This window comes from Vidua macroura, chromosome 2, assembly GCF_024509145.1.
Source record: "Vidua macroura isolate BioBank_ID:100142 chromosome 2, ASM2450914v1, whole genome shotgun sequence".
Classification (NCBI taxonomy): Eukaryota; Metazoa; Chordata; class Aves; order Passeriformes; family Viduidae; genus Vidua; species Vidua macroura.
This window is the reverse complement of record NC_071572.1, coordinates 115,141,746-115,211,622: the sequence shown is the minus strand read 5'-3', so window position 1 is coordinate 115,211,622 and position 69,877 is coordinate 115,141,746. Positions and strand designations below refer to the sequence as shown.

The 69,877-nt window shown below is 40.7% G+C and overlaps 4 protein-coding genes across 6 annotated transcripts; 3 read left to right on the top strand and 1 right to left on the bottom strand.

Moving 5' to 3' along the window:
- Positions 1 to 9,569: 9,569 nt before the first annotated feature.
- Positions 9,570 to 19,645, top strand: N6AMT1 (N-6 adenine-specific DNA methyltransferase 1). 3 transcript variants are annotated; one of them, XR_008435638.1, is made up of 8 exons: positions 9,595 to 9,740; positions 10,387 to 10,476; positions 10,888 to 10,978; positions 11,517 to 11,600; positions 11,707 to 11,848; positions 12,516 to 12,643; positions 13,027 to 13,471; positions 19,563 to 19,645. XR_008435638.1 is itself a non-coding variant. In XM_053969724.1 (7 exons), the coding sequence occupies exons 1-6, from the start codon at positions 9,595 to 9,597 to the stop codon at positions 12,620 to 12,622; spliced, it is 546 nt and encodes a 181-aa protein (XP_053825699.1). In that variant the 5' UTR covers positions 9,570 to 9,594; the 3' UTR covers positions 12,623 to 12,643; positions 13,027 to 13,827. The 3 variants fall into 3 exon arrangements, 2 of the variants coding, with proteins under 2 accessions (XP_053825699.1, XP_053825700.1); XM_053969724.1 differs by lacking the exon at positions 19,563 to 19,645 and having other exon boundaries at positions 9,570 to 9,626; positions 13,027 to 13,827; XM_053969725.1 differs by lacking the exon at positions 19,563 to 19,645 and having other exon boundaries at positions 9,583 to 9,740; positions 13,027 to 13,827.
- On the bottom strand, positions 17,847 to 24,007 carry CGGBP1 (CGG triplet repeat binding protein 1). Its single transcript, XM_053969726.1, has 3 exons — positions 23,824 to 24,007; positions 21,830 to 22,401; positions 17,847 to 21,753 (listed from the first exon to the last, which is right to left on the bottom strand). Exons 1-2 carry the CDS (start codon positions 23,886 to 23,888, stop codon positions 21,876 to 21,878), a joined length of 591 nt encoding a protein of 196 aa, XP_053825701.1. The 5' UTR covers positions 23,889 to 24,007; the 3' UTR covers positions 17,847 to 21,753; positions 21,830 to 21,875.
- Positions 24,008 to 25,082: 1,075 nt separating this feature from the next.
- Positions 25,083 to 55,294, top strand: ZNF654 (zinc finger protein 654). The gene is made up of 9 exons (XM_053970930.1): positions 25,083 to 25,214; positions 33,898 to 34,043; positions 36,975 to 37,056; positions 38,316 to 38,451; positions 42,140 to 42,342; positions 43,116 to 43,255; positions 47,319 to 47,460; positions 48,848 to 51,173; positions 51,484 to 55,294. The coding sequence occupies exons 1-9, from the start codon at positions 25,083 to 25,085 to the stop codon at positions 51,489 to 51,491; spliced, it is 3,315 nt and encodes a 1,104-aa protein (XP_053826905.1). The 3' UTR covers positions 51,492 to 55,294.
- Positions 55,295 to 58,997: 3,703 nt separating this feature from the next.
- Positions 58,998 to 64,299, top strand: C2H3orf38 (chromosome 2 C3orf38 homolog). The gene is made up of 3 exons (XM_053971261.1): positions 58,998 to 59,170; positions 60,498 to 60,718; positions 62,469 to 64,299. The coding sequence occupies exons 1-3, from the start codon at positions 59,038 to 59,040 to the stop codon at positions 63,042 to 63,044; spliced, it is 930 nt and encodes a 309-aa protein (XP_053827236.1). The 5' UTR covers positions 58,998 to 59,037; the 3' UTR covers positions 63,045 to 64,299.
- The last annotated feature ends 5,578 nt before the right edge of the window (positions 64,300 to 69,877 follow it).

Here is a 69,877-nt window from a genome sequence, read left to right as displayed (position 1 = left end):
CAGTGACAGAGCTGCTCTTCCACCACCAGGAGGGGAGGCTGGAGTATCTGCCCTGGATGGATGTTGCTTGGTAATTTTGGGAGATCAGTAAATAAAACACTTCTTTCCATGCCTTATACATACTGTAAGACAAAGAACTGTAATGGGAATATTCTCCCACTCCTGCCCTGTTCTGATGTTCTTGTCCTGTTCTGGTGCTCTTATCCTCATTGTCAATAGCTCTCCATTTCTCAAAATCTTTTCAAGCTGGCTGTTGGTTAATCAGTAACTAAATATTTGAGGATTCTTGCCTCACAATGGGATATTGGAGCTGGAATAGTTTTGAGTGATGAGCCATCCATAATTTTTTACTCTCAGTTAAATCATTACTGTTTATTACCTGCACTGGTATTTCTAAAAATATCACTCATATCCCAATGTCAGTGTGATACTAGAACAAATATTTGGAAATTAGATAAACTTCATGTTAGTGAAATGCCATAAGGTCAAAAGAGATTTGGAGAACAAAAAATTTCAGTTCATGTCAGGGATTGACCGAAACAATAAAGTTCTGTTATTTTCATATTCAGTTCTTTCAATCTCCCTGAAAATCTTCCTTCTTCCTCCCCTGCACTGCAAGATACTAAATTTACACTAAAACTAGAGGTTTGAACAACTGCTGAACTTCTCATTTTATCTCAGTAAAATCCTCTTAGAGCTAAAGAAAGGCCAAATTGTTTGTACCTTTGTGTTATCAAAATGTAGCAGGGGAAATGATCCATAAAATGTTCACTTTGTAAAGACTTCACAGGATTTTTGGATGCAGCTTATGTTACATGCAAAGAGCTCTGATGGAAGGTGTACAAAGTTATATATAGTGTGGGAAGAAAGATGACTCTACTTATTGTCATTAAAAATGTCCAACAGTCTTCATGAAGTCCTTAAAAAGCATTTTGATTTTTTTTTTTTTTTATTCTCTAGGGAAAACCACCTTTCACTTGCTCCATCCACATCAGCACAGTCAGAAATTGCCCTGGAAAGAAAACATTTCGGAGGAGTTTTATTCCTGCTCCTCAGGTATTTTGCGTCTCAGACTGGCAGACATGGGAATGCTGGCAAGACATTGTGATGAATTGTTTGTGGGGGAAATAAATTCCTGACATTTTTCATGGGTTATCTGCACAGTTGGTTAAAATACAGCACTTCCAAGGTTTTCATACTATTTCCCTTAGCCAGAATGCTGCTGGGAGGCAATGCAGAGCCTAGGTTGGTAAAGAACTAGGACAAGAAAGCCACAAAAATGGAAGAAGATGGATCTGCAGAGGCCTTTAAAGCCATTAATTTTCAAGGAAAAGTGTCTTTGCAGGCATTAACTGATGTGACTAAAGTATTCTAGGATGTCTTCCTACTCAAACTTCTTGTTTGTTCATTTTCAGAAGGAAGAAGATGTTTAGTTAGATCCAAATTTAACAGTAAGATCTCTGATACAGTGAAGTATTTATGTCTGATTTCAGCCATGTGGGGTTTGTGTAATTTTTTTTTTCCCAGAACTGCCAGTTCACACAACTGCAGAAAGGAGGATCATATCACATTTTTTTTCCTATTTGTTTCTGTATCTGGAGATCTGATTAAATTCTTGGTGCTAGAAAAGGTAACTGTGGTTTGTACACCATCATCAGATATATAAACATCACATCCTTAGCACAGAGAAGAAAAAAAGTCTTCTGGAATGAACACCAACATCATTATTAATAAGAAACATCTCATTTTCAAATTATAACTCTATATATGGCTTTTTGTAAGGTCTTGTGCAAACCCTCTGCCTCATCATCTCCCTCTGCAAGCTGTAGCTAAGAGCAAGAATTAATTATGTGACCCGTGGGTAGTAGAAAAGATTTGATGAGCCAAAACCTTCCCATTCATTTCATACCTTCATAAAAGCATTGTTCTGTTTTGCACCATTTCCAGCAAAAGGAGGATGGATGGTACTTGGAAGAATTGCATCAAGGCAAAATATTGTATTTGGCATTTAAATTCAAAGTTGACAGCAGTTTCAGAAATGCCTGACCCTGATAGTCAATGCCAAGGGCTACATTTTTTGTATTCTGTAATACTCCTCAATAATTGCTCCAAGACTCATACAGAGAGAACAATACACAGCAAAGGCTGTTACTAATTCTTTGCTCAAAATCAGATGATTTGCCTTTCTGATTTTTCAGAGGTTCCAAGCTGCTCTTGCTTTGGTTTTTGCTGTAGGAGTTCTTGATGCAATGTACAACTTAGGTGTTTGCCCCAGATCCCGAGGCTTGTATATGTGTGAGCAACAGCAATCAAGGTGCAGTAAATTTCCTGAGGATTAATGTCTGGCTGGGAGGGGATGAAGGTCAGCAGCACAGCCAAGGATCATTAACCCAAACTGGTCATTAATCTCAAGAAATTATTTCATACCAAGGTCAGTACTGTTAGTTTAAGCTGGCAATGAAAAAAACCATGGCTGTAGGAATTTTTATTTGATAGGTTTCATGGTAACATCTAGCATATTTTTTTTTAAAATTACTTTTACTTGGGAGAATTACATTAATTAATCAACCAGCCTATCTCCCAGTGATTGATTAGTTTTGCTTTCTTTAGCATATGTAACGTCAGAAAGGATTTATAACATTTTTTTTTTCTATGTGCAATTGCTGTGGACCTAATAAAGAGTGACCTGATTTGTGTATCTACTTACAGGTTTCTATTCCCTTCCCAAATTCTAGCTCCTAGAGCTTACTTATATCTATCTCTAAATCTTTGTTTGACTGAACATCTGCTCAGGGTATTACATTTCAAAGTGATATTTCAAAAGGCTGTTCTTTGCACAGTGAGGAAACTACAGATTTACTCCCTTTAGAAGCAGTACTCCACCTTAGTACTTGCTTTCCTGAGATAAGTCCCCAAAACCCTCTAGATGCTGGCAGCCCTGTGTTTAGGCACCAAAGATGCCAAGGAGCTCAAATATCCCCCAAATCTTCTGGCATATTCCAAAGTACCACTGATACAGGTGACAGCTGATCAAAACCTTTACAGACTCAGAAAAGGGGGAAAAAATGCAATTCATCTTACACAATTAGAGAAATGTTTAGATCTTTCTAAAAAGCATTTTGTTCTTGTTTTCTTTGTTTTTTCTGTGTTTCTTCTTCCTTGGAAATTTCTCCCTGTGAGGTGCTCCTCAACTTCTCAGCCTTTGTAATTTAAATACCTCTTGGTGGGAATTTGCTGCTGAAAGGGACAAAAATCTTTGAGTTCAGCCCTCCAAGTTTACATGCAGCAGATGCAGGTCTCCAGAGCTTTGTCTCAACTCACCACCACATCACAAAATATTTTCCAACATTTCTTACAAACTTCAGCCCCACACTAAGAGACCAAAGTGAGGGGGAAGGAGTGACAAGGATCCATCCCAGCAATTTTCCTGGATCCAGCTGAGGTCAACCTGCAGTGCTTTGGAGCATGGCTCACCAAACCTTGAAAGTTTTAATTCTAAATCACCTCATTCATTCTTCCTGACATATGTTATGTCTCTACTTGTAACATATTTTTAGTATTTCCTTTAAAATATATTAACAGGTGTGAGTGTGAAGAACAGACAACTTAAGGAGGTTGTTGTTACTGGACAAAGACTCCGTTTGGGTGTAGTCCAATGAAAATGTTACAAGCCAAAAATAAAAAAGTTTCACAAATCTCACATTCTGATTGTAGATCACACTAACTCAGCCAGGAATATGCTAATCTTCAGGTTCCTTCCCACAATATGTTCAGTTTCTTCTTTCAGTCATGCTTTTTTGTGTATTTTCTTTTACTCTTCGTTTAAAAAATCTAAGAAAAGTAATTAAAGAATTGATATAAAGTTATGGAAAGCCATAGAAAACATGGCCTCTCATTCATAGTCCCTTGCACTCAGATCGTGTTGGTGGCAGTTTGCTCCTGTCTTGTACTGCCATAAAATCCCTCATTATGGGCCAAATTTTGCTATTCTATTTTTTACTGAACAATGTATGGTTTCAAAATGTCATTTTTGAACAACATTTCAAGGGTTGTTTTGAAGCAAAAACCCTTTTAAATATCTCTTTATTAGGTTTTCACACTAAAATACAGACAGGAAAAAACCTTTCTTGTCTTCAATTTTCTGAGTTCCCAAGAATTCACTCATAGTTTCAATTTCTTCCTTTCATATGATGTAGTTTTTAACATTAAGTATTTTAAAAGGTCCAATCACATTTTATTCTTATTCTTCCATTGTCTCCCATCCTAATATATTCTTCAGGAAGTCCGAGTCTTTTTCTGGCTTCAACAGCTTTCCATCACCCATTTATGAGCTTCTTTACAAAACCAGGACACAAAAAATATGATATGAAAAAATATATACATCATCAGGTAACATATATTACATAAAATACCATTTTTAAATTGCCATTATAAATATATGTATGCTTATATATCTCAACATCAATATATATAATAATACAATAATTCCAATTTTATTTCCTCTCCTTTTAACCTAAAGTACACCTATAGTATCTCAAACAGATTTTCCCTGATTTTCCCTGATGCTGATTTATTTTTTGATGGATGACAATGAATTTATCCTGAAATGTATAAGGACAATTATAACTGTGTTTTCTAGGTTTTCTATCTTATATTTATGAACACTAGAGTGGTTACAGCTCTGATGAAGTCAATAAAATGGTAAATTAAAATAGACAAAGACCTGGTGTGCTGCATTTAAACCCACTCATGATATATGATGAGATAAAATTGGTGTTAATTATTGTTTTCTCTAGCACTGACTGACTGGAATAACCAAGTGATTGTGGTGTTGCTGCTTCTCTGTACAGGCCTGTATAGGACCTAATTTCTTTTGAGTTCCTGGGGAAATCAGACATCATTCCTGCTCACTGAAGGAGGAAATGTTGGTAACCAGTTATAAAAGAAAGCTCCACCACAACTCTGCTGCTTCATGTGCTGTGGCTTAAAATGCAAATGAAAACCAAAGGACTTGGTCATTAGTGACTTAAAAACCCCAATTTCATTTTTGCCATTAGCAGCAGGTTTTTCCCAGGTTTCTGGCCTAAATCCAGTTAAAACAACTATATATGACTTCTTACTAAACATTCCCTTTCTGCTCAGTTAATTATGGCATTATTCACTTTCTCTCCTGAAGTGCTGAAATACTTCTATGCACTGTTAAAAATTCCCTGCCTTTCCCCTGAGGCAGCTGCATTTCAGTGTTGGAGTGATGTAATACTTCCTTCAAGAGCTCGCAATTGGTTTTCAAAACTTAACATGAACTCCAGGATCTTTTCAGGAAGGGCTGTAAACAAGCATCCAGCATTCCTGCTCTCTAATATGTCATCCCTGGACCATTCCTTAGCAGGTCTAAAAATCCCACAGCCGTGCCATGATGTACTGCAGAATGATGTAAGGGCAAGGATTTTCGTCAGTCAGGAGGGAAGCAGAGAAGTGATAAGAGATTTGAGCTGTTCACCTTAGAAATACAAGAGAACTGTGTGTAAACCCAGATTTGACTCATCTGACAGTACCTGTGGAGACTGGGGAGTTTTATTGGAGGATGAACCCCAAGGTTTGTTGTTTGGTAGGTTGGGGAACTCTGGTATGATTAGAAAGGGTCCTTGGGAAATGTGACACTTGGAAAAAGAATGAATTATCCAGAGACAAGAAATGAGTAACATCCAAGTGGTTTTCACAGCAGCAGGAGTTCTTTACATAATAGCCAGGAAAGCAGTCAAAAGATGATGTTATTTTGGCCTTGGTTAAGCGATGAGCATGTTATTGAAGGATGCCAAGGTCAGAATGAGATGAAAACATTTGATTGAGCTAAGAGATGGAATGAATGAGAGCAGGAATAGTCTTCAAAGCTTATTGGTTAAATAACCATCTCAAGCATGAGATAGTGTCAAAAAGAAAGAGGGTAAAAGACTGATCACTAATAAAGCTATGTCTTAGAAGCTAAAATAAACAATGTAAAATAAGAATTATTAAAATTTGAAGCATTCAAGGCCAGGTTGGACAGATCTTGGAGCAACCTGGTCTCATGGAAGGTGTTCCTGCCCATGGCAGGGTGTTGGAACGAGGTGATCTTTAAATTCCCTTCTAACACAAACCATTTTATGATTCTATATTTCTATTGAAGATATTAAATACTAGAGCAAAAAAGTTTGGACATGTGTCCAAGAGGACAAGAAGGAGAACAGCAGGACCTCTGTACCACTGACCTGGGATAACAATTAGAAATAACAGCTGAGTGATGATTTTGGCCATGGGGCAGAGGCAGGACACCTTGCTACTTTACTGCAGAGTCTGTCTCCATTTTTAAACACCAAAAATGAATCTGCTTAGGCTCCTGTGAAGCTTAAGATGTGATGTTAAATGGAAAAGTATGAACTAAGCTGGAATTGGCAGCAGGAGCATGAAGTGAACAAGAAACTGAATATAAGTTAGTCATATACTATACTGAAAAGGAATAGTGATGGATTCAGTCACTGCTGGTGACTCCTGAAATTTCAGTCCTGGGGCTGATTGTGCTTAGTGTTTTTATCAGGATCCTTGGCATCACTGTGATGACAACAAGAAATCAGGAGACATCAATTTAAAATGAAATTATCAGACTGTGAGCAATAGGCATGCAAAAAGGGAACTATTAAAACCAGTAAAATGCTACAGAATTCTCACTTTATGGTCAATCATTTGGAAATTATTGAGGAAAACTTAGGAAAGCCAGCTGATCACAAAAGGGCAAAAAACATTTCTGCAAAGCAAGTGCAACCATGAGCCTGGCATGAACCACCAAAGTTCCAGAAGAGATAATGAAGCTTGTAAATGATTCAAAGCATCCATAAGGTATTAACTGTAATATTTTGTGCCAGTCACATTCAGGGTGAAGTCAGACTTGAATCCATATGCAGAAAGTCTAGAAGTGTGGTAAGAGAAATGAAAATAATGTCTTGTGACAGGAAAATTTTAAGAGCATGTTTTATTTAGTCAAGCAGAACAAGGGCTGATGAGAACTTCTCTTTGCCTACAAATCCACCAAGCAAAAATGTGAAAAGAATTGCTTAAGTTTACATACTTGCCAGAAGACTGAGTGTAAAACCTATCCCCTCTGCATTTATGCCAGGATCTACAAGGTTTCTACTTATTAGGGCACTAAAGAGTTATCTTTTAATTTGAAATTCTGATGGCAAGAAAATGATCTACTTTTAGGAAGATACTTGCTCAGTTGAAGAAAGAAATTATGAGTTTCTTCCAGCCTTCTCTTAGCAGTTCTGTGTTTGCAGTTATCCTGGTGGCTCTACTTCCTCAAATGCAGCAAAACAGGAGAATTCCCAGGTCCAGCACAGGCCTAGGGCTCTTCCATGAGATGCATTTGTGAAATGTTTGCAATTTTTACAGAGGAAGCCTTTGAGGGCTGACAGGAAATAATGGGTTAAGAATTCTGCATGACAGGCATGGCACTGAATTCCAGATGGGATGAAACCATACAGCTTAGTGTAAACAAATGGTTATGATTCCTGTCAAGATCAATTTTTCATCTCCATAAAGACCAGTTTAATAACATGGCACAGGCACCGCTGAAAAACGGGAATATCAGCTTTCCAACAATTTCCCAAAATTGAAATAGAATCTGTTTTGGCAAAAACAGTACAGTTGTCTACCAAGAAAAACATTTTAGGTAGGTAGTTATATAAGCAGTAAAAATAAATGTTTTATAAAATGCACCCACAAGGACTTAGAAGTATTTAAAAAAGCCCCCAATAAGAATTAACCAGATTTCATGAAGTATGAAACAGCCAAAAATAATAAGTAGTACAGCTGAAGGAGGTGAAGTCATTTCTCGTACTGCACTCCAAAGCTTGACCACCTGGAGAGATTAAAAAAATATATCCGAAGAATTAATTTTCCTAATATGGGCACAGTGCAAAATTCTGTCCCTTAACATGACTTCATTTGGCCAAAGGAATGGAATTTTATGGGAGCTTAATATGTTTTACAAGTACTTGTTTCTCTGGCACAGCAGCAAATCTTTGGGAAGGCAGATGAAATGAAGGACCATCTACTAGATTTCCTTTGGAGCCAAAAAAAGCTGGTATTGTCTCCTGAAGAGAAAGTAACATCTTAAATTAAAAGGTAATATTAGTACAAGATCAGGTCCATGAATAAATTTACTCTGGAAACTGAAATTTTCTGAGCTTTTTAATTTCTATAATTGCGTTTTTTAGATAGTGGAGCAAGAAGCCTATTTTAAGATAAAGCTTGGTGGTTTCATTTCCATGTCAGGACAAAACCAACCCTTGAGTCAAAACCTCATCTTTGGATCTGTAAATATTAATCTCTGGAGATCTGATTGCACAGTCTTTGTTAACATCACCTTTTTCCTCCATTGACCTAGACAGTCACTCAGAATTTGAGTGTTTAGGGCATTAATAATCCAACACAGACATTTAATGGGAATTAGAATCTGTTCAGCTCTTTCTTCTGCTTTTGATCAGAATGTCTTAGGGTCTCACTGAGTAGAGAAAATTATTAACCCGATCTGTGGCCTGAAATTTTTCCTCAATTCTTAATTTTGCAGAACCTCATTTTTCTTAGAGTACTGCCTCCAGCTCTGGGGTCCCAGCACGGGAAGGACCTGGAGCTGTCGGAGAGAGCCCAGGGGAGGCATCAGGATGGTCAGAGGGATGGAGCAGCTCTGCTGGGAGGAAAGGCTGAGAGAGCTGGGATTGTTCTGCCTGGAAAAGGCTTCAGGATAATCTAATTGCAGCTTTCCAGCATCTGAAGGGAGCCTGCAAGGAAGATGGAGAGAGACTATTTACAAGGGGCTGGAGGTATAGCACAGTCAGGAACGACTTCAAATTGATAGAGAGTAGCTTTAGAGTGAATATTAGGAAAAAATTATTTTACTGAGTGAGGGTGGGTGGCCTGGCACTGGGTGCCCAGAGAAGCTGTGGCTGCCCCTGGATCCCTGGAAGTGTCCAAGGCCAGGCTGGATGGGGCTTGGAGCAACCTGGCATAGTGGAAGGTGTCCCTGCCATGGCATGGATGGAATGAGATAAGCTTTAAAGTCCTTCCGAAGCCAAATCAATCTGTGTTTCTGTGACGCTGAAGTTCAGACTGGTACATAAGGATGCTGTCTAGTGTTGCTGGCTAACGATCACAGAAATATAGTCCTTTAATTATCAGAAAACAGAGCCTTTTTGGATATCAGTATCAGGGTTTCAGAAACTTCCTCAGCGGCTCCTTCCTTCGGGTTTGTGCTGACTCCCTGTGGTCGTTTTCGTGACGGAAACACAATTTGTGAAGCCGACACCGAAATGAGGAGCAGGAGCAGCAGCGCCCCTCTCTCCCCGCCCTCGGGGGCACCGGCGGCGGGGATCGCACCCTAAACACACCGAGGGTGTTTAATGTTGGATCGAGGCCATCAGGCGCCACCGCACCCGCTGCAACTCCGGGCCGAGCACATCCGAGCGTCACCGAGCGATGCTGAGGGGACACGGGCGCACCCCGCCCCGTTCCTGCCCTTGTCCCTCCCCGTTCCTGCCCTTGTCCCTCCCCTTCCCCCGGATGCGGGCCGGGATGGCGCTGCCCACCCCGCGGTACGAGCACCTGGGCCCGCGGGGGCCCTTTCGGGACGTGTACGAGCCGGCCGAGGACACCTTCCTGCTGCTCGATGCGCTGGAGCGGGACGCGGGCAGCCTGCGGGAGGCTCGGTGCGGCAGGGCGGGCAGGGCAGCCGGGAGGAGCGAGCTGAGGGGGGATCGCTGGCACAGGGATGTTAAAGCTGTGAGGGAGCGGCAGAGGGGCTGCGGAGATGGGGAAGGGCCGGGAGGGGTGAGCTGAGGGGGGATTGCTGGCACAGGGATGTTAAAGCCATTGGAGAGGTCCACAGGGGCTGCGGAGATGGGGAAGGGCCTGCAGGGGAAGCTGAGGGCGCTTGGCTTCCTCAGCCTGGTCGATCTGTCGCCAGCAATGGCCAGCAATGGTCCTGTGGTCCTGCTCTCTGTGACCTGAGGGAATGGCCTGAATTTGTGTCTGGAAGGATTAGGGTGGGTATCAGGGAAAGGTTCTTCTCCCAGAGGCTGGTGGGGTGCTGGAAAAGGCTCCCCAGGGAATGGTCACAGCAGCATCCTGATGGAGCTCAGAAAGGCTTTGGACAGTGCTCCCAGGGATGCACAGGGTGGGATTGTTGGGGTGTCTGTGGAGGGCCAGGGGTTGAACTGGATGATCTCTGGGGGTCCCTTCCAGCTCAGGATATTTTGTGATTCTCTAATTCCATGTGTTTGGGAGGACAGCATGCTGTCTTGACCAATTCTGTGTCTATTAAAACAAATGCCATCCAGAGTGTTCTCTCTTTAGAGTCGAGATCTGCCTTGAAATAGGATCTGGATCTGGTGTGGTTTCAACATTTCTGGCTTCTTCCATCCTTGGACCCAGTGCACTGTACATGTAAGTAGAACATCACCTAAACTGTTGCATGCAATAATAAAGGATATTTAGCCCAGGATGATTAGCCCTCTCATACATATTTATCATTTTCACATTTTAAAAACTATTCTCAATTCTATAGACACCTAAATCAAAGCATAGAGAGCCTGTTGAGCATTTCTGAGCTTATGGTGCAGCCTGAATTATTTACTTTGGGTTCTGTAACAAATGAGTAGTGCTGTGACTAGAAATCCATTTTCCCATTTCCCAGACAAATTACTAAGCCTGCACTTCTGTTTGCTGGTTTTAATCCTTGTTGGTCCTTTTTAACTCAGAATATTCTTTGATTCTATAAACTAGCTTGTGGTTCATAGCATTAAGTTTCCAGGTACAGTAGCCTATAACTTACACTTGGTAATATTTCCCTTTTAGATGCACAGATATCAACCCCATGGCAGCTTACTGTACCCAAGAGACAGCTCTCCTTAACAATGTTCACCTGCAGCCTGTCATCACTGACTTGGTAAGAGGGAGGTTTCAGTAGTATTTCCTTCATAGTTTGTGTAATTTTTTAATATTTGCTGCAGATCATGCAGTCACACAATAGTTAGGGTTGGAAGGGACCTCTGGACATCACCCAATGCCAGAAAAACGCCAACCAACTACTCAAGCTCTAAAATTCAAAATTAAGCTCTAAGAATTCATTGTATTAATTAAATAAATCTGTAGATATCGTTTGGAAAGTGCTGGACAGGAATTCTGTAGTGGCCTGACATTATCATAGCCCTTTGTCTAAAATTATGCAGTTCTTGGTTCTCAACCTTTTCTGATTTAATTAGAACTTTTGTCTGTTGTTACCTTTATTGTCTTACAAAATTTGATATGGAGAAAAGCTAATTTTTCTCATCCCTTTAATCCTCTTCTATGTTTATAAAAGATGGTGTAGGTAGGCCACAATAAATGGGTGAACAACTGCCCTATGTAACTGTATTTTTACGAAACATTTGCATTATTCATGTTCCCAAAAAGATACCCCACACAATCACCAACTTCACCTACAGGTCAAAGGATTATCCCCAAGATTAAATGGGAAGGTTGATCTACTGCTGTTTAACCCACCATATGTGGTAACACCTTCTGAAGAGGTAGGAGAATTTTGAAAAACACAGTAAAAATAGTATTGCTACTGTCTGTTGTTGTGACAATTCTGTCATGCTGTGTTATGACAATCTTTGCTTTCCTTCTTCCTAGGTGAAAAGCTGTGGAATAGAGGCATCCTGGGCTGGGGGCAAACAGGGCAGAGAAGTAATGGATAGGGTTTTCCCATTAGTACCAGACCTGCTTTCACCAGGAGGATTATTCTACTTGGTCACAATTAAAGAAAATAATCCAGGTGATCACTGTCCTTGAACATTCCAATGGGCAAACCAGGTTTAATATGGTATAAGTCAAAATGCTGATCACAGCTAGACCAAAAATGCAAGCAAATTTATCAAAACTAAAAACTCCCCAGGGTAGTTTGGAAACTGAAAGCGTGTGGGACCCCAGCAGCTCTGCAGGAGTTCAGTTCCAAGTCTGAAAGGTGGATTAATTAAGTCTGAATTAATTAATGATGCCAAACCAGTTCTTTCTTATGGAAGAGAATGGTGGTGTTAACCAAAAAGGCTTAGTGGGAAATGTGATGTCTTTCATATTACAGGTGTAGAGAAAGGATTTGGACTTGTTCCTTCTGATCTAATGCTTAATGGCCACAAATGATCGTGTAATGTCAAGATTATTTTTCAGACCTGATTTATTAGGCAGCTTTTGTGAGAAGGTGCTACAAATGTCACTTCCTCCTACAGTTTAGCTTCATACAGAATTATAGAAAAATACTGAACCTCAGTTTGTAAATTGTAAGCTTTATTTGTGCTTGGTGGGAGATGATTTTGCATAAAAGTTTCTGTCTGAAAGAGTAGGAGGACAGTTTTTAAGCTTTGCTTTACAGCTTGACAGATATTTTAGAACTATCTTTTATAAAAATTTCAACTCATTTGTAAACACTGTACTTTCCATTGCAGATGAAATTCTGGAAACAATGAAGAAAAGTGGCTTAAAAGGCACACAAGTACTTTCCAGGCAAGCAGGACAAGAGATGCTGACAATCCTCAGATTTAGGAAATCTTGATAACTTCTCTTCACCTGACAGGTAGTAGGCATGAAGAAAATTGAACACAGAGTTGTCAGTTGGTAAACACTGAAGTGAATGCAATCTGCCCTCTCTTAATGGCAGGAACTTACTCATACAAGCAAAACATCCAGAAAGAAATGAACCCAAAAACTGAAGTAGGGAACATAATATCAATGGGTTCATAATGATCTAATATCCTTTGACATAACCAATGTCACACACCAGAGAGTCTCACTTCTACAAGCCATGCACACATATCACTTTTAATTTGTAGTCTTCAGTTGTCATTGGTCAGAACCAGGATCATTTTACACCATCAGCACTCACAACAAACTGCAAGTTTACAAGCAGCAGTGTTAAGGTATCCTTGTGTTGGCTTAAAAAGTTCTTTCCTCTCCTAGGATCAGCGTTCTCAGCACGGATCACTTTGGCCTCGATTAAGGACCAGAGTCTTCCACGTCCCTTTGACCTTCAGAGAAGAAGAAAGAGCCTGGTTAAAATACACAGATGCTCAGAGTTCACCACAAAAGCATTTGGAGGAAGTTTGGATCAGTGCACAGATGGAAATACAGTGGTGCTTTATACAATGCTAAATGTGAAGGCAGAGTTAGGAGTTGTTTCACTTGTTCTCACATAGCTGTCAAATATTTTGCTGCTGTGCTACTCAGGGTACTGAGCTTCTCGTCTCTTCCAACGCATGAAGATGTTCCAGCAGCAGATAAGGAGGATTCTCCAATTCTTCAATCCCTTGTAATGAGCACAACAGTTCTGCAGCTCATTTAACACCTTCCACGAGCTTCAGAGATGGCTTCTCAAGGAATGATGGAAAATTGTATTTTAGTAACTGTACGTATTTATATTGCCATTGGGATTTTTTGAGGAATGCAATTTTGCAAATAGAAACTGAATTTTAGGAGTTTTCACTTTTTTTCCCCCCCATTTTAAAGAAACACTAGTATAGTTTTTTGGTGTATACTGGAGAATTTTCTGGGTCTCTCATCATTTTGTCTGTGGATACAAAGCTTAAATAAGTTGGCTTCAACTCCCAGCTTACTTTTGACCAAAATAAAAACCAAACAAGTTTAGAAGGGGTAAGATGGAATGCATTAAAAAAAAAATACTTCCATCATGGTTCTGTAGAGACTGACTTGCAAGACTTTGGTTTGTGTAATGCTCCTATAAACATTATTTTGATATTTGTAGTCATTAGTGTCATTTTAGCAGTGCTTTATCACAGGAGGATACTGGGCACAGTGTAGTCCTCACATCAGTCCAAATTAGCAGAGCCTCTTACTCAAAATCTGTGGCCATTCAAAGTTGAAAGTGGGATGGCAATTAGTTGTGGTTAAGCTAAATCATTGCAGATACACTGTCAAATGAAGGATAATTTGACTGCAGACTGGACCTAGAGGTTGTAGGATTTCCAGATTTCAAGCTCAGGGTTAAATGCTACCAAAAACTTTGGCCATGGTTCAAAAGTAGCTTGTCCTCAGGTGCTGGAGTTCTTATCTAGTCAGTTGCTGAATATTTCTGTTATTATCATTATCATCCTCTTCAGTTAAATTAGGAGGCTCTGACCCATTATCTCCAGGGTGCACTGAGCACTGCTTTGGTTTCTGTTCTCCACCTGTAATGTTTAATAGCTACAGACAGGTTTAATTATGAGGCCACATCTTACTGTAAACTTGATAATTGCTCTGAGCCAGCATTACCAACAGAATCTACAGGAATATTCTTTTTTATCAGCATAACTGGAGAAATCTTTATTGTCTGGGCATTGGAAAGAGAAGGTGATCCTGAGGGTTTAAAAAACCTCTCCCCTTCTCTGGCTCCCCTCATAGACAACAAAGCTGCAGATTTTTTTGTTTTTGAAAGATGCTCCTGCACATGAGGTTTTGATTTTACAAGAAGCAAGACAGCAGAGAGCAGGGATGCAAAGCAGGATTTTAAACATATTCAGTGCTTCTGCATGACTCTAATTCAATGTTAATCAATTAAGAAGTTGAAAAAAATCACTGTTCACACAACAATCTGCACTGTAAAGGATGATTCTTTCTGCTGGTTGTTCTCAGCATCTTCATAAGGACAAGTAATTTGGATTTTGTGTGTTCTTTTCTCAGCATGTCTTTAAGATTTTTTTTTTTTCCCTGAGTATTTTTAAGACATTGAAGCACTTAGCTGAACCTTCCCAAAAACTTTTGCCTGTGTAAAGTTTCTTCATAAAGTTAGAACCAAATGGAAGGCAAACAGGAATTTCTTATATAGCAATTGTCACCTCTGCTTATGATGGAAATGCTTACCAAAGCCTAAATTAGCAGGATTTTTTTCCCAGAGTAATATTTTGGAGAAAATAATGGAACAGCTTTCTGAAATGTTATGTTTGGATTTCCTTTTCCTGTCAGAAATGTTGTGTTTGATTGGAGTGTGTGATGATCAGAAGAATCCGACTGATGTTTGTGAGGAACGGAAAAAGCCTGACAAAAAATCCAATCCAGCCTAAATGGAAAATATTTATGGAAGAAAACTCCTCGAGTGTAACTGCACACACAGCAGGGCTCCACTTGAGCCAAAACACTCCTACCACAAATTGCATTTTTATGCACGGAAGACACCTGGTGGTTGCATCCATAGCCAGCTCTGAGAGAAAAATTGGTTATTCAGGGAAGTTTTTCTCTTGCTGAGACTTAATTAGCACCTTGAGCCATTCTATTTTTATGATATTATTAAGATATGAGATCTTTTCGATCTCCAAATGGTAATTTAGATTTTTTAATTTTGTTTTTTAACTCAGACCATGGATTTGAGACACTGCAAGAGCATAGTTTTGCTTTAGAAGCATGTTTCAGGGGATAGTAAATGCTAAATAAATATAAGTATTTGTCAAAGTAAGGAATGAGAGTCCTAATCCTGAACTGTATAATTAGGAAAGGGAGATGGCAGAAAAAGATGTCACCAGATGAGCACTGATTTGCACTGTAGTAACTCAATAACTTTGCTGAATCCTAAGAGATGTCAGGTTTTAAAAAATTCAAAAACCCTCATTCAGTGCAATTGAATTCAAAGAACTTACTCAATTTAAACACAACTAGCACAGTTCTCTGTATTAAATACGATTATTTTGGAGGAAAAGGCTCCAAAAACATGGGGTGAAATTCAGACCTGAGGACTGCTATAAATAGGAACTTTCTTTACCTGATTCAGTCCCCTTTGTCACTGCTGTTGCTACTTTACTGAATGCAAGTGAAAAGAAAAACCCAACCATAATCTATGCAATGTTCATTCTGTCCCACCTCAGTTTTTCTTCTCACAAGACCAACGTTCTATTTTGGGGCTGCATTTTTCCTGTTTGCAGGAAACCACAGAGTGACACACAACGTTCTGAGAGTGGGCTCCAGGAAGTCTGCTGAAAATTACCTTTTAACACTGCGTGAAGGAGGTTTTAGTGCCTTAAAGGAACAGCAGTGTTCCAGTGTCCCGTCAGCTCCTTGCCTGTCACTGGTGATCACAGAGCTCAGGATTTGCTGCTGCACCTGCAGCTTTACTCCTGTAATTCCCTGTCAGAGGAGGGGGTCAGCTCCTTCATTTTGATGGAACTCCTTCACAACACGAGATTCTTTGCATCTCCCCACTTTTTCCCCAGCAGTTTCAGTTTCAGGAGATGAGCTGAGCCTTGTTAAACCAAAGCACATATCTTGAGCCAGGTTCTGAACTGTTGGCTGAGCTTGGGTGCACTCACAAGGGGGCTCAGTTCATTGTGTCCAGAGCTGTGTCCCAGCTCCACTGGGGGCTTGTTGTCTGTTGGATTTGTCTTGTGGTAATGACAGGCTTCAGAAATAAGGGGAAGGAGGAAGCAATTTAAAGCTAATTATAGAAGAACTAAGGTGAGAAGGTGTCAGTTACTGCAGTGAAATCAAATGCTGAATTGGAGCTATTTTGTACACTGGAGGACAGATTAAAAAAACACTTGAGGCAAACCAATATACAAACCCCTCTTAAGAACCTCTGAAGTTCCTAAATAGTTTTCTTCCAGCTCTGAACAGAACTACTGAACAGTATTTTCAGCTGAGCTGCAGTAGCTCTCTGTATTCCAACTCTCATCCTGCACTTTCTGCTTCTACCTGAGATGTGCTTGTAGATATGAAAGAGGTGGCCACACAAGCCACAAATTCCAAACCCCTTGTAAAAAAAGTGGGATGAGGAAAAAAAAAACAAACCAAACTGTCAGATATTGTCTCTCCTTCAGCCTATGCAAATAACAAATGTCAGACCTAATTATCAGTACCACTGTGGCCTGAAAGCTGTGTGTACTTGATCCTACTGCATCCTGGATATGGATTGAACTGCCTTGATTCAGTTAAAAAGGTAAAATGAGACCGTCAGAATTTAGCATGGCCTAATTACTGAACTTTAAATATTTGCTTCACCTGGTTCTGCATCAGCTTCCACAGAAATCCTGACTGATACATCGATTTTGCAAGTGTGCATGTTTCATACACGAATTGTCCACACAAGGAAATTTTACAAAGGGTATGTTTATTTCTATTCTGCTTTTCCATTTCACAACAAAAAGCACTTGATCTTAATGTGCTGTGACCTGGAAACGACTGAAAATGAGAAAATAATAGTTCATAAATTCATCAGTCAAGAGGTTGCCTGAATTTATCATTGATCCATCCTGAGATGTCAAGACAGGTCAGAATTCAGGAAAAGAAATGTGTAAACAATCAAACCCACACTTGATGATAATCTTTGATGGGTTTATGTTATTTGCTCAATTTTCATGAAGTCCCCAAGGGAGAGGGATCAAACTGTGACCTTTTTGGATTCTTCCACATTGCAGAAGCCCTTCCTGAAAAGATCTGAGGCCTTGGGTAGCTGCAAGATCCTGTACCTACAAAGGGTTTACTGCAGTGTCACAATGCACAACAATCATTCCACCCGGTATTCACTTGGAGCAGAAGGCATCATTAGGGAATTTCTGTCACCATGAAGAAACTCAGGAATTGACAGGAAGCAGAGGTTTTGTATAACCAGTCCTGGAACAGATTTCAGTGTCATTGCATAGGTAAATCAACCAAATGCTTCAATATCTGATGTTACCTTAAGCTACAGCAGCAGCTTCTTAAATTTTCCTGTCCCCATCCATTTCTTACACCACTCTATGGAAACTACCACATGTTCTTAATCCACTTGATTGGTAAAATAAGAGAGTATGCATAAATTCTATAAAAAAGGAATACCTTTATTTTTTTTTTTAAGAGACCGTTTTTTCATTACCAAGTGAAAACTTTACAATGTAAAGTATTTCTCTTCAGTATTGTTTTAATATAAAAACTTAAATCACTTACTCTGGTCTTACTGTTCCTACAGGAAGTCTTGTGGCACTGCAGGACGCAGGTATCTTCAGCCTCACTCTAGTATCTAATCATAAGTTCATGACTTATTTTTTTAAATAAAACCATTTCTGTGGCCACTCATCATCAACAAAACATCCCTACCACCAAAACAAAAATAAAGCATCTTCATTAGACCAAAAGAGACTAAACTCTAACAGCACTATTACAGTGAGAAACTTTGTTAAAATAAAAATATTTTGAAAGTTAGACACGACTTTAAAATTGTACAAAGACAACAAGCACTCAAATTACACAGAGTAAGTAGCAGTGAGTACAATGTGAATGCAACAACAGTGAGCCTTGCCTCTTTTTATATGTAAATATAAATAGAGATTATCCTTGCCAAAGTTCCAGCTTTTTTTTTTTTTTTTTTCCTTTTTCCTGAAAATCAGCTCATTATGCTGCAAAACCTAACAGGGAGCATCTCACTCTTCAGTTCAACAGAATTACTAAAATGGGCTCTGGCTAAAACCAGCCTTTCTATCATGAGAATATCCCATACTGTGCAGAACAAGTTTCTCTCTCCAGTGAAAAACAATTCCCTTTTATTATGCTGAATGCTTCACCTTCCCATGGGACCTGCCAAATTACAGACTTCAAAATGATTAAAAATTTTGAAGTTTGCTCCTGTTTTTTTCAAGAACATGCAAGCTGAAACTAGCATGGTGTGTCCCTGTAAGGAGTCACACAACAGAGAATGCTCCTGTTTGTATTTCAATCGTTGCAAGTATTGTTACAAGAAAAATGCTTGGGAGTAATTTTAGCTAATTTGGCTAAATTAGTTTAAGTATTGGTCAGAGAAGAAAATATTTCTTATTTTAATTTTTTTTCTATTACATTTAGAGTTCAAATATATTCCTAAAACCACATGGCAGAAAGTATCCCTTAGAGCTTGTCCTACATTTGGATGTAAAGTGAAAAGCCGACACTGTTACCACCCTCCCTTTACTTCTGACAATTTTCTTCTTTACAGGAAATACATTCTTGCACAAGAATCCCCAATGGTGACTGTTCAAACAACTCCATCACAGCCTCAAAACTAGGATTTAGTTATTCTTTAGGTTTAGATAGATGAGAAAACTTCTGCTGTAAATCTTCCCTGAGATCAACAGCAACTAAAAGAAAGTTATGTTTTATCCAACTGCAGCCATACTGGCAAAATTATGTTCTGCATTTGAGTGTTTGCAGGACTTGTTTCGTGACAGAATGCAACCACTTACTCATATTTTCTTTAAAAATGTCTTGATGATTTGGGTTAAGTTCATGATTTTAAACTTATTCATTCTTTCTAGATTACCTGGAAGTGCTTTATTTTTCATACTTTACTCCATTACTAATGTTTGTTGCAATGGATCAAGGTCCTGATTTTCAAAAAAGCTTGAAAAGTATTGTGGCTTTATTTTTCAATGAAAATATCCTATTATTAAAACAGCAATGTCCTGCAAATTGAGTTCATTACACTTGAACATTGTTTCATTTTAATGTAAAACTGTAACTTTGAAAGCAACTTGATTTTTTTCTTTCTTTTTGTTTTTTTTCAGTTACGCAGGAGCCTCTTTAATGTTCCTATGAAGCATTTCAAAATGTCTGTCAGTCAAGAGAAGAACACACAGCATCTAATCCCATATAAAATTGTTATGGGGTGCAGCCTGCAAAATCCCATGTTAGCAAAAGCTGACTGAACTAGCCCAAATTCCTACCTTTTGACCATCCCACTTCTCTAGCTGCTTTTGTTTTCTCAATATCCCATTATTCTCCATTTGCTTCAATTCTAAGCTCGCATTGCTGAGGTTTCAATAAAGATTAAAAATTAAAGCAAGGATGTTGTTTCACTGTAAGGAAACAGCAGCTGTGAGAAAATACTTTCAGTTCTTGTCAGGACAGAAATGGCTATTGGCAGTTTACCTTTCACTTGTCTTCAGAAGATTTATTAAACAGTTCTAGCCCAAGGCAGTTAAGGATTTTAAGCTAAACCCAAGCTTGTGCAATAAAAAATTATATTTAGGAAGGCATACCTTGATCTCTAGGATTAGATTAAAAAGTTGCTACTGTTATTTCTGTCTGAAGTCCTAGACCAGCAGTGGGCTGAGCACCCCTGGATTGATGCACATGGGTAAGAAACCTTCTGCTTTTTAGCTTTGTCCATTTATTGCAGCAGGTTTCATAATGGGGCATGGAACACAAGTGCATTTCTGCAGATTAATTGCACAAAAAATAGTTGTTACTAAGTATGTAAGTCTCTCTCAGCCCAGCAAAGTAGACTGCTCTAGATACAGCTGGGGAAATAGCTCTAAACCCAGAATAATCTCGTTATTTTGTGTCTTTTCAGCAATTCCTTGGTATTGCTGTAAATAAACTGCTGCGAAACTCTGCTGGGGAAAGGAAGCTGGACAACTGGCTGCACCCTCAGGAGTTAAAGCATCCTTATGCCATTGTACCCATGGAGAGGGAGGATTCCTGTGCCCCCAGGAGACGCTTGGCACCTGTCTGAACCCAGAGCATCTCCAGGAGATCTAGAGCAGGCAGAGGACAGTTCATTCCAGCACTTTGCACAGTACTCCCTCGTTTCGTTCCAAACCTTAATGGAACATTTGTGTTAGGTGAACTATTTGGCATCATCATTTGGAATAGCTTAGTAACTGTTTACTGTATTTTGGAGAGAGTATTACTGTAATTTTTCAATTTCCCATTTTGCTTTTTGCCAGTCCAATAGATATGGCCATGGCACAGAGTAAGAAATACAGCCCAGGTCTGTAATTCCATTATAAGTTTAAAACGTATCTGCCTTCCTACTTGTGTTTTCAAGTACTGAAGAGTCTTTGCAGTAACTGATTTAAAAACTATTTTAATCACTTCACCTCCCTTGACTGCAATGCTGTGACAAGGCCAGAGGTGTAAAGGACCTTCAGGAAAAGATGGAGCAGCCTCTTCTCCTGTGCACAATGAAAAAACCTTCCCAACTCCTCAATTTAGTGCCTCTGCCATCCTCAATTTAGATTTAGCTTAGTCCTGCTAGTAGGAAAAAGGCATTAATCTTCTCTGCTAAGAACTTGGTCCAGCATAAGTTTCACTTGACAGCAGCTGCACTGCAAACCACACTCAGTTACTGGTTTGTCTACTCAGCTTTCAAATATTGGCACTAAAACAGAAGGGGGCATGTGAAACCAAGACAAAGAAATGGTGATTTTAGAAAAGCAGACATGGCAAACCTGCAGAACTCCCAGCCTTATGAGAATAGTGGAGTTCAGAGGTCAGTACAAGAGACTGGCTGGTTAAGCTGGATAATGAACACATCCACAGTTGCACCAAACAGCATAAGAGAGTTCTAGAAGAAAAAAGTTTCCTGTTTCAAAACATAAACCAAGCTTGAATAGAAAGTTGCAATAGTCCTCCCCCAACAGAGCAGTGATATTTTAACTAACCATCCTAGAGCTTCAAAGGTGCAGCACCTCTTCTTGGTCACTCAGGGACAGGATACTGGACACAGCAATCCACTGCCACGAGTAGTATTCCCTACCACACCGTCTTCTTAGATGCACTATGAAGTGGGGTCCTCCATTCAAGTGCCTTTTTCTCAGCCTCACTTACAGCTGGACTGAACAGAGATCAGGTGTATGCCAGGGATGCTCCCTACATTCCTCATGAGCTCTACATCAGTGTAGCTCTGAAATCCACAGCAGGGTTAGCAACAATCTGCGGCACACCGCTAAGTTCAGGAGTAGATTGTCATTTCTACAAGAATACAAAATAGCTTGTAAAATCAATATGTAACACTGTATATATGCATGAATATAAAAATAAACCACACCATCAATATGTAAAACTTCACAACGAGGATGAAAACAGTTCTCTTCTCAACGGTCTTCAGTGTTGATGAGCTGGTTCTCATTGTCATAGCCATCAGGCAGATAGGCTTTCCTCAGCTGCTCCGACTTGGGTATGGAGCTGCCGTTCTTGACGTAGCGGGACAGGAAGGCTCGCACAGAGGGGTGATCGGCCTTCTCCAGGGGGATATTGGCTTCCAGGCACATTTTCACAAAGTCCTGGATCACGCTGCTTTTCTCTGTCTGGGCAGTGCTGTTGCACTGCAGGGAGGCAGTCAGAGTCCTTTGCTTCTTCCTGACGTTCTGCTCCTCGAACTCCGCCTTCCTCTTGGTGTGCGTTTTGGACTTGAGGTGGTCGTTGATGGCGGACTTGCGGACGTGGTTCAGCACCACGTTGCAGGAGGTGCAGAAGAGCTTCCCGCCGTCCTCGTGCAGCTCGCTGCCGAACTCCGTCACGCGGTCCTGGGGGGTCACGTACAGAGCGGTCTTGGAGCGGTTCCGCGACGGCGCCGACTTCACCCCGAAGCGCTCCATCGCCGCCTCCGGCCCGGCAAAGCTGGGAAACACAACAAGAGCTCGTTCAGCATCCAGCCTGGCACCTCGAATAGCACTGGTTACACGTAAGGCACGTTTGTGCTGCTATCGAAAGGCCTTTCACCTGGAAGTCCAGTTAATTGGGAGAATGAAGTTCCTTGTGGGTCAGAGTAAAGCACTTTTTTGGTCTGGTTTTTCGGTTTATTATAAGTGGTTTTTGTTATTTGGGTTATTGTAAGAGTCTATTTGGACTTGTTAATGTGGTGAGCGGTTTTTTTTCTGTTTGATTTTTTTATAGCATGTATTGCGAATCTGTTAAGATTGTGGTGGATATATATGTGTAGCTATAAGGTATTAGATTGTAAGTAGAGAAACTGTTTTTTAACAATTGTTTGAAGTTATCCTCACATCACTAATATTGTGGTGACTCAACAGAACCCTAAGAACTCAATCTGGTAATCACTTAAACAAAAATACTTTTTGCTTTTTCCTTTTTTATCCTTTACACTCTAGGACAAAGGGTACTTTCTTCTTAGCATTTTCAACATATTTGACAGTTTCTTAACTGTTGAGTCAGTGTTTTTCTGTGTATTACAGCAAGCAAGAAAACCACTACTGTCACTTTTAAAAGGAAATAACCCCCAACAAAAAACAACCCCAAACCAAAACCAAACTAAAGCTTTGCCAGCACTTGTTTGGAAACAGCCCTGGTTTTTAAACCACAGCTATTAGATTGAACCTGGAGCTTAGAGCAAATAATTTTGTCACTGCAATTACTGCTGGAACAGCCTAATGGGAACACAGAATTGCATCTATTGCAATGCAAAATAAGAAACTGTATTTTCAAAGAGGTTTAACATCACTCTGAACTAGACCATGTCACCAAAGCAGGCAATAACCCAGTTAAGTGCTCTGAAATCAAACAGGACCTGTGTTCTTTTGTTTTTGGGGTATGGAGTAGCTACTGCAATTCTCAACTAAAGATAATGCAACCCCTTTTTAAAGTAAAGTTGAAGTCAAGTAATAGCTCTGTTCAGGTTTGAGGTTTTCTGAGCAAAATTAATGGTCATCACATTAACTACCCATTTCCTTAAAAAAAAACCTCAAACAAAAAAACCCCAAAAGGCAAGAATGTTTCTTCTAAGAATCTAGATACCTCCAGATGTACTTCTCTGTATTTATTTTTTTTTCTGTTACCCAGTTTGCTGTTGCAACATTAAAAAAAAAAAAAAAAAAAAAAGGTTGAATACAGTTTCTACTGTCCAGAATGGTTTCTGCCCACCCTGGAACTAAAGAAATGGAGAATTCTGTCTGCAACGCTGTCTTTTTTTCTTAAGCCATTTCTACATGAAGAGATTACAAGCCTCCACAAAAAAGGAAACAAAGATCTTTGTATTAGCTATTTTCCTAGTGATTTTTTTTGCCCTCACTGCGCTTTGCAGACCTGTAAGTCTTAGGCTGATACAAAGATAAACAATCTTTATCCAGCATCGATAGAAGTTTCTTCATTCTTTTTCTTGCTTTATACGAGTATTCTAAGCAACCATTTCCTGAAATCAAGCAGAAAACAAGTCCTAACGCAACACAAACTTGTTGCTTTAGCTTCTGAAAGGCCGAAAAAAATATCCCCCCACCAAACCAGGTATTTGTAGAGCTACTGCAGCAAACTCTCTCGGGATCCTGGGAGCAGCAGAACACAGGAATTTTGGTAGGCCTATTTTTTTTTTTTTTTGGAGGGGGGGTGTCAAATTTTGGCGTGGTTTCCTCGCAGAGGGCTGCTGCCTCCGCACCTCGGGGTGCCCACGGATCCACTCTCCGGGACGCTCCGGGCGAGGCGGCGGCCCCGGGGACTCGGCTGTGACCGCTGCCACCGCGCCGGAGCCGCCGCCAGCCCCGGGGCCGCTGGGTGAGGAGCACAGCGAGTCTGCATCTCCGCGCACCGGGCGCGTTCCTCCCGCGGAGCGGGACCGGAACTCGCTGCGTTCCTTGCCCGGGTTCGTGCCCCGGGGCTGCCGGCGCCGTGTGCCCCGCGCGGGGTTCAACGCGCACAGCCCGGCCCGGCACAGCCCAGGCCCCGCAGCGCGGCTGTTTCCCCGGGAGGCCGCGCAGCCTCCTCCCCACGCGCGGATCCGCGCGGGCCCCGCGCCCGGCACCATTACCCGCAGCGGCCGCGCCGCCCGCCCGCGCCCGGGGCCGCCCCGGGGCTGCTCCGCCGCCGCCGCCGCCGCTCCGCGCTGGGCCCCGCCGGGCCGGGCCGGACGCGCCGCTCCGCCGCAGCCGCGCGGCCCCGCCCACCCCGCCGGAAGTCACTCGCTGATTGGTTCGCCGCGGAGATGGGCGAGGCTTGCGCCCAATTGAGAGTGGGGGGCGGGCGTGAGAGCGCTGATAGAGGCGTGCGCCGACCAATCAGAGCGCGGGCGGCAGCGGGGAGGTGGCTGCGGAGGGGGGCGTGACAGACGGGGCGAGCAGCCAGTGGGAGGGCGGGACTGAACTAACGGCGAGACTTTTCCACCAATCGCAGCGCGCTCCTGCGAAGGGGCGGAGCCAGTGCTGAGCGGCGCGTTGATGGACAGGGCCCGGGAGCCAATGGGAGCGCTGGCGGCGGGGGCGTGGCCGGACGCTTGGCGGCGCGGCGGGGGCGGCTCTTCCGGCGCGGCGGGGCGGGGCGGGGGCGCTCGGTACGCGCGGGGCGGCGGGGCCGCCATGGCGGAAGACGAGAGCGACCAGGAGTCGGAGCGCCTCAGCGAGGAGCTGGAGGCGCTGGCGGCGCCGGGGCTCCCGGCCGGGCTGCCCGCTCTGCTCCGCAGCCAGTACTACTGCCGCCGCTTCTGCCAGGTGAGCGCCGCGGCGCAGCGGCGGAGGGAGCCGGGCCGGGCCCGCCGCGCCGCCGGGCCGAGGAGCGGGCGCGGGGCGCGGCCCCGGGGAGCGGGGGCAGCGCCGGGCGGGCAGGGAGGCTCCCGGGGGGAAGGGAAGGCGGGCGAGGCGGGTCCCGGCCGGGGCCGGAGCGGGAGCGGGCAGGGAGAGCCGGGGGCGGCCGCGGGGACACGCGTGGTGCTGCCGGTGCTGCGGGCAGAGCCATTCCGGGTGGCCTCGCCTGCGTGGCGGAGGGAGCGGAGAGGCAAGAAGGGCCTCGGGAGCAGTTCTCGTCTCGCTGACCGGATTAGTCCAGGGTGTTTTATGGTTTTTAGGGGTTTGCCCTTTGAAAAGCGGCGTTTTCTCGATGCGGGCCCGGAGTTGTCGTGCTCCTCCTCACAAGCCCTTTAGGTGTGCCTTGCAAAGTGACAAGCACCAACAGGTCGCTTCTCCTGGTTGCTTTCATCAGCAGCTGTGGAGGGAGCATTATTACCTTTGGTGCATTCCAACCACGCCACTTGCTGCTGCCCAAAACGCAGCCCTGAGGTTATTTTATATAGAACTGCTTCATTTTACCGACTTTTTGACTTACCTCACCTCTACAGTTGTCTTCTGCCATCTACAGAAATGTGATGCCAGGCTGTCACTTTGTTCCTGTTTCGTCGTTCAGTGAAACGTCCTGTTTGAAGTATTGTTTTCTGTTAAACGTGCTTACAATAATCTCGGGGCTCATTCTGCTCTCTAAGCCCATGGGTTGCTTTTTGGGGCTGTTTGATCCTTTCACGTTTTCTTCTGTTTCATGATCTCTCAAAAATCGTGGAGCCAGTAAAAGAAGAAGCAAGTGTTTTTGGAGGTCTGGCATTTTCTACAACTGTAAGGAACGACAACCATGTTTGATTATGTTGGCTGGTTGGAAGGACATTTACTTTGGCTCAACCTTGGGGTTTTTATCTTAAATTGTTGTCTCTGTGCTTACTGTATGTTGAATTTATTGTGTGGATTAAATGCAGACAAGGTGATACCTTCGTGTACTAATGCCAGTCCCAAGGGAAGGTATGAATTAATAGGAAACAGAAGAGGACAAGAGCAGAGGAAGAATTTTCCTGTGAAATAGTTGTATCACAGGTGTTTTATGTGTTATATATCTAGTGTTGACTTCTGCAGATTTTTTTTTTTTTTTGTGTAGGGAGAGTGCCAAAACCTCTCCCCTACTTTGCGTTGATGAACCCTCCAGAAAAGCAGCCAATGTTCTGAGTATGTAAAGGGCTCTGCTCCTTTTCTCTTAAACTTTCTTTTCAACAATGCCTCGTTTAAATAATCCTGATGAGAGTAAGTTAATGTATTAACAGTTTGTCCCCAGGGTTTCCTTTTTTTTTTACTTGTTTTGTGTAAATTTGGCCTGGTGTGAACAGCAGTCATGTGCTCAAGGTAATCAGTGTTTTGTTTAAGCATGTTTTTTAGCAATGGGTTTTTTCTGCTGATTTAACCATACAAACACAAGATCATAAGGGTTGTGCTGGTTTGAAAAGCCTGTAGCTCTGTGACATTTATGGGTTGACAACAAATGAACTTGTGTGTGCTCCACATGAGCTCATTTTTCCTCCTGGGATTGACACTGTGTAATTATACATGTAATATATATCTGTACTTTTCTATCCAGATCTCCTGAAGGACATGTTTGGCTGCTGTGCAGACTGAGCCTTCCCACCTCACTCCACTTTGCACTGCTAACACAGTTTTGCTTGTCTTCATACTCATTTGGCCCTTCTGAAGGTCCTAGTTTGCCTTCACTGCTCCTTGTTTTGTGTCCTAAGTAGAACAGCAGTTGTAGAAATAGTTGCTTAGCGATGGTGCTGTGAATTTGGACTCCCCAAAAGAAACATAGTTATTTTCAGAATAACAATCTATCAAAACACTTGGCTGTGCTTCAGACATGGTGCTGCAGCTTGCTGTCACCTGAAAATAATATTGTTTAGATTGCTTGTAGTTAAGCTGATGAAGTCTGTGAGCATCTCTCAGTAAGAAGTACAGGAGAAATGCAGCAAGGTGTAAATAAAGCCTTTTCCAGTCTGTAGATCTGTTTTCTGTACACAGAAAATCCTACTGATCTTTAAGAGAGTGCCTTAGAGCTTGAAACGCACTGGTGTGCACATCTATTATCCTTAAGTGATGTTAGAAAGGTAAAAAAATCTGCTGTAAACAGCCAGGTTCAGTTCTCTTGAGGCCTGGAGTATTGTAGCTCAACTTGACTTTTGGATCAATTAAGTACCAGTTAAAAAAGATGAGGTGTCAGGATTATGAGAGCACTTTCCATAAATCTCTGGGTAATCACAATTTAGGGATACAAGATGCAGCTGGAATGTGGCATCTTGAAGCCCATTTATAGTTTTGGGAGCTGTGTCTTGTAGGTGTTTGTGGTCATAGAGAGTCATTACAGCCTGAATCCTTCAAGGGAATATGGAATAAAATGCTTTCTTGGAATTTTATTTGAGATTGATGACATGGGCAGAGCAGAAATCAAACTTTCTATGGCTGGAAGGGAAAAAAGACAGTTGGAAGATGAGTCAAGTGCCCAGCTTATGCATCTCACCAGCTGTTTCTGTGTTACTTTCTTTAATCTGCTGATGTGGCTTTTCCTCTTATTTGTGGAGTTCCAAGCCCACTTGGATGTTGGGAAAAACAAATCTGCTGTTCCCAGCTTTGGCAGGCAAAAGAATAACGCATCTGTAACTACTTTGTAAGTTAAAGACATTTGAAAGGTGGTACCTAGAAGAAACTCCTTCAGCCTAAACGTTTGGAGGAGTTTCAGCTTGTGTTTGTATGCAGAATTTGCAATTCTTTCATGAGGTTTCTCAGCCATTGAGAGGCTCCTGAGAGACAAATACAAATGGTGACGGGCAGTGAAAACAGCATAAATGGTGACTTTTTTGGTATGAGGGTTTAAGGGAATACTTTTGTAACTGGAAGGATGAATTTCCAATTTTATTTGGCTTAAAAACAAACTTTAATGGTGAGTTGGAAAATGGATGTCGCTTCCTTCATTGCAATGGAAGTGGATACAGTTTTATTAACTAGAAAAAGAAATCAATTTCATTTTTGGGGTATTTTCTCATAACTTTAAGTACTATCAAAATATTACAAGTTGCTTGCAGCATTTCTGTAGTTGTCCTCAGGGCTGCATAACTGTACTAGATGTTATTTTATGCAATAAACACCAGGTGAGTTCATCTCAAGTAACAAGGTGATGCTGTGAGGGGTAAACACTCCTTGATCTGTTCTTCCTGTGGCATCACCTTACAGCCTTCCAGCATCATCCCACTCCTGAGAGAAAGATTACCTCCTTTGCTTACATTAATTGGTGGAAAAACAATTCTTGGGCTTATAAAATGTTAAGTAGTAAAATATAGTAACACACCAGAGAAGATGGTGTTTCCTGGCTTTATTTTAGCAGGCAAAAAAAAAAAGGCAGGGAGGGGTGTGTGACTCAACTATTCTTTGTCTTGCTTTGTGGTGATGGAAGTAAAAAAATATACAACTTTAGATGTTTGTTCTTCTGACTTTGGTGTTAATGTAGTTTCACACTTTTTGTGTCTAAATTTGCAAGTATTTGCTTTTGTCTCCTACTCTGGGCTTCAGATCAATAGTGGTTAAGTTGTTTTTATATTAAAAAACAAAACAAGTGCAAAGAAAACCTCCCCAAACTTTTAGGTTATGCGAAACTTTTATTTTATCAAATTTTGGACCTTTGGGATCCATATTTGATCTACATACACCATTTTAAGGCTCAGCTACACCAGTCTTGTTCACATGAATACTTGTAGGGAAAAATGATCTCTTCAACATCCTTGAAGCTTATTTCTCTGAAAAGGCACAATCTGTAATTTTTCACTTCCTATTTGCTTGTGTAATAATTTGTGGTGTTGATGTTTTGGGGTTTTTGTACCTTCCTGAACAAATATGCTTTATCCTTGTTAATGGCTCAAATTATAAGGGCACCATTGTAAGTAATATTTGACTTCTTCATGGTTTTGAATATGGATACTGCTTGTTACATGAATGCTTGCAATGGGCCTGTTATACATTCCAGTAACTAAATTTCAAAGATTACCACAACTGCTTGAAACAATTTAAATTTAAAAATTAACCTGTCATGATGTTTTTTTACATGTGGGACTGGTGGAAACCAGTATGTTCAGTGTACTTATTGGTAGTTTAGTACTGTGTTGCTTGAGTTTCAAATGAATTCACGTTCAAAAGGAAATCCTTATGAAATAGATGTGGCAAAACCTCGTGCTTTTTGATGCCAAGGTGAGCTTCCAGTTGTGGTGAGGACTTAGCTGTGTGTGCAGAAGGTTGTGCTTAGCCTGGGATGGGTAGTGTCACTCCTCCTTCCTCTGGCACTTGATGGGAAAACTGATAAGGGTCTGTCATGCAGAACTGGGCTCCGGTGGGTGAAGTGCACTTGACTCCTCAGTCAGTTCATGAGAATTCACAATAGCAGTTGATTTGCAACCTCTTTATCTGAAGATTGACTCCTCCAGGCTTCCAGTCTTCAGTGCTCTTGTCATTAGCATCATAAAATCTTTTCTTATTCACATACTCAGGGTAGTTCTCATCAGCTTTTGTGCCTGCTGTCCTTTCAGCTTTACTCGGGGAAATGATCTCCCTGTTTTACAAGTAGGATTAAGGAGTTACTATTTTCCAAAAGAAACATTTGTGCGATACATTGGAGGCTTTTCTTGATCTTTGTAGCATCTTACTTTTCTGAAACTTTCCTCTTCGACCTTTGAAACTTCTTGGTATTGCTACTTCTCCAGGTTTTAACGCCTTTTCATTAAGTATAGCTTTTGTATGGAAAAAGCTTCTTCAGGTTTTAATGCCTTTTTGTTAAGTATAACTTTTGTATGCTCGTTATTTTTCCTTGGAAAAATGTATCAGGATTATAACTTAGAAAGGAGTTGCAGGTTTTTATACCTAAGGGGAGGATCTCCACTGAGTAATGCTTCTGGCTGATGGCTTTGCTTCATGGCCTTCTTAGAGAAGGCACACTTAGTGCAGGAGGTAATGCAAAAGTCCAAAAGTTCTGTCCTTTTGTTTAGATGAGGAAAAGAAGTAATTGTCCTTTTTCACTGATACACCGAATAAATTGTATTTTACTGGTTACCAGTGATGTGGATGTGAGCATTTGTGTGTTCACAAGATTGGCAGTTCTTGCTCATACGTGAGCAAAACAATTCCTTTAATTAGTTGACTTTCATTTGGGGGGCCAGATGCTAATCAAGAGATGAGGATGAATATTTCTACTTTTCAGTATATATATTTATCTCTCAGCTGTAAATCAGTGCTCCAGTCAGCCCAAACTGCTTTTCTAGAGTTGGTGTATAGTTTTCACTGTTGTGCAAGTGACAGACTATAAACACACATGACTTTTTGGCTGGCTAAATGTAATGGGCATATGGTACCCAATCTTGGGAATTGTTCTTGCCTCAAGCAGGCTGAGGAGATGGATGAGATTTTGGTGAGTAGGGGGAGTGCATTTAGCTTTAAGGGTAGAAACTTGTCTCATGGATGTGTCATGCTGTTGCTGGGTGATGTGTTTTCTTTTGCCAGAAGTGTGATTATGTTTGGTTACTCCTTATGTAATATTCACATGTGAATTGCAGTAAAGACATTGCTTACATATTTTTGTATAAAGCAATTTTCAACTTTTACATGTCAAGTAATATTTCATATTACCCTAAAATCATCAGGCTTTTCCTACTCTCTATTTGGATAGCAAAATCCTTATTTGTAAGGACATGGTTGGCTTGTTTGTATTTGGAAACAAAACAAAATGCTCTTCATCCACTGAACAGGTTCAAAAGACAGTTAAAAAGCTGTGATTGTTTCTTGTGATGTTTCCAGGAAGAGTAAATGTAGTATTACTCAAGTTCTAGAGCTGAACTTTGGTGTTTGAGCAGCTCTGGTATTTCTGCTGATCAGGCAACTGTGGTGGGTGCTTTTAATTACGGATTTTAATTTTCAGGAAACTTTCATTTTTCTAAGCTTGCCCTTTTTGGGTTTGTCCTCTCATGTGACAACCCTTACATATGTTTATTATAATGAATGACAACCATTGTATTTGCCCAGAAGCTTTCTATGTCTGAAAACTATAAAGAGAAAAACTCTCAGAATTGTTGTGAGTTTAATCCTGTGGTGACTTTACTGTTAAATCTCACAAGAAGCTATGGGAGTAACCATGTTTGAAATCCTAGTAATGCTAAACTTTTAGAATTGGTGGGATTTGTAGTTTCCTTTTTTTTTTTTTTTTTTTTTTTTTCTGTTGTGTGGAGGAATAGGAAAAGCTGTAGCAACTTCCAGCCTAGCACTGCATAAAACATTTGGGGCTTGTGTCCTGTGTATTTGCAAATCTAATTATTTGAATGCTGTTTCTCTAAAGTCTTTGAAATACAGCCAAATAACTTTATATGTGCATATTTAATCACTTAAAATAGATGTATAGAATTAATCAGTTCCAACTCTGTATATGCATATATAATAACTTAAAATATATGTGTATAATTAATCAGTTAAATGTAATATTCCAAGAAAAGCTATTGTTTTCACTGCTGTAGTCCAGGCTTTTAATTATTGCCTTGTTATTTTGGGGATTAGCTGCCTTAGTTAGCTGTGTGCTCAGAAATTTTTGATCAGTCTAGTCTTGATCTTTTTAATGGGACACATCTGAGTCTTGGATTTTCCTCTGAGTTATTAAAACCTATTAAAGAAGGGAAGCAGTGTATTGGTGTGGGAGAAAGGTGGAACTGAATGGGGGGTTTGGTGTCAGGAAGGTGCTTCAGCCTCCTTTCAGTGCCTTGATCTGCTCTGAATGAGAGAGGGAAAACAAAAAGGCCCAGTCCCTTCATGGTTATTAGCAATGGCAGGTGCAGACAGACTGGAGGGTGATGCTTTAAGGATATTAAAAATTGCACCCTACCAGAGACTTTGAAAGCACCTGTTGCAGAAATTCACATAAAAAGGTTGCTTTCCTTCTGATTTTCTTTGCTGTGTATTGAACAAGGCCACTGTGCTTTGACAGTGTTATGTTCTTCTTTGTATTGAAATTGGAGTGCCTGTTCAAAATGTGCTGATAAACTTTTATTTATGTTTTGCTTTGCAGTCCTGTTTCAAAGCATGGCATCTGGAGTATTTTGTACAAAGGAAAGGTTTCTATTACAGAAAAAGCTATGCCATGAGATAACTTAAAAACAGACATTGAGGTGTACAATATTCTCTGCCTCTCCTTCTGTATAGAATGTGTGTGAAGTGTGGTTTGGAATTTATTATTTTATGCTTAGTTTAGCTTTTTGTCCACACACTCCCCACTTCCCCATCTTTTCCTGATTGTTGCAAGTCTTCTGAGAATTCACCAGTTAGATTTCTTTTTTCCTGTGACTGATGAATTCATGATTTCAGGTTATCTACATTCAGGAAAAATTTGCTAAAATCCTGAGCAGTTTGGGATGGGGGGACTGTTGCTGTCAATGTATTTTGGTACATTTGAGTTGCAGACCCACTGCCAGGACAAGGTGGTGTTGCTGCAGTGTTCCTTTCTCTGCTGGCTCTGGTATTTGTGTGGCAGAGGAGCTGGTGCAGACTGGGACTGATGGCTTTTTTTGAGGAGAGGCTGTTCCCTGCCCATTAATCCCTAATTGAGCTTACATTACTTCAGATGAGTGCTGGAGGTGCAGTGAGGGCTGTACAGTAGGACACAAAATGTTGTTTTATTGCTTGAAATAATTTATGAACATATCTATAGTGTGCCCATCAAGTGCAAGCATTGTGAAACATCCTGGTGGGAAGTGATGCTTTATTTCCACCTTTGTTTGACCTTTTGGAGGCTCACACCTCTAAAGGATGTTTTTTTATTTCTGTCTGCTTTGTTTTTCTAAGGCTTTTGTGGTTTTCTATAAAAGGGACTTGGCTACAACTATTTCAGGGAACTCTTAATAGATCTGTGAGGCAGAACTATCTTTTAAAATGTTTACTCTTAAGAGGAAGAGTATTTATCTACAAGTCTGCTAATTCTTCTTCAGTTGACTTAGATATTTGCTGCACTACGCTAACAGTTTTTCAAACAAGTTACTAAAGTAAGTTTGGGAAACTTAGAATCTACATACAAGTATGGATCCATCTCAGCTGCCGTTGCCTTAGATCCATCCTAGGTCTAAATAAAGCCAAATTTACTCATTTGATCAGATAAGGAAGAGTGGCTGGAATGTTCGTGACTGTGTGACATAAAGGCTGGAAGAGTGTGGGTTACTCTTTCCCCTCTTGGAAAATTTTTAGACTAGAACGTTTGGATGTTGTTACAGACTCTCTAATTTGCATCCACTTCCAAAATAAAAGCTTGTGTTTAAATGCAAAGAGCAATATCTACTGTGGCACAGCATAAGAAGAAGGTATTTCCTGTCTTATCCTCTGAAAAGAATAGCTGAAGGTCCCTTGTGCTATTCCTTTCATGACATAGGTCATAAACCAGAAAACAGTCACATTTTTTAGGTTACAAACTCTGCTCCTGAGGGAGAAGGCGGGGAGCTAAAGCAGGTATAGCATTAACTGCTTCCCCTTTCTGCTCAAGGGGGATGTTTTACATAACAATCTGTATTTCCATGGTTTTGCCTAGGTTGTTGAAGACTATGCTGGGAGATGGCAGGTCCCTTTGCCTCAGCTGCAGGTGCTGCAGACGGCGCTGTGCTGCTTCACGTCTGCCTGTGTGTCCTTCCCAGCCGAATGTGAGCACGTGCAGTATGTACTGAGTAGCCTTGCTTTGTGAGTACTTCTTCTTTTTTGTTATTCCTTCCTTTGCAATAGCATGGCACAAGGGTTTCAGATCCTCAAGAGCTCCCCAGAGGGCTTTTACAGAACCAAGAATTGCTGACTAGAATTTAGTTTCGTCTTTTTTGTGTCCTTGTTTAATAGTCAAATTGGCTATGACAGTGTTTTGTCATAAGGGATGTCTGGCAAAATGAATAATCTAAGAAATAAGTGATCATCATAACCTTATTTTGGAGTATTTGAAGACCAGCCTTTGCCAGTAGATAATTTAAAATAATTTATCTCAAATTTTTACTTCTGTACTTCTAGTGATGTAATAAGCTAAGTACTTCTTAAGATAAATTTCTTAAGAAGTCAATTACTTTAAAATTGTATAGATTTTTATGTTTGAGTCATCAAAACACTTGCAGGAATAACTGCATGACGAGTAAACTGTCCCAAAGTCACATTCAGCCTCAAGAATTGCAGGATGTTGTGTAAAATTTTGCTCTAATTTCAAGTTTCTTGATGCATTGGTCATTTTCCCACATGAAGATGGGAAGTGTCAGGGTAATAAGTACATAAGAAAAAAGAAATGCTGCCTTGAAATGCTGGTGAAGCTTCACTGTGGACATTTCCTGTTTGGTGTCTGTGAAACTGTTTGACAGAGGACTATTTATGGCATCATAAGACCACAATTTTCAAAGTTACATCAAAACATGGTGACATCTGTTGCAGTGGGTTTTTTCACTAGTTTTAAGGAAAAAACCTACGAAGTTCAAACCATGTTTATATGTACTTTTAAATAGCAAAGCTTGGGAGGTAAAAAGGTGGAAATTCAGGTATTTTTTTGGATGGATACATTCTGATAATCAAGAAGTAAATTGGTCACTGAGTTCTTGTCACCTTTGTCTATTTTGATTTTTGAGAGTGGGTTTACTCCATGAGATTTGCTTCCATTCTAGGATGTGACATTATTTATTCTTCTGTCTGGCTGGCACAGTTTTGCATGTGATGTGATATAAAGGAATCCCAAGGCTTAGTAGCTGCAGTTACCTGGGCAACCTTGCTCGAATCTCTTTTGAAAATTCACTGTATATTAGGTCTTAGTTCTTGGAGAGCAAAACTCTGTGTTGTCATCTTTGAATGAGATTTCCTTGGTAACCAGACAATAAACTGTTAACAGGAGCAACTGGTTTATTTCCTATACTTGATAACCTTGCTATTCATAGCAAATGAAGCAGCATCTGCATTAATATCAGGGGGGTTCTATAATGGTGCCACACTGGTGGTTTTAGGCAATCTTCTGATGTCAAAGCAGTGATGTGATCAATCTGGATGGATATAAATGTGGATATGCAGTGCTGCAGACAGTTTTGAAATAAAGTTGGAACTGACTGTAGTAATTTTAACTGGAGACTGGTGATGAGGAAATAAAAATATTTTGATGGCTTCCTTTATTAGACCGTGAACAAGTGCCTTGATAACGCAGAAAATTGTAGTTTAGACTTATTCACTATTGATTTCCAGATTTTTTTTTTTTGCAAGATCCTCTTCTTTTTAAATCAGGCAAAGCAAATTTAACATCATTTACTCTAACTAGTTTTGTCTTATTATTTAAGTTCCAGTTTGGTTGCTTGCCAGATCATGATATGACTCATGGCTGACCTTTCCTGAGAGTCAAGTATGCTGCAAAATTTTGTTTAACATGAAATGAGCTAATGTTTTTTCAGAACCACATACTTATTTGGGTAGGGATTGTTTTTTTCATTGCATATTTGAATTGAGATTCACAGACTTAGCCTTGAGAGAAATTCTGTCACTGAACATAAGTTTGTATCTATTTCTCTAAGCCTGTTTTTGGCATAGTTAATCATTAGTTAGAAAAAAAAAAATTACTTCGGCATAATCTATTGGAAATCTAATTTTACAGTACTTTTCCATTATTCCTATGGAAAACTTCATTTTGTCTGTGAGCATTAAGACTTTTTTTAATGCACAGTATTCCTGAAAATGTTACTGAGGAGAAAAAAAATGCCTTTAATTTGCACAATATTTTTTGAAGTCCTGCCTGTCCCTTGGAGAGTTGCTCAGTTTTTGTCTGCTGCTCTTGACTTTCTCAATCAGCAATTGCATCTCATTAGTTTAGTGTAGTGCCTGCCTGGTACTTTTTCCAAGTAGAAATGAAATTTCTCAGAATCTTCAGGCAGAACAGTAACAGTTGCACTGCAGATCCACGACTGCCAAGTTTTTGATTGAATTCACTCAACTGCATTATCTGGAAGGAAGCTTTTATAAACAAAAACCTGAATTGAAAGGAGATCTGGAAAGCTGCTTTTTACCAACCTCTCTGATTCTGTAACAGGATTTAAAAGAAATAAAATGCTAGACCAGTATTTTAAAATGATAACCATGGAGGCCACAAATCAGTTTGAATCTAAGCAGCTGTTGAAAGTATTAGTCCTTTCTTCACCCATTTCTGCCACCTCTTTTTGGGGTAACACTTGTGAATTCATCTTGCTGGACAGAGACCTGATCTGCTTAAAAACTTGGTGGTGGTAAAATTCGAGTTGTATGAATTTGAATGCCACACAGAAGGTGAAGGTAGTTTTGTTTGCATATTTGCACAAAAGCTGTGCTTTTCTAAATAATCTTAAAAAGCTTTTTTTGAAAATATAAAATAATACCTTTAAACCAACATCTTAATAGAGAGTCTTCAGTTATGACATGACAGGCTGAAATGAAAGAAATTGTGTTTGTAGAAAGTGCCTGAAAACAGGAATTGTTGGCCACCAAAAACCTTTGAGTGACTTCACATGGCACTAGTCTAGAATTCACAGAATTTCTAGTTTTGGTTTGAGTGCTGCTAAAAGTAAGAGACTTACAGTAGCTTCATTTTTTTAAAGAATGTGTTTAGTTTGACTTGTCACTACTTCTGTTTTTTAGGAGTTTTTTTGAATTGCTGCTGTTCTTTGGAAAGGATGAGTTCTATGAAGATCCTTTGAAAGATATTTTAGGTTCAATCCAGGTAGTGTTGCCTACTTTCATATAAACTTTTAATATTATTTTAGTAGATGTAAAGTTAGTTTTTGTGAATATATGACCTGGAGGAAACGTGCCATTATAGTGAAAGAAACTTTGCTTGTTTATGTCTATTTAGAGCTTCATGTCATTCAGTTAATGACATGAGATCTCATGTTTCCCCTCTGGTTTTAAACACTAAATTTGAAATTGAAGCTTCATCTCAGTGAAGACTGAAAATGGATAGTTTAATTTGTTCTATTCTTGGGTAGATTGGGACAGAGTTTTCTATGTCTATGTACAACTGCATACGATAAATGACCCTGAATTAAAATCTTGCTTTGCCAGGTAAGTGTGGGGTTTGGTTTGTTTGGATTTTTTTTTTTTTTTAATATACCCAAAGGGATTTTTTGGGTTGTGCCACCATGAGAGGAAACTTTGTAGGGAAAGGAAGGATGAAAGCCTGAGTTGTCTCTATTAATACTGCTCATGGAACTATAGTTTGAGAAAAAGCTCTTCCTTTGTTTTTATGTTGATACCTGTCTATTACTGCTTCTCCAAATTAATGTGCCAGCACTGTTTCTGCATCAGTTGTGGAATCAGACTGGCAGTGAAAAGCAGGTAATTGTATGTGGATGGAAGCCATTCTTCTGCTGCATTTTTTGTTCCAATATTAGAGAACTCTCTCATTACTAAAATTTTCTGTTGATTAATGGTGTTGTTGACACTTTTACAGCAAATAATGTGTGAGGATGATAGGGAACTTGACATGTGAAAATCATGGCTGGCTAAAGCATTCCATGATATTACAGGCAAACATAATTCCTGTTATGTAGAGATTTGGAGAAAAATGGTTGCTTGAGGGCTGGTGACTCATGGCTTAATTCAGTTTTTCCCTCAGAAATCACAAATCCAGCTCAACATGTCTAAATCTGTGCAGACTGCCATGAGGTGAAGGCTTGTGCCAGTAATATCTCCAATCCAAGTTGGTTTTGCATTGTTATACAAATGGAAGACTCTTTCTGAGGGCTGTAGAAGCCATGAATTTGGCCTTCAACAGTTCTGTATTTCTATTTGTATGTATATGTATAAGATCAGTTGTTGCTTTAGGGCTTTCTGTATCATCAATGAAAGACTTTGTAGCTCAAATTATTGAGTGAGGAAATACTCAGCCATGCATGGGTTTCCTGGTTTGTATCTTTGGGATAGCTTGTTTTTAGACAACATCTTGTTATTCTGTCTAATTGTTTCTATTTTTACCCTTAGGAATGTCAGAACCTTCTACATAAATACAGGAATCTGAACCTGGAACTAGTGACTCGAATAATTCGAGATGGTGGACCATGGGAGGATCCAGTATTACAAGCAATTCTTAAAGCAAAGCCTGTGTCACAGGAATTAGGTACTTCATTTATCACACTAATTTTCTACAGTACTGAAAAACGTGTTCAGTTATGCTTTTTTAAAATACACAGGTTCAGGTGTTATCTGCTGGCATTGCACAGTGTTTTAACTATTTTTTCTGTAGTAAAATGTGCTGGTCCCTTTTTTGTTTGAAAGAAAGCTGAATTTCTTTGCTAATTTAAGTCTGCTCTTATAACGTAGAGATCAGATTGGTCAGACACAGGCAACTATGGAGTAGTTCATAAAATTCACAGGGTGGATTTCCCAAATCTAAGTGTACATTTAAAGCATGGAGACCAACTTGACTTCAGTTAGACTCCTGAAATAACATGTTTGGAGAGGATCTGACGTGTATTTGTCTCCTGGCACTCTGACTCATTTAATTTTTCTCTTCAGTTGTAAATAGTTGTGGCTTTTCTTGGTTCTGTTTCCAATGATGCCCATGGCTACATGTGACAGCTGCTTTCTTTTTATGGACATGTAATTCCTGGAGCTGGGAAAGGTGCAATGCATGGGAACAAAATCACTGGAATGCTAATGAAACTTCCTGAGAGGAAAAATACCCAAGCTACAGTCAAGTCTTTACTAACATATTAAGCAACAATGTTCACAGGGGAGCTCTTAAAAGTTGTTTTTAGTTTGATAGTGATGGAAAATGCCAGCTCTTCTCTGTTATGATGAAGTGCCTGATAGAAACTCATCACTGTGTTTGTGACAGTGTGTCCACTGAGAGAGAGGAAGAGCACAAAAGTCAGGACAGCTCAGTGAGCTGCCTCCTTAACCAGAACAAGGGTTTTGATAGCAAATCAACATCATTATGCCTTTGTTGTTCTGTCTCTTTTGTGAAACAACTGCTTGAGCAACAGATTTACCCATGATTTTTATTATATATCTCATAAAGTTCTGGTCAAACACCTGCAGAAAGAAAATGAAAACCAAGATGAACCTTGTTTTGTTCTGCATTGCATGATTTTGGTAATTATGATGAGAAATTAGGTCTTGATCTCCGTCTCTCCAGCGAAGAATTAGTTTAGTCCTTTGCTGTAATGATTCTCTTGGTCATCATGAATCCTCTCTATGATGGGTAATAGTTTGAGGATGTTTGTTTTTAACCTGGCAGAGCAAGAATGAGACCTGTTGTCACTAGATGAGCACTTTGTTCCCTTTTGTTTCAGGCTGCATCTCCTTCCCCTCTGCTGAGAGATTTTCTCTCCTTTTACCTTGATATCCTCACACACACCCTTGACACATCTCATCTGTGCTGACAAATGTTTTATTTTAGATAATTTATATTTTGAAAGCCTGTTCTTTCTTCCTCTTGCTTCCTCTAAAATTTGATTCTTGTGAAGTCTTACACAAAGCAAACATCCTGTGCTGCTTTATAGGCTAGCAGTGTTTAGTGTGTATTTTGAAACTTGGCCATGTAGCTCCCTCAGGGGTTATTTAAATAGGAAAAACTGCCTATTATTGCTGAATCACCAACCATTCCTTGCAAAAATCAGTTTGTGTGAACTACATAATCCTGTCCTGGATTCAATAACTCCATGGACAAGCTTAGGCCAAGACAAACCTCTCTGTGCCTGTCTTTAGAGGAGTTGTAGTAAACTTTCAGATGTCACAATCTCTTTGGAGATGGCTGGAAACAAAGCAGTCATTGAGTTGGAAGAAAAATAGTAGGGTTGAGATATAGGAACAATCAACTTCTAATGGACTAGGAAGAATGAGGTGGGCATCTAGAAGAGAACATGACAGAGTGCAGTCAGATGGAGCAATTAATGATTTTCTGAGGTGCTGGTTGATGTCTGTTGCTCTAAAGCAAAGCATCACTGCCTGGGCAAGAATAAATGTTGTTTCTTAGTGTTTCTCAGGCTTGGCCAAATGCTACTGTAGCTGGCAGTTTGTGGGGTTAGAACAACTCTGTGTGCTGCCATGGGAAAATAGGACATTCCAGGACAGGGAGGGAGCACTGCCCTGCCAGCAGCATCAGTGAAACTGTTTGGAAACAGAGAAGGCTGTAGGAACCCCCATCCTTGGAGAGCTCCTGCTGGCAGTGGTGTAGGGTGTGGAGATGCCCTTCCCTGGGAGAGGAGGCTGTCAGTCTCATTTCTGGAGCAAAAGGGACCTGAGAGTTCCCCACACCAGATGGGAATGGTAGAGCAGGGTGAGCTGAGCTGTGCAGTGCAGTTCTCCCTCCTTTAAGAGAAAAGGATGTTACAGCCACCTGTTAGATGGGCAGCATTTTCTTACCATTAGCACTTACCAAAACTGAGTATTTCCAGCCTTATTTTTCCGTAATGCTTGCATACAAAACAGAGGATATAGTTTATTATCCTAAGGGTGGTAATTCACAAGAGGAGAGGCCTTTACTTGGCTCTAAGGACTTTTCCATATAATGACTTTTTCTTGCAGTTCATCGCCCCCATTGGACACTGGCTTGCCTTTTAGTCCTCTTGTTTTCTGAGCTTTTGTTCTCAAAAGTGCTAATGGATAATGGGAATGAGATGTTTCTTTCTTACAGTGCATCTGTTAACAAATCAAATTGAAACCTGACACCTTGAATGATACTGCTTAAATGTTCATTAGCATGGAACACTGCTAGCTTGCATAAAAATAAAGATGCTAGAGAAATTGTGGGTTTGAGGGTAAGGAATTATTTCAGTCCTAAAAAAAAAAAAAAGCTTTAATTGAAAGCTTATTGTACAAGTAATCTCTTCATTTTGGGGGGAAAAATTCTTTGTTCTGTTTGTGGATTTTAGTAACCATTTCTTAAGTATCACTTCAAGTTGCTTGTAATTAATACGGATTCCTTCTAAGGGATAAACTTTCAACCTTCGCTGACTTTAAATTGACAATCTCATTCTTTCTTTCTTTAAAACATGAAACACTGAAGTTGTAGCCTTGTAGCTAGTGGTATTTTAACTTTTAATCCACAGAGATACTACAATCTGTATGATCTTTTATAATAAAGGTGCAAGGCATGTCTTCTAGGTATTTCTGAATTTCCAGTTACTTCAGTGTTGAGTATTTTCAGTATCTCACTTGAAATTATTTCATTCCGATATTAGTGTTAATATTATCTTTGAGAGCTGAAAAAAAAATTTCCAGAAATTAGGAGCCAGAATTTAAAGGTATTTAGATAGGAATTGTGTCCAATAGCACTTTCAGAGGAAGATATGTTTTCCAAGCAAGCAAAATCAAGGCATTCAAAGTTTAAGGCACTAGGATGTGAATTGTAGTTAACTCATTTCACCACTTTGAGGTCTTATATTTTAATGGATAATGAGTCTCTTGAGGTTTTTTAAAATACTTATAATTATAGCTTTGGAGGTGATGTCAATCTTGTACTTCTGACTGTCACATGGATTCTACTGTGGAGAAAGGAGGGAATTTTCTTTCTTTAAAATGCTCACATCTGCGTCTATATAATATAATTTTTACCAATCCTTTGCAACACCTTGTGTTAACTTGTTAGAAACAAAATACTGAATTAGATTACTGATTTAAGATAAATAACAATTTCTGTTTCCAAGCAGAAGGACAGGTTTCTTATGGTATTTAATTTAATTTTTAGCAGAGCCTTTATTTTTCTTGATATTATTTGTTATTAAAAACAACATTACATTTAGATATATTTGTTGTTTGGACTTCATATTCTAATTGCCTTTAAATCTTTCTTTTCTGTGCAGTTAACAAATATTTAAGCTCTGAAAATCCACTGTTCTTTGAACTCCGTGCCAGATACCTTATTGCCTGTGAACGCATCCCTGAGGCAATGGCTCTTATCAAATCTTGCATAAATCATCCAGATATCAGTAAAGATCTGTATTTCCATCAAGCTCTTTTCACCTGTCTTTATATGTCACCATTAGAAGATCAGCTATTCCAGGAGGTATTGTTTGTCAGTATACATTTCTTTTTTAAAATGAAGTGGTGCTTTATACTTGCTGTGTACGAGTTGTCAAGAGGAGCATTTGGAACTCTGATTTTGTGGAACCAAATGTCATAAAATCAGGCAGCCACACTGCTGTTGCTCAACTTAGTGCTGGCTTAAGCTTGGAGAAGTTGAATGTGAAGTGCCTACAAATCTTGTTGACCTAAATGCAATTTCATGGTCAAGTATTCTTGTAGATGTAGTTCCTAAATATTTTGTGACTTCAGTGTATTGACTATTTTACTATTGACAATTTTAGTAAAAGCACTTGAGCCTAATTTATGTTAATCATACATTATGTAGCTTTGTTAAAGTTTTTTAATGATGCCCCAATATGTAAAATGGGGCATCATTTACATTTACATTACATTTACTTGAGCTGAATGTGGCCCTATTTTATCACTGATAGCATTTGGTAGATAAAATTATTTATCTTATTATTATTATGCTTTTCTTAACCTTGTTTTAAGAAAAGTGGCAAGAACAAGCAAAAAAGTGCTTTTGTGTTGTATTTTAATTTCTCAGACAATTATTCTGCTGGTCATTACTCTAAGAAATATGAAAGACCTTGAAATACCTCCAAATTCTTTACTTATAGATGTACACAAAAGCCATTCCAAAGCCATCCTGTGTTAATAGCAATTCCTGAAGTTTTTAGTAGAGCAAGGTCTGACTGGTTTTGATTTCATGTCAGCAAATTGATCTAAATCGATTTTATTTTGATTGTATAGCACTTGTTGAGGACTGATTGCAAGAGTGGAATTGAGATCATCTGCAACACTGAAAAAGAAGGGAAGACTACCTTAGCCTTACAGCTTTGTGAATCCTTCCTAGTCCCACAGCTCCAAAATGGGGACATGTATTGTATATGGTAAATACTTTATTTCTGGGGAAGCAGCTGAGCAGAAAATACATGCTTATTGCCAAAATGAAACTCACCTAACTTAAAAATACCAGTTAAAAATGATTTTTAAATGTTCCTGGTACTTCTGTTGTGCCTGTTTGCTCTTTTACACACAGTCATAGACAGGGTAGCCTAATAGTTCGTAACTCAATATTTACTGTTTCCAAGTAACAGAAAAGTGAACTTTTGCATACCTTACCTAGAAATGTAGCATTTATTATTAGCAAAATGCAGTCTGTAGGCTTAACCATGTAGATATCTTGCTGTGTAACTTGTAGTGTGTCACCAGTGTGCCTAAAAAGAAAATGTGTGGTGCTGGAAATGTGCTCTTAATTATGGAAACTTGGATGTCATGAACAGAGGTATCACCTCAGTGGGGTTCTCTAGAAAACATTGAAGATGTCTTCACACACATTCAATTATTTTTATACCTGGACTTGGTTTTAGGACTAAGAAGTGTTTTCTAGAGTGCTGGCAACAAATTTCACCATTCTGGGGACTGAAAGATGGCTCAGGAATATAATCCTTCTGTTGAGCCTGTATAATTTCTGTACCTAAATTAACATCTGCATTCCTTGATAAAATGTGCTTTGTTTATGTAGTTAAAGCAAAACAGCCTAGCAAGGATTTGACAGAGATCAATCTGTCTAACTAATATTTATATTGAGTTCCGGGGCTACCTTGGATTTCTGTGTTCAGATTGCAGGAAATCAAAAAGCTTTGTTGTCTTGAAAAGCTAATGAAAGTTAGATAAGGTAATGTTTACTTTGATATTCATATTTTTCCTTAACTACTGGACTGTAGGAGGAGTAATTGCTCAATCAAAACCATTGGGATTATGATAATGACATCCATTTACAATACAATGTGGTGGTAATAGCTACTGACATTTTTCATCCAGTCTGTCCATGAAAAGTTGTACAGGCCTCTCCCCATAGGAAAGATGAAGTTGAATCAAAAAGGTAGAGTTTGTGTGAGCTCAGTGGGAATTGAATCCATCTTTGCTGATTCCTGCCCAAAAGCTGCATCTCCCTATTTCTTCCTAGGAAATTACAGGTGTAACCTCCATGGATTAACGCTTTCTGTTTGGGGGAGTCAGTCTTTGAAGAAGTGCATTTTCAATACTGTAATTAAAACTCCTTTTTGCTGTAATAACCTGTTGACCTTGCTCTTGCCCAGCTGATTGAGTTTTGCATCATCCATTTTTGAAATTGCTGTTCAAAGTAAGATGTATCTCTTTTTGTTCTGGCAAATCAGACGTCAAAGATGAAATTCCAGTAGAGGCTTGAGTACTGTATGACTCCTGGTTTTCAGGGAAATAATCTTGGCATCTCTCAGTACTTTAATTTATTCAGAATGTAGAACTTGAGGATCTTTGGAAGAGGGTTCAGAGCAGTTCTGTCTGTGCAGCTCAAACAGATGTATCATTTTTCACAGATGCTGAGCTTTAACAATTGTGTTCCCAACAAGAACTCTGTGTAATACTTAATAGCTCATGGAAACTGCAGCAAAGCTTGTCAAGGCATGACTATACTCTAGTCCAATTTTTTGAAGAAGTAGGAGCCAGGTTAAATTAACCTACAGAGTCTATTTTTCCCCAGGGAAGATTTTAGTGTCGCCAGCAGAGTATAAATCATCTCACCTTGTCTGGAGCTGAGGTCCTTGCAGATCTAACAGAGATCTAGCTGCTAACACTACAAGCAAAGATAAGACAACAAAACAGATTAGAAAGCTGTAAATAGCAGATATTTGCTGCAGCCTAAATGAAATCTTCAAGCTAAAACCATTAGTTGTCATCTTGGAGGAAGATGAACTTCAAGGAGCTTGGTAACGAAACTCAAATTTTCACTGCTGTTAAGAACAAATTCTAGATTCAGATGAACAAATAATTTTTCTCAAGTGAAATCATCAAGCAAGCTGTGCTTGGTCATACTAAAAATATTTTTGTGTGAAGCAATGGTAAGAAATCAATTCATAATACTTTGTATCAAAGTCTTGTCTCTTCAGGAAGACACATAGTATTTTGATAAATGTTATTTTGGCTGTTTCCAGGTGATTCCTATGCAGTAACTTCAGTAAGTGAAAGAATTTTTACCACAGGTTTGAACAGTCTTTTGGTAAAGCATGTTCCCTACTTATTAAGAGTAGCAAAAGGTTTAGATCCAGCTAAGTTAGGGAGGGTTTAACCATCATTTCATGTTGCTGGTGGAGGCACACAGTGGTTTTGGTGTTTTGTAGGTGGTTAAGAGGCTGGAATGCATGATTGCCTCTGGTAAAGAGGTGCTGAGTTGTGTGATCTCCCAGTAACAATTTAAGTTGTCCCAACAAAGTCAGAAATGGACTTGAAAAAGAGAATCCATTGTATTGACATAGAAAAATAAAACTAAAAGACTAAAATAGTGTTTTATGTCAGAGTCTAGGTAAATGGTGGGTAACACCTTGTTGTTCAGCCATGCAGCTCTTCCTTCTACTTCCAGTTTTCTGCTTTCCTTTTACAGCTCTTTCCTTGTGCCAGCCTAGCACTTGTCTGAACACACAGCAAGCCCCTTTAACCACTAATCTCTCAAGAATAATTTGTTTTTTCTCATATTCTCTGGGATTAGTATTGAAATGGCTTGCTCTGAAATGGTGAGAGGCAAAGCAGTGAATGAGATGGATTGTTGTGTAACATATAACAGCAAAACTACTCAGTTCTTACTTTTGTACTTTAGGTTGAGACTTCTACTGAGTTGTTAAGAATGGTTTAGTGCATGAAGACCCTAATTTCAAACTTGCATATGAAGTTTGCAAATATGTAGGATTCAGGTTTCCAGCCTGGTAAAGGCAGAGGTGGGCAGTTTGTATGTTTAGAAAACCAGAAAGACTTTGTGTGTAGAGCTGCTTATAGGTCTCCCTTTTCAGTTTCCCACATAAGCTTGATCTTTATTTTGACTTTAGTTCTCTTGGGTTCTGAATGAAAGAAAACAATCAAGGTCTCAATGTCAAGCAGAATTTTAGAGCTGTTCTGAACTTAGAAGTGGAGTTGGTTTTGTCATAGGCAGTTCTGTCACTTCCCTTCTTTCAGGCTCGGAGCTCACTAAGAGAAGCTTAACCTCAAAATGTTTGTCTGACTCTGGAAATCAGCCAAATATTTTGTCAGTAACCAGGTTTGTTTTCTGAGGGAGGAGCCTGCTGGAGTAGAAAAGTGTCTTCCTTCAGAACATGAAAGTCAGTGGGTCCTGCTTTCATTGTAATGCTGTGGTGGGATTTCTCTGGAGTCCTAGCTAGACCTAGCCTTTGTGTGAGATCTTAGTGCTGGCAAAAATCTTCTTGTGACTAAAAGTTAGCCTAGTTGCCTTCCTAAGTCTCTGAATTAAAGTGCACAGAACTTTGATGCTCTAAGCTTCAATTAGCTCTATTTTATAGGCTAGCACATCACTTGAGCAGAGTTCAGCACTAATCTGTTCTTACATTTTCTTTTCTCAGATAGGAATGTTTTTTAACTGCAGCTCATAGAGATGCAGCATAGCTGTAGAGCCAGAAAGTTTGGTGTAACTGCTTTAGGCAGAAAATTGTGCTGTGATAAGTGGAGAACACCACTATTTCCTGCCACATCAGGAGCTTCTGGTGCTGCTTCCATTTTTCACATTCAAAAGCTTCTTTTCCTGAAGGACTCTTCATCCTTGTACTGGAAGTGACTTAATCCCAAGAGCATACAGATGTTTATTGCCTGTGGTGTCGAGGGCTAGGTGCTGTTCCATCTGATTTTATTGCGCACTTCTCTGAAACTGAGCTGAATACATGAATGTTTTGTTGAATATTTAATTGGTTGGTGATAGGAGATACCCTGAATGCTTTAGCAAAGTAATTAAGTTGCATTTTCCATTGTGCACGTTGTGTGCAGTCGTGGTATTAAGTAGGTCAGTATTACACCCTCAAATATTATTTAAATCACAGAATATGCAAATAATTGGCTTTAGTGATGCATTGTGCTTGGTGAGAGAGCTCTAAAACTCAATGTAACTGGAATATTTTATTCTCTACCTAATAGGGACCTGATCTTCATTTGGAGTAAACTGCAGCTCAAATCTAACCCATCCAAACAAGTATTTGTGGACCAGTGCTACCAGCTTCTAAGAATTGCTACAAATGTCAGAGTAATTTTCCCTTTCATGAAAGTCATTAAGGATGAAGTAAGTTGTGTCTGTTTTCACCTCATCCACCATTCTTTTGGTAACAAGTTAAACTAAAAAGAAGTGATGTTTATACTGTGTAATGACTACTTTTGGTGGAAAGTTAAAAAAGAGGGGTTAGGGAAGGACACAGTATTATCTTTAAAATTTTGTCAGGTTCCAGAATGGGCTTCAATATTATGATTGCTTGTGTGGTTTTAAGGTTTATTTTTAAAAACTGAATGCTGAGTTTTTCTGTTTCTGCAGCAAGTTTGAGGAATAAGTCCATGGGATAAATGTGAATGGGTTATTGGTTGGGGTTTTTTTTCAGCCTGACCTCTTAAGGAAATAGTAAGTAATTGTATGTACCCTTCATCCTTGTTAAATTCTGAATCTTTTTACCAATTCTAATCAAATCTTGAAAAAAATTGCTTAATATAACATAAAGGAAAAGGCAGAATAATACAGGTGAAGACATTATTTTGCTTCAGAAAATGGTGCTGCATTTCATGCTTCATATCTCAGTCTTATTCTGCCCCATCTGCAAAAGATGTCATGTGCAATGCTTTGCACACAGGCCTGAGACTTGTTTCCTAACAAATGTTATTTGCCATTGACCTGACTTAACAGAGCTCTTTCATATTTTATGCCTTAGATGAATTCTATATCTTGTCAGATCTCAATGCATTAATTTGTTGCTGTTCAAGGATATGTATTCTAAAATGCTTGTGGTGATATTAATAATTCTATTTGCATCTGAATAGTCTCATTATTTTAATAATCCCCTAATTATGGAACATTGTCTGTATTTGTTAAAACCCAAATACAGGAGGTATTCATTATTTCTAAATTTCCTGTACCTCTTTTGTTGGGCAGTGTATTTCTGACTGTTCCTCTGAGTTCCACGTTCATGAGGGCCCCCAGCTTGAAGTGGGGAATAGGAAATCTCATTGGAAGGATGGGTCATCAGTTTTGGAAAATGAAGCCTTTAGACTTCTTGGCCGTGGGTTGTTCAAAACTGTGAGCAATATTACCACGGTTTTTATGTAATTCAAGCTAAAAAAGTTACAAGGCCAAAATACAGAGGAGCTGTCCAATTATAGTGCGAAGCAGCCTAGGTAATGGAGAGGCAGGCTGATATGATCTCTTGCACTTCTGGTTTATATCCCCAAATAATTGTCTTTAACTAGAGAGCTGCATGGGGCAGAGCTGAAGCTTTGTAGCTGTACAGCTTTCACTGCAGACCATTTTTGTATCTGCATTTATAGCCTTGTTTGAGCAATATTTTCAAGTGTTCATGCCCTTGGATGAAGTTCAGTAGCTGGATGCTTTCCTGCTTGGCAATAGAATATAAATATGTGGGATGTTTGGGAATTGTTGATTGTACACTGTGATTTCCTTCCTGCAGGTTGGTGAAGATGGCCTTCAGATCTGTGTTGAGATATGTGGATGCGCCCTACAGTTGGACCTCCGTGAAGATCCCAACATGAAAAGTCTTATTTATAAAGCAATCGCTCATTTTCTGCCAAATGACTTGGAGATCCTCAGAATTTGTGCTCTCTCCATCTTTTTCCTGGAGCGCACCTTGGAGTCTTACTACACTGTTGAGCACTTGTACAAATGTGCAGATGAAGAATACAATGAGTGCACTAGTTCTGTTCAGAACCGCGTGCGGTTCGAGCTGCTGCCCATCTTGAAGAAAGGATTGTTTTTTGATCCCGAGTTCTGGAATTTCTTGATGATCAAGCAGAATTGTTTAGCCTTGTTGGGGGATAAAGCCTTGGATGGCTTGAGTGAAAGTACACTGGAAACCTCTCCTGCAAACACAGAGAAAACAGCGGAGTACAGGGCTCTGGGTGAGGAACGTGGCTGTTTAACAGATGTCAGCAATGGGGAGCTTGACCCTGGAAACTGCTCCGGAGCCCGCTCCAAAGGGAATGCCAGAAAGAACCACCAAGCTCTTGAGGCATCCAAAACGTTGGATCAGACTGAACCAAGGCACCGCTGTGTGATCTGCAACAAGGAGTTCCTTGGGGATCACATAGTGAAACACGCACAAGCTCACCAAAAAAAGGGCAGCTTCTCCTGTGTGCTTTGCACCAGGAAGTTCAGGCAGAAAGGACTCATGCTGAAGCATTTAAGGAATCATGTCAGGAAGATAGAAAGGCAACATCTTGCTGCAGCTCTTGAGGCTGGTCAGGAGGCTCCTGCTCTTCATGAAGTGCAATGTTCAGGTGTTTCTGTGTCTCTTGAAAATGGGAATTCTGAGGGTTCCAAAGATACTGAACCAGAGGCTACAGTAGCTACAGTAGCTCCGAGTTCTGATCAGGTCCAAGAGGAGGCTGAGACTGCAGAACAGGTTTTTGAGGCAGTGGAAAACCACCTAAGTGACCAGGATGATGCTACTGAAAACAGTAGTGACAGCTGTTTTAATAATGTTCCTGATGCTTTAAGTACAGAGAGTTTGCCTGAGGATGATGAGAGCTCCAGTAAAGAGTCACCCATTCTGCATAAAGTGAATGGAGTGTTTTGCCCTCAAAAAGATATTGATGCTTTGGATGAGGAAGGAACCTTTAAGTGCCCTGCTAATGGTTGTGCTAGAGTGTTTAAAAAAATAAGATTCCTCAACAAACACGCCAGAAAAACTCACCCTACTGATCTGAAGGTGCAGCAGCATATAATGAAATGGAATAAAGGAAAATGTCGCTTCTGCCAGAGGAAATTTGCTGATTCCCAGCATTTTATAGACCACCTGAAGAGACATGTGTATCCAAATGTTTACTTTTGTTTACACTTTAATTGTAATCAGAGATTTAAGCTGTCAACTGAGCTTGCAGAACATACGAAAAGTCACAGTGTGTTTAAAGCTCAGTGCAATTTCTCAAACTGCTGTGAGCTATTTGAGGAGCTCCCTTTGCTGTATGAACACGAGGCTCAGCATTATTTAAATAAAACCCCAGAATGTTCAGAAGATGCAAGTGAAAAAGATTCTTCAGATGATCCTTCAGAACTCTGTAGTTACCAAGATGATGATGAATCTGTTAATGAAAAAGAAACTGTAGATTTACCAATTCCAACCTGGAAGTCAAGGAAGGATTCTGCAGAACCAAAGACGTATATTCAAAGTGTGGAGAAGAAAGCAAATAATGTAATTCACAATGGAAATGAAAGCTCACCTGAGGGTAGTGCTCCAGTTTTAAGTTTGATAGACCAAAAGACACCTGTGTCACAGCCAAATCCTGAAAACTGTAATGTTGTTAGTGACCAACTGGTCAATGGGCACAGTGACCCAGATCAGACATCATCCAAGGCAGCCCAGATACCTTTGGACAGAGTAGCAGATGAAACAAGGACAGAAAATGGGTCAGTGTTACCAGTTTTACAGAATTGTCACGATGCACCACAAAATAATGCTCCTGCGGCCTCACAAGTACCTTCTAAACCAAATCAGACAACAGAGACTACTTCATATGGTGTCATCTTAACAAAACCCTACGTCAGACCGTTGCCTCCCAGTTACCTTGATGAACGTTACATTAGCATGCCAAAACGGAGAAAAATTTTGGCCGATGAAGTAGATGCTTACTCTGAACAAGACAAAATTTGTAGCAAATCAACAGAAAGATTTAGATGTGGCAACTGCTTGACCATCTACTGTAATTCAGAAGCACTTGAGGCTCACCTTGCACAAAAGAAGTGTCAGACGCTCTTTGGATTCGATTCAGATGATGAAAGTAAGTCCTGCAGTCCTTCCATGATGGTTTCTTTGGCAGTCAATAGCAGTCAGAAAATGGTCTTTGAAAACAGGAATAGATAAGACACAGGTACTCTGCTAAACTGGAAGTTGAAATTGGACATGCTGTTCAGAATAAGAAAGAGGTGGTGAGAATTTGTAGGCAAACTCATGGAAAAGACTTCTGATAAAACAGAATGGGGTAATTCAATCTGTCTTTCCTTGCATGTTTGAAACTAAACATTGTGAAAAACATAAGCAGTGTTCTAGATTAAGGAATGATTTACCTTCTGATCTTTTGTCTTTTACAGGTGCCTGATTCAATGTTGTGGAAAAGTCCCAGATGAGGAGTAGTGGTGTAAGGAAACACTACGTGAAGCAGCATCAGTTTGTTTCCCAGTTGGCCTTAATCATGAAGCAGTCTCAAATTCCTATAGAAAAACATGACCTTGATAAAGAGAAAGCACATTTTCTAGACAAAACTCACAAAGAAGTAATAGGAGCTCTGCAGGTCTTGAGTCCAGAAAAGTTGCTACAAAACCCCCAAAGTACCAGTTATCCAAAAAAGCCATGTTCATTCCAAATGTATGATTGAAGTTTAGTGGCACAGCTTTTCTACCATGAAGGTTGAAGGACAATGAGGCATAGAGGTGAGCAGGCAGAGGAAGCAGAGGTGTTCATTGCCTTGTGGAAAGCCAACCAGCCAGTTCTGAAAGCTGCTTTAGTGGTTAATGGGTATCTGTCCACACAGCTGAGAAGGACTCGTTCAAGGAGGTGTTGCATTCTTACCTTGTGGATAAATGCATCAAGAAACCATGCATTCTTTTTTTTTGTCTTTTTAAAGTCTGAGTGTGTGAGTCCATTATCTGCTCAAAAGCATGGAGCTTGTTTCATAAACTTGTACTCAGAATCCAAAGAGGAATGTGGAAGGAAATCTTGAGCTAGATGGGATGCTGGAATAGCCAAAAACTTGAAATACAGAACAAGCAGGAAAAAGTGAGTTGATGTGCTATTTTGTGAGACTTGCACACTGTGGAAATCAGATGCATGCAAGAGAAGCCCTTTGCAAGGCTGAGGTAAAAGTGACTCCTGTAAAACATCTGCTGTAGGTGTGGGAAGACCAACAGAAGTGATAGATTGTGTGGATATTAACAGCAGCTGATGGAAGCAAATCTGGAATGTTGGGAGGGCTAAGATTGCAGAGTTAAACTAATATTCTGCAAGCACAGAGGTCCCTCAGCTGTTGGTAGGACAGACAAGAGCTTGAGAAGGCAAACAGAAGCAGAGCACATCAGGTTGGGGTGAACAAAAAGGTCAGGAAGAACCTGTTTCACATCTATTATGTTGCTTAATGGTGGTGGGCCACAACTCAGTACTGTCACTAATTATTCATTGTCTAGAAGGGAGAAAACAGGGATCCTCTCAATCCTGAAGACACGTTGCAATCCTATCTAGTTGCATCCCTTGAAAGGAGAGCCTTTCCCTGAGGCTGGTGAAGGAGTTACTTAAATGTTAAGCACTTTATTCACAATTCACTGTTCATAGAAACAATCACAATATGAAGACATGAAATAGGAGTTCTTCAATTCTATATGGAAAACTGAAATACAGAAAATTTTTGAAACCAAAAAGATGCTGTTGTAGATTTTGGTCTTCCTACCCTAAGGCAGAGGTGTGGCAAACATGCACATTGTCCAGTTACTGTGCTAATTTATCCTCTAATTTATCCCACACTGTCTTGCCACATAATATTTTTTTATTTGGGATCCTGTTCTATGAAAATTGTAGTGGGATTGCAGGCAGGGGAGGCACAGGGGTGAGAACTGATGTTCAGAGTCATTCCAGAAATGTAGGACAGCACAGAGCAACTGTTCCTGCTCAGCTGTCACTGAAGAGTTCTTCACAGTGTGTACAGGGCTTAAATCAACAGGTGGGTGAAAATGAAAAAATCAGGGGGTGCATAAAACCCCTGTTCATTGTAGCAATGGCTCACTCTTGCAAACCCAAGGGTTTCTCTGTAAGATTGGCTGTGAAGTAGTTCTGGAACATAAACTCAGTAGTTCAGTAATGCCTCTGCTAATAATCCTCTGTGGAAGTAAACAGATATTTGCATTAATTCTGCTTTCTTTCCCCTTCCTGCAAGGTAAAAAAGAATGCTAACTTGAAATCATGTTCTTGAGTTCTAGAAGAGTTTTGCCTTAACTTTGAGTTGGATTAACATAAAAGGTTATAAAATTATGATCACAGGTATGTGTGCATTACATGAATCCCAGTTATGGCCCACTATGATGTTTGAGGCACCAAAGAATTTTTTTTTGCAGTTGCAAAAAAACTAATTTAATGCATCATTCATTATATATGCATATATACACACTATATATATATATTTACATGTATAAATACCTAAAAAGTTTTAAACATGAAGTTAATGGGGTCCTTATCAGACAAATGCACTTTCACATTTTTTTACTTTCAAGATACCAACTAATTTTTAAGGACCCGGGTACTGTGTTGAATGTTCCCAGTCTCTCCCTTCTTTGCTTGACATTGCTTAACTATATTTGGGGAAAAAAACCATTAATTTTAAAGTATTATAGTTCTGAAAATCTAAAAAGTGAGTCAAGAAAGATAAAGATGCTTGTGTCAAATCTTTTTAATGTACCTTTTAATCTTTGGTGCTTTTTTGCTTTTCCCTGGAGCTCCATATGTCTGAAGATGCTTTAAAAACATGATTGAGACTTGTATTATCTTTGGTTTAAGTGTTTAGATAAATGCATCTGTGTACATGCATAAACTGTGACCATAATTTTTTGTACCTGCATTAAAGTCATTTTTGTTCCAAGATGGTTTTCTGGGACACCACCGTTTGTTTCTCTCATGTATTCAGTGTGTACACTCTGGAGAAGAGGAAAATATGAATTCTTATGTAGGTGAAGATGAGCATCACCCAACAATTATCAGCAATCTGTTAAATTGACTTAAAAGTAGCAAGTGGGTGGTAATGTTTTAAAATAATTATTTCCACTTCAAAAGACATTGCATTTTCTTTAATCTGCTCTCTGATACCTGTTGGTATTGTCAGATAGTTGCAGTATTAAACAACTTTAATCAGAGGCAAAAAGATACTTGGATCATGTGTGGAATAATTCTAATCATGTGTACAATAATTCTCCATGCTCTTTAAGGATTCTTTTATTTTGAGTAAGCCTGCAACTTCTAAGGCTGAAAACAGGTTACAAGTCTTGAAAGTTGGAGGTTTTTCAGTTGATTTTTTTTTCCCTAGGCATTTAAGCATTGTGTGATATAATTGGAAATCCTTGAAGATGTATCACTTTGATTCAATAAGTCCTGAAGTACGTGTGTAGTGTAAGCCTCCAGCTACCCTAAAGCTGCCTGAAGTTATCCATGAGCTTAGGAGTCTTGTTGGATCAAAGTTGGTGCAATTCAGTGCTCATAATTGTATTTAATAACATTCCTCCAGTTGGATTTGGACTTTGCTTTTAAGAGTGTCTCCTCTAAGCCCATCATGTTTCACTGTAAAGGTCATGTGATTTCTAATTCCAAAAAGCTGCTGCTTGGTGTAGGCACCTTTTCACAAAAAAAAAAGGAATACTGAAAGTAGGTTGCAAGTGGTCATATCTGTGGGACAAGGTCACTGGTACTTTGGTTATTTAGCCATATTCATAAAAATTATATGAATTGTATAGTTTGGATAATTTATAACATTAAACTTTGTGATTTTAATATCACATGGAAGGTTCAGCTGTACTCATTTCTTTTATTGTTTAACACCAGTGCTATGGACAAAAGACCCAACGGGGGTGGTAGTGTTACTATTTTCTTAATTTATTTGGTACTGTATAACACCTTTCTGATTAAATGCAGTGTATGCATTTTGGGACTCTTAATTTGTAAAAGCTGTTACAGGTTCAGCAAGAAAGGAAATTTGTGCTTCCTTGTTGAATGTTAAATTATTTTACTTTGCATTTTATATAAGAGTACAAATTAAAACTGAGCCATCAAACTGCAATAAATCTACAGTAGTGTTTCATTTTAAAGACCTTTTGTACTGTACATAGATTTGTTCAATAAAACATTGTCTTTGTTGTTGATAGAAACTGATCTTGTCTTTTGGAGAATCACTCTGGAAATGCTGCTGTGATGTTCAGAGCTACTGTGTTGTTTGGTACGTGATGGTTGTGTGGCACCTGTGTGATCATGCCAGGTCTTGGTGTTCCAGGTGTGTTGATGTTTGGATTTGAACAGACCAAGCTTCAGAATGGGGGAAGCAGTTAATTCCTAGGGCTCTAAATCCAAATTTGGGGCCACAGAGGAGTCTGGGTGCAGCTGTTTGAAGATACCTCTGCTTCTGGTTGGTTGTTGGGTTCAGACAGAAAGACAGTGTAGCTGCTTTTTTCTTTTGCTTCAGAGTTCAATACTGCCACCTGAAATTACTGGATAATTTAAATTTATTATTCACAGCCCTGTAAATTCCTAGGAGTTTTTTGACTGCAGATTTTTTACTGTCTTCTGGAAAATTGTGGATGGTGACTTTTTTTTGTGTGTGTAACTTCCAACTTACCTTTGTTTTCTACTGTGGATATTTTTGACAAATTTGCCCTGAGGAAGTTACGTGTGGGTATAAGGGTAAGGGGCCTCAGTACATTTTGCCAGCAAAAATATTTATCAAAATGGCAATGTGTACATAAGCCATTTAATACATTAAATGTTGAATATATTAACACCAAATATAAACTTGTTTGCCCCTCCTCAGATGGACAGGAGACAGAAAATACAACAAAAGCCCTTGTAGTAACTCCTTGAATTACGACAGCAATTTATTGTTACAAGAGTACTGTTCACCTTTTGGTTTATATAGGCTAATAATTTTCCTGTTTCTTCCCCTTTGGGAATGCCAGTTGCTGCTCAATGCTCAAGTCAATTAAAAGTTTGAATAAAAACTCTAAAGGGAATTTGGAGTTAGGAGAAAGAAAAAAATGAAACCTGCTTCTGAGATTATCCCCTTTCCAGCCCCATCACCTCCAAAGGGGAAGGACTTGTAAAATAATATATAAATATATTAGAAATAATTATAAATAATCCTACTGAAAGGGCTGGTCTTGGTTTAGAACAGGAAAGGGCTGTCCTGAATATTGAAAAGTCTCTCCAGTCTCTGCTGCCAGTGCACTTTTCCTCTCTAAGGATTAATGGGAATGTGACTGTTCCAAGGCGACCTCACCCTGCCTTCCCCTCCCACCCCCTGATTTCTTACTGAAAACACAGCAAACATCTCAATCTAAATTTTAAAATGGCATCTTGATGGTTGTTTTTTTCCCCTGAATTCCAAATGAATTGGATAGGTATTACTCCTTGAAGGCTGCAAATCTAAATAAAGGTTTATTGAAACCTTTAAGCAAAATGAAGCAAAGGTAATTTATATTTCTCAGATGCATTGTCTAATTTGTAGTGTGCAGGATTGATACTAATCAAGAATATTAAATCATTGTGCACGTGAGGGGAAGTTTGGCACAGCAGACAATAAGTGTTATTATGTTAAAGCTTTCCAGATGCTTCCAGAATGAATTTTTATCTGAATGTTAAACTTAAAATTCATGGGCAAATTTTGTTCAGCTGTTTCTGGCTGATATGGAATTCATTGCTGCAGCTCAAGGGAACAGCTCTTACTCACCTGAATGTGTGGTGGTTTTCCTTCTCATCAACCTGGGACATCTGCATGGACATTGTTTAGATCTCAAAGAGGAGAAAATCATCTAAACTACAGGGATAAGGAATGTGTCCTCTGTTCTCATCAGTGTTCTGTTGCAGGGTTACCAGATCTTGGGGGCAGGCATTCCTTACTACAGCTCTGAACAGAGCCCACCACTATGATGAGTTCTGTTGTTTGTGCAAAAGCATCATCAGTAATTCAGACATGGTTCTTTTGTGTATCTTTAGAGGATCTGGGTGTTCCTGGGTTTGAAATCACAGGCAGCTTTACCACAAAAAGGTGGTCTCCTTACACATCCCTATTAAAGTAGGGGGTTGAGGAGAGTGTTGGCTTTTTCTGCCACAGAAAGGTCAAGCACTCTTGCACCTTTTTTTTATCTAGGCATGTAGCTTATGATGCTTAGCTCAGTGGAAGCTTCTGCTGTCTTCTATTCCCCTTTTTTTTTTGTTCTTTCCTATTTTCTCTTTTATGAAGTGTCCATCACTGGTTTGCTCTGCCCCTGACAAAGATGATAGTCCCAAGTGGAAGAGCAACACAAGGTTGAGAGCTTGCATTAAGTAAAAAAAAACAAAACCCAAAACAAACAAACAAAAAACCCAAAACAAAAACTTATAGGACTTGGTTTCCTTAAGCAGGTGCTGTGCTGTTGGATTTCCCAGTCCTGGGGAGATGCATCACTTGGGCACATGCCTCAGTCACAAGCGGATGACTCTTGTGGTAGGAATCATAGAATGACATCAGAGGATATCCTGATGTGGATGGGACCCCCAAGGATCACCGAGTCCATCTCCTGGCCCTGCACAGGACCCCGGGAGTCACACCCTGTGCTAAGAGCATTCATTGTCAAGATGCTGCTCGAACTCTGCCAGGCTGCTGCTGGGGAGAAGATTTTTCTAACTTCCAGCCCAAACCTTCCCTGCCACCTCAAGTCCTTCCCTCGGGGTCCTGTCACTGTCACCACAGAGAGATCAGTGTCTGTCCCTCCTCTTCCCCTCATGAGGATGCTTTAACTGCACTGAGGCCTCCTCTTGTCCAGCTGAAGAGAACAAGCCCTCCTCATACGGCTTCTCCTCAAGCCCCTTCCCCATCTTTTTTGCCCTCCCTTGGACACTCTCTAATGGCATTATAACCTTCTTATAGCATGGTGCCCCAGAGCAGAGCGGGACAATCCCCACTGGCCGTGCTGTCCCTGATGCCCTCAGGACAATTCCTGCTGGCCATGCTGTCCCTGATGTCCCCAGGACAATCCCCGCTGGCCATGCTGTCCCTGATGTCCCCAGGACAATTCCTGCTGGCCATGCTGTCCCTGATGTCCCCAGGACAATCCCCAGCTGGCCATGCTGTCCCTGATGCCCTCAGGACAATTCCTGCTGGCCATGCTGTCCCTGATGTCCCCAGGACAATCCCCGCTGGCCATGCTGTCCCTGATGTCCCCAGGACAATTCCTGCTGGCCATGCTGTCCCTGATGTCCCCAGGACAATCCCCAGCTGGCCATGCTGTCCCTGATGCCCTCAGGACAATTCCTGCTGGCCATGCTGTCCCTGATGTCCTCAGAACAATCCCCACTGGCCATGCTGTCCCTGATGTCCCCAGGACAATTCCTGCTGGCCATGCTGTCCCTGATGCCCTCAGGACAATTCCTGCTGGCCATGCTGTCCCTGATGTCCCCAGGACAATCCCCAGCTGGCCATGCTGTCCCTGATGCCCTCAGGACAATTCCCCGCTGGCCATGCTGTCCCTGATGTCCCCAGGACAATTCCCCGCTGGCCATGCTGTCCCTGATGTCCCCAGGACAATCCCCGCTGGCCATGCTATCCCTGATGTCCCCAGGACAGGGATGTCGCCCCTGGCTCCAGGGCCGGCCCCCATCCAGTGGCCATGGACCAGTAGCCGCACATCCCTTTCCATGCTGCCGCTCTCCAGCACGCCCGCAGAGCTCAGCACGCCCTCGGGGCGGGCTGGAAGGGAAGGATACGCTCCGCTGTAAACCCTCCACGTGTATAACACACAATCGATACGTTCGAACCCGCCTCCCTGCCGCCTCGCCCCGCTCCCGGCCGTTTCTCCGCGCGGAACCTCGGGGCCGGCCGCTCTTTCCAGCCGGCGCCGCGCATTGCGCGGCCGGGCGGGGCGGCCATGGCGGGCCCGGGGCTGAGCGAGCGGGAGCGGGCGGGGTGCCGGGACCTGCTGCAGCTCCTGCGCACCGACGAGCTGCTGGCGCTCACCGACACCGTCACCAACCGCCTGGTGCACCCGGAGAACCGCCAAGGTGCGCGGGCAGCGCCGGCGCCGCCGGTCCGGGGCCTGCCGAGCGGGGCTGGGCCCCGCCTGCGCTTCCCCGGGCCCGGCGGCTGCGGCTGCCCCGGGGAGGGCCGGGGCTCGCAGGGCTCAGGGTCGCTGCCTGAGCGACCCTGCACAGCTTCTCCTGCACAGCCCAGCAGCTCCGGGGCTTGGCTGCTCGGGGCTTGGCGTTGTCCAGGCCGAGGGAGTTGCGGTGGCGACGGGCTCGTAGCAAACCTTCCGCTCTGCACGCATCTCTTCCCCCTCAGAGCCCTGCAGTGAGCTGCGAGCACGGCTGTGCCCTTAGTGCTTAAAAGTATTGGGAGCTCAGGAGTCTCTCGCTGTTGCTTTCGGGTTTTGAAAGGGTAAAATACGAATCTACATTGAGCTTGCTTTTTTTTTTTTTGCAGGACGCTTCCGGTTGTGAGCATCCTCCATCACTTTGTTGAGATTTGTTTCATAAGAATTCATTTTTTATGAGATTTACCTGAGGCCACTGGGTTTGTTGCCCAGTGGTCTCAGGTATATATATATATATTTATATATATACACCTGATGAGTATATGTATATATAGATATATGCTCATCCTAAAGCCTTGAGTATGTTTTATGTGATGTAACTAAAACCTGTAAGATTTGCCCAACACATTTCTTTAAAAGGTGTTTTGCCTGTAGTTTTTTTTTTTTTCCTTACCTTTTTTTCCCCTACTTTTTGCAGTGGTTGTAAGTTAAATTAAAAGATTTTTGTGTTTTATTTTAGCTATTTCTTTCTGGTTAGATTTAGGGTTTTTATAGGTCTCCTGTTAAGTGCTAGCCTCAGTTCAGGTGGGAACTGTCTGCTGCAACTGTTTTAAAAGTGAATTTAAGTTTGTCATGTTTCCTTGTTCTGCCACAGAGCCTTGTAGCTGAATTTTGTTTATTGTTGCCATTCAATGCACTGTTGTTGTGCTAGGATGCATTTTCTTATGAACATGGGAGTTGTAATCACATTAGTGTGGAAATAAAACAGATTTAGTTCCATTTCCAGCAGGCTTCAGGAAGGAGGAAGGAGGTGGAACCTCACTTTCTCAAACTGCTGTGCATTGCTGAAGCACTTCACTGGAACTCTTGTCCAAGAAGCATATTTGCAAGCCTTTGGGTGTATTCTGTGTGATATGATGAGGCCAGATTTCAGTTTCCAGACAAACTTTCGGTCTCTTCATGTCCTGCCACCTTTTCTTGTACCGTGTTTGGAGGTCAGGAGTTTAAGAAACGGCTTAGGTTTGAGGTTTCATTGTGAAAGAAGGTAACTCTAACTTCAATTTCTTTCTTTGCAGAGGCCATTCATGCCATTCTGCTATACAGCCAAAACGTGGAAGAGCTTCTGAGGCGCAGGAAAGTCTGCAGGGAAATCATCTTCAAGTACTTGGCAGCACAGGGAGTGGCGGTGCCTCCCTCCTCGGAGAAACAAGTTCTGATTGAGCGTGTGAGGCAGCTCTGGAGCGGGCAGCTCCCGGCTCGAGCCCCGGAGCCCGGGCCCAGGAAACCTCCTGCTCAGGTGAGAGCTGCTGCTGAGGAAATCCTCGGGCTGCCCAGCGCTGCCTCCACAGCATGACCCGTGCAAATGTGGCTCTGCTCCTGTAGGAAGGTCCCAAACCTTTTGAACTCTTGGTCGGTTTGGTTTTAGTTGGGTTGGTTGGGTTGGTTTTTAAATGACAACATCTGAAGGTGTCTCTTCGTTTTCCACAGTATTTGAGCTCTAATGTGCGGGGTCTTCGCCATGCTTTGAATTTTTAAATTGTCCTCTAGGCTAAAATAGAAGATATTCACAGATAGTTTTGTGGGTTCAGGGACAGCTGAAAACAGTATGAATGGCACAGAAATCCTGCAGAGGCCCTCGTGATTTTAGTGAGTTTATATATTGATAAAATGTGCAGTTTCCAGCAGTGACAGGTCAGTGCCATTTGTTTTCCCTTTTTTCCAAACAACAGAGCTCATCATAGTGGTGGGCTCCGTTCAGAGCTGTAGTAAGGAATGCCTGCCCTCAAGATCTGGTAATCCTGTAACAGAACACTGATGAGAACAGAGGACACATTCCTTATCCCTGTAGTTTAGATGATTGTTTCCTCTTTGAGATCTAAACAATGTCCATGCAGATGTCCCAGGTTGATGAGAAGGAAAACCACCACACATTCAGCTGAGTAAGAGCTGTTCCCTTGAGCTGCAGCAATGAATTCCATATAAGCCAGAAAGAACTGAACAAACTTTGCCCATGAGTTTGTAACACTTAATACGGGGTAAGGAAACGTGTTTTGGCAATAATAGGTTATTTTGAAGTTAAAATCTTTGCCATTTAGCAAATCCTCGTGGTGTAATGAACTTGAAGGGGTTTATTTGTCATTGTAATTGGCCCCTTGCTGTGGTTCAGAGCACTCATGGGCAGCAGCCCCACCTCCTGGGCTGTGAGAGCTCTGTCCCTGTTGAGAACCTATTGCACAGAGCTTTCACTCAGGGATTAACTGATGGCAGTTAGCATTTAGCTGAGAATTGTTTTCAAAACAATTTTCTGTGTGCATAATTCGACAAAAGAAAAAAGGTTTCTCTTAGCAAAGTTCTGTGGTTGATGGTACGTAAATGAAGTACTTAAAACACATTCATAAATTTAAAAGAAAGTCAGTTGATTTTTTTATCACATACATCATTCTTTGATTTGTTTTCTCTTAATTCTTATCCCTTCTTTCTTCACCACTTTGAAGAAATGGGAAACTTGAACCTATGTAACAGAATTGGAAATTGATTTCAACTTGTGATGAAGCAAATAGAGCATTTCTATACAGAATTCTCCAGACTTTACACGCTTAATTGCTTAATGCTTATAACACAGTTTAATACTTAGCAGACTTTGGTGTTAGCAAACTTGACACTTGATTTACTTCTAAAAAAAGTCTTGCTGTCAAGTCATAAATACTGAGAAGTTCTACAAAGTAACTGTACATTTATTTCCAAAAAATGTCACTTTACATCCTTCCCCTGTCGTTTTTCAGTAGAACCAGGATTTTCCTCTTTGTTTGTAAAGAGCCCAAGATACTGAAGCACTTTCTAGGTGTAGTTCAAAGAACCTGTCCTGGTTCTCTACATTACATAATCATGTTAGTAAAAATAAATGAGCTTTTACTTTGGTGTTTCTCTTCAGGCACTCTGGCTCAGAACACTTGAAAAGGTTTAATATAAGGATGTGCATGATTTGATGTTTTTCTAAGTGATAATCTTGCTGAACAGTTCTAAGAAAAAAATTTGCTTGCCTGCAGAGTCATGGAAACAGACAGAAGTCAGAACAAGATGGCATTGGTGGTCTAGGAGGAGAATTCTGCCAGTGGTACTTTGAACTCCTGAACTCTCAGCACCCTTTGGGAGTAAAATCTGAAGCAGAGTGGGGACCACAACATTTTTGGGAGGATGCCAAACTGAAGTTCTGTTACAACACTTTGGAAAAAAACGTGGAACAATATGTGGGTGCAGACATGGTGAGCCTGCGCCTGCTGTCCTTGGTTAAAGAAGAATGTCTCCTCTTCAACCCAAATTTGCGTTCCAATGGCCTGAAATGTGCCGTGTCCCCTCATGGATTGGTGCTGGTGGCAGTGGCTGGCACAGTGCACAGGGACAACATTTGTTTGGGTGTCTTTGAGCAAATCTTTGGGCTCATCAGCTGCCCCATGAGGAGTAACACCTGGAAAATAAAACTAGTGAACCTTAAAATCGTAGGGCAGAACGCTCTGGAGCCTGAGATGCGAATGGAAGAACCTTCCATAAAATACGAGTCAAGCCAACTGAGAGAGTTGTACGATGGAAATGAACTGACTGTGTTTGAACCTCAGAAATTCTGAGCATTTTGTCACAGCTGGGTGAGGGGCTGGGTTGTTGCTGTCATGCAGTTTCTCTCCTCTGAGTAAGAGGTGCTGAGTGGCAGGCTGAGATACAGGGTATTAACACAGATGATGCTTGTGGGCACTTTTCAAGAGCTAACAAATATTTCATGGGTATTCCTTCAGCTTTTGCACTGTCTTTAGAGTGGAATTTGGTGTTTCATGGTTGCATTTAAATATGGATTGGCAGCCATGTGTAATGAGGGGTTCACAAACTGCAAATTCTCTTCAGGACACCAGTTGAAACTCTTACCTGAGCTGTAGCAGGAAGTCATTGCATCTGGCTTTTGAAATTGAGGAGGTCTTAAGTGTCTAAATGGACATCTGAGTCCCAAGGAAACCAAGAGAAAACCCAAAACAAAACACTGTGATGGGAGGCAGCTTCTTTGGGTGTTCTAAATGTGCTTTAATGGGACAGAGCAGGGAACTTGGCATTGCTAAAGTCTTTTTTTTTAACTTCTTTGCATCGATTGCTTCTTGTCCTTTTACATTATGGTTCCAATTTTGTCATGAATACACACAAATTGTGCTGTCTGTGTCCCCAAGCAGACAAGCTTGAGGTGGTTGCCCATTTCTGGCACTGACTGTCTTGGATCAAGAACTTGATTTCAAAACTTGCAGCAACACTGTATGAACCAAATGCTCTGATAGTTATTTTGGATATGATTACAACAGAATTCTTAATATAATAGTTGTGATTTTTGTATGTTTTCTCAAAATAAGTATTTTGTTTACTCTGAGCTGCTTTATTGCAGGTACTGAAAGTCCATTTATTACCACTGGGTGGTTACAATGATAGGTCATACTAAGAAAAGTATCCAATTACTACTGAATAACTGAAATTATTGCCAGTGTAAAACTTGTTTTTTTTTAAACTCTATTTATTTATAGGGGATTAGAGGTGAAAACTTCTTTTTCTGCATCTTGTTTGGATTGTTTGGGAGCTTTGTTTTAATTTTGTTGCTTCACTATTTAAAGTTCTGAAAACATAAACATTCCCCATAACTTAGCAGAACCAGAAGAACTGTTCCCAGGTTTGTCTTGGTAAAGTATGGCTGGGTGAGAGGAAACAAGAAGGTTCAGGTGTGCACAGAACTGATTTTTGTGAACAGTCTGAATCTTGCTTTCTCCTTAAAGTAATTTCTTTTCTAAGCAAAAGTTCAGATACTGTGTTGGGATGTTATTTCTCAATAAACAGCTGAGTTGTGGCTTCTAATTTTTCTATTGTTTAGCATAAATATCCTTACTGAGAGTTCCAAATTCAATTTTCAAGACACTGACACGGAATTTTTGAAGAGTAAAGCATTGACTGTGTGGCAAATGTGAGAAGGTACTTTTAGCTGAACCTTGACTTTAAGGGAAAAGTTAGGACTTGTTTTAACAGGGCTGAAATTGTTTCTGGACTTGTTTAAATGGAGCTGAACGAGTTTCAAAAAGCTGAAATATTTACAGGAGTGATTTCATCCCTCTTTTTAGATGCTGCTCTTTAGAGCTGAAGTAGTTAATTGTTGATTTACCCTTGGAAGCAATGGACATTTTAGTTGTGTTTAGGAGGTTGAAAATATTAAGTAAAATTTCTTCAAAACTGTTACCATTCACTTTGCTCTGTTTCTTATCAGGACAAATATTTTCAATAACAGTTTCTTATGTCTAGAAATTACGAAAATACACTGAAGCTGCAGTGCTAAATTTTTGCTTTCTGTATCTCTCTCTGGTAAATAATCTGATAAAAAGCAAAATTCTGATCTATTGCAAAGCATGTGGAACTTTCTGAATGTTAAGCAGTGGAAATCACGTCCCTCTGTGCTTTCTTTGGATGCTCCCTATGAAATGAAGTTTTTAAATGTATTCCCAAATTTGTAAATGGTATCCAATAGTCTTCATCTGTTTAGACTTCATATTCTGCTGGTTCTTTCCTGTTATAATTGTCTTTATTATGACAGGAAATATTTTGTGTTCCCTTATCACAAGGTGCCTCTGCTTTTTTCTGCATTGCTTGCTGTTTTCTTGCAATCCATTATCTGTCTTAGTAGCTTGTTTGTTTCCCCCTAAGACTTGGATAAGGGTAAACTCTGCAAGGTGGTAAAATGAGAAATACAGGCCTCCAGTAAAGATATCACCAACCACAGCATTTTGCTTTTAGCTCATGCAGTGTACTTCAGCTTTCAATGCATTTTGAAGACATAACTGCAGCTTGAAAGTTTCTTTTCTTTTTCAAGGGCACAAAGTAGAAACCCGAAGTTAAATGTGGGTGTAACTGCAGGAGGGATGAGTGCTGTGACCATCCCTGCTGCCTGCAGGAAATCCAGGGGCTTGCTGGAGTTTCAGCAGGTGACAGGAGTGGCCTCTGGGTGACATCTGGTGGCAGATTCATCACTTGCCCGGAGCTGCAGTCCCGAGGAGGCTGTGCAGAACAGGCTGCTCTATCCCACTCCTTGCTGGCAGCAAGATGCCCTGAAACTGCCAGGTTCCCCCTTGCTTTGATCTAAAGGAAAGCTTGAAGAGAATCCCTCAGCAGAATGAAAACTAAGAGAGCTCTTACATTTCTGGGATAAATTTAAAGAAATGACAAAAACACAACGTTTATTGGGCTTGTTGCCAGTAGTAGTTGGCCTTACAGAAACTCTTTAGAGACGTGGGTGGGAACAAAGCAGAGATTTTTGTCAAAGTGGTGTTTGTGCAGAGAGGCATCTGCTGGAAAGAGCAGGGGATGTGTAATTCTTGCACAGCCACCTCTTCTCTGCCCTCTGAGAGCATTAATTGCAAGGGAAATAACATCATATTGTACATGCTGCCATAAATCACTCGTTTTATAACCAGTAAAAGCCTGAGCTGCTCATCTAGATGAGGTTTGGGTGCCTTGCCAGCATTTTCCCACTTAAGACTATTGAAAGAAGTTTTGATTTTTAATAACTTGACTGTGATTTGATGAAACAGGCTCCTCTTTGATGTCTGAGCTTTCTTCCTCCTCAGATGCTGAAGTCTGTTGTCCCAAAGAATGGACAGGAGCAGCTTTCAGGTAAGGAATGAGTGAATAATCTGGGGATCTTCCACCAGGAGAGGTGGCAGCACCTCCTTTCCTGTAAGAACTGTGGGATTGAGTAAAACTTGCAGGTGCCACATCCAAACCTTGTTGGAAACTTCCAGGGCTGGCAATTCCATCGCTTCCCTGAGCAGCCTGTTCCAATGTCTGACCACCCTTGCAGTGAGGAAATTTGTCATAATATCTAATCTAAACCTCCCCTGGCACAACTTGAGATCATTTCCTCTCTTCCTGTCTTATTCCCTGGGAAAAGAGAACCTCACTACATCCTTTTTTAAGGTAGCAGTAGAGAGTGATAATGTCCCCCTAAGCCTTCTTCTGACTAAACAACCCCAGATCCCTCAGCTGGTCCACATCAGACTTGTGCCCCAGACCCTTCCCCAGCTCTGTTCCCTTCTCTGGACACACCTCAGCTCCTCAATGTCTTCCTTCTGTTTCAGGAGCCTGTAGAAAATCTCTGCAAGTGTCCTCTGAAGCAGCCTGGATAACTCCAAGTGTGCTGTTTGAATACCATGTTATAATTCCAAAATACCAAACCAAATGTTTTGATCTTTCCTCTTGGCAAATTGCAGAACCTCCCAAGCACAAGGAGAAACATGTTCTTGGGTTCTGTCTTGACAAGCTCTCACAGCCCTTACTGAAAAGGCTGTTTTAGATACCCCTGGTTGTCACTGGGTCATTTGGGTTGTGTGGGTGACTGTTGCACTCCCCTGTGCCGGCTCTTTTGTCCTAATGTGAGCTCTTTACAGTGTCCTGAGTGCTTCTGCTGCAGGAAACATTTGAGTAACAGGAGGCTGCTTTTGAGGAAAATGCAGTGTTTGCTGCCACACCCACAATCACTGCGGTCTGATTCACATTACGGAGCATTCACCCTGGAGTTCCCTTGGGACAAAATGGACCAGGGAGATCCTGCAGCCCTGTGGCCAGGGTACCCTGCTCTCTGTGAGGCACTCAGGCTGCAGGACCACCCTGGAGCTGGCTGGCAGCAAACCCCCAACACAGTCAGAGATGCTGTGCTGGCAGCATCTCAGCAACAGCTGTTTCATGCTCCTGTTGCACAGCACTGTTTGCTAATGTAAACACAGCTTAAGGGTGATGAAAATGGTAATATGGCCTCCTTAGGATGAAATTAAATTAGTTTTCATCCTAATGCTTTCTTAAAATGTGTGTATATATACGTACATACTTATTTTTAACAAGTCTTTCACTCACTTTCTAGCATTTCCCTTGCAGGATTTATATTTCAAATGGAGTAGTTGTCAGCTCCTCTTTAACAGCAATAAGCATAAGATATCATGTCAGTACTTGTTCATCTATTCCTTTTTCTCAGTTCATTAGTGTTATTTATTGCCTGGCTGGATTTTGAGTATTAATGAATTCTCCTCAAAGTTTGCATTTTTTATTGAAATAAATCGATCCGTTTAATATCTCTTCAGTAATTATGTGTTTAGATATATTTGCACAGTGCCCCAGCTCTAACAAGATTAGTGGCAGGAAAATCCCATTCTGCAGATTAGCATGATTTATTGAGTTGAACTTTAGGATTTTCCTCTGGTGCTTCATTATGAAGGTTTATTACAGAAAAACACTTTGTCTTCAATTACTTGCTGGCTGATGTGCATCTGAAAGGCTCAGATGAGCAGTCTTTTTTTTTTTCTCTGAAATTAGAAACATCATCTTATGAGACACAAACTTTAAATGCTGCCATTAGAAATCCATCTCATGACACTAAAAGGATCTCAGTATTTTCAGTTTACAATTCAATTTTCCATTCTGTCACATCTGTGGCATCCTGACAGTGACCAAACCGTGAGCTCCCAGCAATGTCTCCTGCATCTTCCAGGGGTTGCCAGCCCCTTGCAGCTGCCTCTCTCTTGAAACATGGCTGGGCTGGGTGCTGTGGGTTCTCTTAGCTGCCTGCAGACTCATTTCTACATTAAAATCTGTGTTGGTGACAGAAACTGCTAAACATCTGAGTGCTGCCATGGCACAGATGACTTCGCAGCTCCTGTAATAATCATAAAAGTCTCCTTCCAGCTGTCTCCAGCAGCTGCTTTCCCCAGATATAACAGGCAAGGACTCTGCTGGAGGCAGGAGGACATCACACAATTTACTTCGGGCTCAGTGAGGGGTTAACAGCAAGGATAAAAGCTTTCAGAGCAACAGAAGGGCAAATTCTTCCCCAGGTGAGCTGAATTTCAGTGCTGGTTGGTCTTCCATGCTATTGACCCAGACTGGGGTTGTGCTGTGGATCTGCCAGGTTTTGTAGGAGCCCAGGAGGGCTGGTTTGTCATGGCCAAGGCAGCTCCTGCTTCAGCCCAGGATGCCACCCCTTTACAGCTGGCTGGGAAGCATGAGCAGTGTCAGTGGTGACAATAAAACCATTGGATCATAAAATGAACATGTTAAAAACATTCTAATTCAAACACTGTTAAGAGTTTTTGCATCTGGGAGAAAACCACCCACAAGAAATTTTGCACTGCGGATGCAAACTCTGCCTTTGCCCTAAAGCTTTCACATATGGAACAGAGGGCTTGGATTCCACCCTCAAAAAAGTTGGATGCTTCCAGGCTATAGCTGACAAACTTTGGCAGGAGGCTGACACTGCTAATCATGATGGATAGGATTTTTTTAAACGCTGCCATGGAAAATGTCTGGCTGTGGGCTCCTTGGGGAGAAGCTGGTGTGTGGGTGAGCCCTTCCAGTGGTCCTGTGACACAAGGAGACAGCTCTGCAGCCCTTTGGAAAAGACCACCCACCCTGTCCTCCACAGGACCTGGGAAGAGGTAAAGTGTCTGCTTATCCTAAAATGTGTGTCTGGGGCTTGTGACTCCACATGTGGGAAGTTGCTGAGCACAAGTGTCCTACCTCTTGCCAGCATGATGTCAGCTGGGATTTCTCATGTCCTGGGAGCCATAAGCATTCTATAAATGTGTAAGTTTAATTAGTAACTATGCCATGTTTCAATTGCATGGAGGTGCAGTTACCTGGGACAGTTCCTTATGTCTAATTCACTTGGAGTGCTCTAAAACTGGACTTTTCATCAGAAGGTATGTGTTCTACCTCTCTGTGTGCTTCCCCTGGCCTCCTGCATGCTGGGCAGGGCTGGAGAGAATCAGAGGCTTTGTATTTCCATATCTGCTCACAGTAACTAGAGCGTTACAAATTAGGCAATGGGCTTATAATTAGCTTTACTTCTTTTATCTTTTCGTTTTCACCCTTTTCACTTTGAAATTCTGAGCTCCTCACTTGACTTCCAGATTCCTTCTGCTCTCAGTGTCCCCACAAGATAGTAACACATGTTGGAAAATCCCTACTACTTTCAGTGTGCAAAAGGAGAATGGTGCTGCTGGAAGGTTGTTCCCCTTCTCCCATTCCCAGTGGTTGTTTAAACAAAAAAGTTTAATCAAAACACCTTCAATGTCTATTTTTAACCTGGGAAATCCTCGACCTACTGTCTGTAAATAGGCTTTTTGTAGTATTTCAGTTTTTAAACAGAAGTAAAATTGAGCCAGAAAAGTATGGCTACAGATCCCAGGTAAAAAGTGAAGGGCTGCTGGACTGGATTTCTATTTGTAACTACTTTTTTTATGATGTAGCTTGATCTCTGCAAATAAAAGTTATCTGATGAACTGTGTGCTCCTGAATGGTATTCAGGATGTTTTAATTACAAATTCTTGCATTCTTTGAATGTGGCCTATGTGCTTTTCTATGTCTTTTCTGTCTTCTTGTCTCTCTTCTTCTTAAAATT

Excerpts from the sequence above, each read along its gene's own strand:
- CGGBP1 (XM_053969726.1), bottom strand. The coding sequence starts at position 23,888 with ATGAAGAAACTTCTATCGATGCTGGATAAAGATTGTTTATCTTTGTAT. Across the intron at positions 22,402-23,823 it reads TATCAGCCTAAGACTTACAG|CTTTGCCGGGCCGGAGGCGG; the intron begins GTCTGCAAAGCG and ends TGTGTTTCCCAG.
- N6AMT1 (XM_053969725.1), top strand. The coding sequence starts at position 9,595 with ATGCGGGCCGGGATGGCGCTGCCCACCCCGCGGTACGAGCACCTGGGC. Across the intron at positions 11,601-11,706 it reads TGGTAACACCTTCTGAAGAG|GTGAAAAGCTGTGGAATAGA; the intron begins GTAGGAGAATTT and ends CCTTCTTCCTAG. Across the intron at positions 11,849-12,515 it reads AATTAAAGAAAATAATCCAG|ATGAAATTCTGGAAACAATG; the intron begins GTGATCACTGTC and ends TTTCCATTGCAG.
- C2H3orf38 (XM_053971261.1), top strand. The coding sequence starts at position 59,038 with ATGGCGGGCCCGGGGCTGAGCGAGCGGGAGCGGGCGGGGTGCCGGGAC. Across the intron at positions 59,171-60,497 it reads GCACCCGGAGAACCGCCAAG|AGGCCATTCATGCCATTCTG; the intron begins GTGCGCGGGCAG and ends CTTTCTTTGCAG. Across the intron at positions 60,719-62,468 it reads CCAGGAAACCTCCTGCTCAG|AGTCATGGAAACAGACAGAA; the intron begins GTGAGAGCTGCT and ends GCTTGCCTGCAG.
- ZNF654 (XM_053970930.1), top strand. The coding sequence starts at position 25,083 with ATGGCGGAAGACGAGAGCGACCAGGAGTCGGAGCGCCTCAGCGAGGAG. Across the intron at positions 37,057-38,315 it reads ATATTTTAGGTTCAATCCAG|GAATGTCAGAACCTTCTACA; the intron begins GTAGTGTTGCCT and ends TTTTACCCTTAG. Across the intron at positions 42,343-43,115 it reads AAGATCAGCTATTCCAGGAG|CACTTGTTGAGGACTGATTG; the intron begins GTATTGTTTGTC and ends TTGATTGTATAG.